Here is a 72,089-nt window from a genome sequence, read left to right on the forward strand (position 1 = left end):
AATGACCCACATTAAAACACTGGACTGAGTTCCCAAGATCCTGTTAAAGAGTGGAGGGAATGGGAGTATGAGCAAGGAATTCAGGACCATGAGGGGGTCAACCACTGAGACAGTTTACTTGAGCTAATGGGAGCTCACCAACTGGACTGTGAGTGAATGAGCATGGGAACAACCGCGCCCCTCTGAAGGGGGTTGACAGCTGGGGCAGACTGAGGGCCCACTGATAGTGACACTGGGATGTGTCTCTACTGCATATACCAGCTTCATGGGATCCTATTCTCTTGCTCAACCTAGATGTAGTAGGTAGGGCCTTGGACTTTCCACAAGGTGGGGTGCATGGCACTCCCTTAGGGTTGGAGGGGTGGGGAGAGGGTCTGTGGAGGGAGAGGAAGAGGACTGGGAGTGGGGAGGGAATGGGAATTTGGATTGGTATTTTTTTAAGTAATAAAAAAAAATTCTTTTTCTTTTCTTTTTTTTACAGTGCCTGTTTCTTTTCTTTATGTGTTGTGACTTGGGCATAGGAGGCCTGCCATTAGTTTTTTTAAAAATTGCCTTTACTCTGTTAGTGGAAATGTTAGCAATTCTGAAAACAGACTAGGTTCTATTAGGGTTTAGCTAGTGAAGAACCAACCTGCTTTCACTTTAGGCTTAAAAGCCATCTTACAGTAAAGACAAAATAGGTTCATTCCTGTTTATGATTAAACCTGTTTTGTTTTTTAAGGATTGAGCTATGCCCCACCTGTAACCTTAACTACAAATGGTTCTGACTGTCTCTTTCAGGAATGGCAATCATGTCTTTGTTTCAAAAGTTGTTTATAATAATCTTGCAACTTGGGCTGGAGAGATGGCTCAGAGGTTAAGAGCATTGCCTGCTCTTCCAAAGGTCCTGAGTTCAATTCCCGGCAACCACATGGTGGCTCACAACCATCTGTAATGGGGTCTGGTGCCCTCTTCTGGCCTGCAGGCATACACACAGACAAAATATTGTATACATAATAAATAAATAAATATTAAAAAAAGAAAGAAAAGCTTTAAAAAAATAATCTTGCAACTTTACCTTTGTTTTCAAGGGTTATATGACCATCTGTGAGGACTTAGTTATGTCTACTGCCTGTTGTGATTACCTCGTTTTGACCATCTGTTACTCCTCCTCCTGTAAGCTCGCCTATTTTTCCCATATGGAAATCCTCTACCCCTGAGCTCTATAAAAGCCTGTCTTCCTCAAATCCAATGCTGACCTCTTGAACCCTGCCTTAGGGAGAGGTAGCCTGTGTATTAAAAAAAGACTTTAATTAATTGCTTGCTTTAATTAATTGATGGTTTGGGTCAGTGGTCTTTCTTCTCCCAATTTTGGGACTAAACACTATAATTTTCCTATGTTATACTGGTATCTGGAACAGACACCTGTAGCCAGACACTGATCTTATATTTCCCAACCACCCTGACCCAAATAATCACACAAAAAATTGTATTAATTACAAAATTGTTTGGCTAATGGTTCAGGTGTATTCCTAGCTAGCTCTTACATCTTAAATTTAACCCATTTCTATTAATCTGTGTATTGCCACGAGGCTGTGGCTTAATGGTAAGGTTCTGGCATTTTTCTCCTTTGCCAGCTAAAAGGCATCTCCCTGACAACACCTTCTTTCTCCCTGCATTCAGTTTAGTTTTCCTGCCTACCTATACTCTGCCCTGCCATAAGGCAAAGTAGTCTTTATTAACCAATGGCAATAAAACATATTCATAGCATACAGAGGGGAATCTCACATCAGACACCAGGATTAATCCCCATTAATCCCTTGAGAGAACTGTACATGAGAATTCATGGAAATAATCTGTCTGGATAGGCTGATTAATGATTTAAAACTTCAGTGATTTGAAGAGCTTGTAATGTTGCAGTTTCAAAGACTAATTACAATTTATCTTGGATAACATTTAGCCTATTAAATAGCCATTCCTTGGTCCCCTCCCCTGTCTCAGACCCAGCATCCTGCTGCTAACCAGACATAACATCATGACAAACATACAAAAATCTTTTTAGAATGTATTAGCAAAACCCTATCTTTCTACAAAGCAAAGGGCTAAAAGTGTTTTCAGATTGCACCCAAGACTTATAGCAGAGTTGTCCCCAACTCACTATATGTATATGATGTACCCACTAATATATATGAAAAGTGTCTTGATTTACAACTTTCTTCATTCTGTTTCTGTGAAAATTCTACGAAAAATTTTCCACATTGGAATATTGTATTTTAGGAGACCTAAATCTATGTTCCTGGGTTATGGTCTCTGATTTTGATGCTGAATAATGCATGTCTTTTATTCCTTTGGGGAGAGAACTGCTAATTTTTACATTAAAATATAGTCCTTCACAAAAAAATCACTATTGAGAATGAAAATGCATGGAAAGAAGCTGTGTCTATAAAGACAGATTGATGGATTAAAAATATAGGGTTGTGTAGAAAAATTAGAACATTACAGGTCTAGAGGGCTAATTATCTTCTATTGGGCTAGCTTTAGTGATTCCTTGACTACCTCTGTGTTAAAACTAACATCCTGTGACTAAAATAAAACCTCTTAAAATCTATTAACTTTGGAGACCACTAGCTTTCACCACTATGAAAGGTAAGAATGTCATCAGATAATATCTGAGACCATCTTGTTTAACTACCTTGCTGATATACCCATCCATATATATTTTATACTTTCTTTGCTTTATGAGGTTTTTATTTGTTCTGTTAAACTATAAAGCTTCATAAAATTGCTTCCATGTGAGAATGTAAGAATTTGGGATAACCTCACTCAAAGTGACTCCAGAATTATTATTCTCTTGAAGTTGGAAGCTGTGGGTTTTTTGTTTTGTTTTTGGGGGTTTTATTGAATCAATATTACCAAAGTGTAGGCTCACTGTGAAAATACAGTAGTAATCAAGTAATAAACATTCACCCTATTGCTGCCAATTAGTTTAATAAGTAAGGGGAACCTGATGGTTTTATATACGATGATGTATTAGTGTGGTTTTATCAGGAAAGATAAAAGGCAAAGTAGGAAAGGTAACTAGTTTATAGAGAACAAATAGAAGAGGGACATGTAGATAGAAGGAGGAACAATAAGGACTAAAAGGTGGAAGGATAATACAGTTTTTGTTAAAGGTAGAATGAAAAGAGAAATGACAGAAGCAATCAGATAAGGTTAAACATTCCCAGCTCTCTGGAGGCTAAGACACAGAGATTCCCAACAAATCAGAATAGTCTATGCTCTTTGAGAAAATCTATATAATGGAAAATTAAGGAGAAAAGAATATGGGGAAAATGAAGAGATAAAGAGAGATAAGAACAGAGCTTACCTGCTAAATTGACTTTGGATATTAAATGAATGGAGAATAAATGTGTAGAATAGAGTTGGTTAGGGTTATGGTGAATGAATGCAGTTTGCTCTGTTTGTTGGTTATGCTCATAAGTCTCTCAGTCTTCCTTTCTGACCTTCTGGATACTTGTCAAGACCATTAGCAATCCAAAGTGAGGTCAGGTCATAAAGGCTGGCCATCCTTCTAGGAAGACCTTCCGAAATCATATTTAAAATGCTTTTCTGACCTCTGGGCCTTTGTTAATGCTGGTATGGTCAATAGGGAATCCTTTTCAAGTACAGTTGCTATACTGTTTACACTTCTGGCTGTACCTTCAGGGCAATCCTTCACAAGTTCAGGTCTTTATCAATAAGGTGTGAATGTTGACCTCACATCCCTGTGCAGTACTTCCAGATTTCCAATACACCACTTGAGATAGCTCTTATGTCTTTTTTAATTCTTCTCTCATACATCACATCCAGATAGCAGTTTCTTCTGCACCCCCCCCCACTCTTTCCAATCCCTTCCCTCTCCCCCAGATCCACTCCTCCTCCATTTCCCTTAAAAAGAAAAAGAGCAAACCTCTCTGGGATATCCACTGAACATGGCTTTAGAAATTACAATAAAACTAGATTCATCAAGGCAAACTACCAGGAGGAAAAGGGTCCCAAGAGCAGGCAAAAGAGTCAGAGACAGTCACCATTCCCACTGTTAGAAGTTCCATAAAAACACCAAGCAATGCAACCATAACATATGTGCAGAGGACCTAGCTCAGACTCATATAGGGTTTGTGTTTATTGCTTCGGTCTCTATGAGGCTTATGAGACTTGCTTAATTGATTCTGTGGGATATGTTCTTGTCATGTCCGCAACCTCTCTGGCTCCTACATTCCTTCCTCCACCTCTTCTGAGGAGTTCCCCTAGCTCTGCCTAATGCTTGGTTGTGAGTCTCTGTATTGTTCCCAACAGTTGCTGGATGAAGCCTCTCTGATGACAATCAGGCTATGCCCTGATCTATGAGTATAGCACAATATCATTAGAAATCACTTCATTGAACTTTTTAAATCTTGTTTTGCCAGTTGTGATTGGTTCTAGTCTGGGTCTCTGGGCTATCCTGCCTCTGATTCCTGGCCATCCATGCAGTGCCAGACATGGGGTCCCTCTCATAGCAGGGGCCCTAAGCTGGAACAGTCATTGGTTGGCCACTCCCACAAGTTCTGTGCCATCATTACTCCAGCACATCTTGCAAACAGGGACAGATTGTAGGTCGAAGATTCTGTAGCTGGGTTGACATCCCAGAGACATTGCTAGAAGCCTTGCCTGATCATAGAGGGTGGCCAATTTGGGCTTCTTATTCCTCCCATTACTATCAAACTTCACTAGGGTCACTGTCATAAATTCCAGGGAGTTTCCTAGGAATTTCTAGGTTGCTATATTTCACTGCCCCACCCCCAATTCCAGTTTTCTCTCTCAGTACTCTCCCCCTATCATTCCCACCCCTGCATAATCCCTCCTGTTGCCATCCCCACCTGCCCAGAGTCTACCCACAAAATATATTCTATTTTCCTTTCTTTTTCCCTATTGTGTATTACTGGGTTCTTTATAAAAAAAAATCAAGCATCCATAGGTATGTGGATGTATGCCTGGGTCTTCTGTTCAATTCCACTGATCAACCTGTCTGTATGCCAATACCATGCAGTTTTTATTACTATTACTCTGTAGTACAACTTGAAATTAGGGGTGGTGATACCTACGGAAGTTCTTTTATTGTGCAGGACTGTTTTAGCTATCCTGGGTTTTTTGTTTTTCCATATAAAATTGAGAATTTTCATTTCAAGTTCTGTAAAGAATTGCATCGGAGTTTTGATGGGGTTGGAATTGAATTTGTAGATTCCTTTTGGTACAATGGCCATTTTTACTATGCTAATTCTACTGATTCATGAGCATGGGAGGCCTTTCCATTTTCTGATATCTTCTTCAATTTCCTTTATCAAAGACTCGAAGTCCTTCACTTTCTTTGTTAGAATTACCCCAAGATATTTTATATTAGTTGTGGCTGTTGTAAAGGGTGTTTGTTGTTTCCCTAATATCTTTCTTAGCTGGTTTGTCATTTCTGTATAAGAGGGCTACTGATTTTTTTTGAGTTGATTATATATCCAAACACCTCATTAAAGATGTTTATCAGCTATAGGAATTCCTTGATAGAAATTTTGGGTTGTGTATGTATGATACTGTATCATCAGCAAATAAAGATACTTTGACTTCTTTACAATTTGCATCTTCCTGGTCTCCTTCAGTTGTCTTATTGTTCTAGCTAGAACATCAAGTACATATTGACTAGATATGGAGAGAGTGGACAGTGTTATCTTATTTCTGATTTTAGTGGAACTGTTTTGAGTTTCTCTCCATTTAATTTGATGTTGGCTTACTATAAATTGTCTTTGTTATATTTAGATGTTTTCTTGTATCCCTAATCTCTCTAAGACCTTTATTCTGAAAGTATGTTGGATTTTGTCAAAGAAATTTTTAGCATCCACTGAGAAGATCATGTATTTTTTTTTACTTTCAGTTTATTTATATGGTGAATTACATTAACTTATTTTTGTATGTTGAAGCATTACTGCATCTCTGGGATGAAGCCTACTTGATCATGATCAATGGTATATTGTTGTGTTCTTGGATATAGTTTGCCAGTATTTTATTGAATATTTTTGCATCTACGTTCATGAGGGAAATTAGTTTGTTATTTTCTTTCTTTGTTGAATCTTTGTGTGTCATGAGTATCAGCTGACTGTGGCTTCATAAAATAAATTGGGTAATGTTCCTTCTGTTTCTGTTTTGTAGAAAAAAATGACAAGTATTGGCATCAGTTCTTCTTTGAAAATCTGGTAGAATTCTGAGCTAAAACTGTCAGGCCCTGGGCTTCATTTTTTGTTGGGATATTTTAGTGACTGCTTTTATTTCCTTATGTGTCTATTCAAATTGTTTATCTGATCTTGATTTAACTTTGTTAAGTGGTATCTATCAAGAAAATTAACCACTTATTTTAGATTTTTCCAATTTTGTGGAATACAGTTTTTTTTTTTTTTTTTTGTGGTTGAACCTAATGGTTCTTTGGATTTCCTTAGTGTATGTTGTTATGTCCTGCTTTTTGTTTCTAATTTTGCTAATTTGGATATTCTTTTAGTTAGTTTGGATAAGTATTTGTCTACCTTGTTGATTTTCACAACCAACTCTTGTTTCCTTGATTCTTTGTGTTGTTTTCTTTGTTTCTATTATATTGATTTCAGCCCTCAATTTGATTATTTCCTGCCATCTATAAATCTCAGATAAGCTTGTTTATGTTTGTTCTACAGCTTAGGTGTGCTGGGATGTTGCTACCATGAGATATCTCCAATTCCTTTATAAAGGCACTTAGTGATATGAACTTTGCTCTTAGCACTACTTTTATTATGTTCCATAAGTTTGAGTATGTTGTGTATTTATTTTCATTGAATTCTAGGAAGTCTTTAACTTCTTTCTTTATTTCTGCTTTTACCCAGTAGTCATTCAGTAGAGAGTTGTTCAGTTTCCATGAGCTCATTGCCTTTTTATTGTTTCTGTTATTGTTGAAATCCAGCTTTAATCCATGGTGGTTTGATAGCATGCAAGGGGGTTATTTCAATTTTATTGTATCTGTTGAGACTTGATTTGTGACTGAGTATGTGGTCAATTTTGGAGAATGTTCCACGAGGTGCTGAGAAGAAGGTGTACCCTTCTGCATTTGTGTGACATGTTCTGTAGTTATCTGTTAAGTCCATTTGTTTCATAGCATCTGTTAGTTCCATTATTTCTCTGTTTAGTTTCTGTGCGGATGGCATTGGTGAGAGTAGGGTATTGAAGTCTCCCACTCTCTATCAATGTGTAAGGGTGATGTGTGATTTAAACCTCAGTAGTGTTCCCTTTACAACTGTGGGTGCCCTTGCATTTTTTGCATAGATGTTAAGAATTAAAAATCTTCTTGGCAGATTTTTCTTTTTATGAGTATGAAGTATCCTTTCCTTTCTCTTTTGAATAATTTTAGTTTGAAGACTATTTGGTTAGACATTAGAGTAGCTACACCAGATTGTTTCTTAGATCCATTTTCTTGGAAAATATTTTTCCAGCCCTTTACTCTGAGGTAATGTCTATTTTTGATTTTAAGGTATATTTTTTGTGTGCATCAGAAGGATGGATCCTGTTATCACGTCCATTCTGTTATTCTGTATCTTTTTTATTGGGGAATTGAGTCAATTGATATTGAGAGATATCAATGACCAGTGACTATGAATTCCTGTTATTTTGTTATTGGTGGTGGTGGTAGTGTGTGTGTGTGTGTGTATGTATGTTTCCTTTTGTTTTTTTTTTTTTTTGTGTGTGTGATTATTTAGTGTCTGTGTTTTCATGGGTATAGTTAACATTTTTTGGGTTGGAGTTTTCCTTCTAATACCTTCTGCAGGGCTGTATTTGTGGATAGATACTGTCTAAATTTGACTTTATCATGGAATATCTTATTTTCTCCATGTCGATTGAAAGTTTTCCTGGGTATAGCAATCTTGACTGTTATCTGTGGTCCCTTATGGTCTGCAGCACATCTGGCCAGGCCTGTCTGGCTTTTAGAGTCTCCATTGACAAGTCAGGTATAATTCTAATAGGTCTGCCTTGATATGTTACTTGGCCTTTTTCCCTTGCAGTTTTTAATATTCTTTCTTTCTTCTCTGTTGCTTATTGTTTTGAATATTATGTGGTGAAGAGACTTTCTTTTCTGGTCCAATCTATTTGGTGTTCTGTAAGTTTCTTGTGCCTTCATAGGCATCTTCCCTTTTAAGTTAGGAAAATTTCCTTCTATGATTTTGTTATAAATATTGTCTGGGCCTTTGAACTGGGAGTCTTCTCTGATGAAGCTGGGGGCTACTGTGGGAGTAATGGGTGATGATACGGTGAAGCAGTGAGGGCATCAGTTTGAGGTAGTCTTGGCAGGCACTGAGGGAGTGTTGGTATTCTGTGAGTGGGTGTCTTACATGGGGTTATGGATGTCTTTGTGACCTCTGGTGAAGCTTCCACCGGAGTTGTGGGCTGGGGTGTGATGATGATGAAATGAACAGCTGGGAGCAGGCAATATATCAATCTGAACACACTGAACCTGATAGAAGAGAAAGTGGGAAGTAGTCTACATCACATGGGCACAGGAGACCACTTACTACATATAACCCCAGTAGCACAGACATTAAGGGCAACATTGAATAAATGGGACCTCCTAAAACTGAGAAGCTTCTGTAAAGCAAAGGACACTGTCATTAAGACAAAAAGGCAACCTACTGATTGGGAGAAGATCTTCACCAACCCCGCAACAGACAAAGGTCTGATCTCCAAAATATATAAAGAACTCAAGAAACTAGACTTTAAAATGCTAGCTAACCCAATTAAAAAATGGGGCACTGAACTGAACAGAGAATTCTCAACAGAAGAAGTTCAAATGGCCAAAAGACACTTAAGGTCATGCTCAACCTCCTTAGCGATCAGGGAAATGCAAATCAAAACAACAAGATATCATCTTACACCTGTCAGAATGGCTAAAATCAAAAGTACCAATGATAGCCTTTGCTGGAGAGGATGTGGAGTAAGGGGTACACTCATCCATTGCTGGTGGGAATGCAAACTTGTACAACCACTTTGGAAATCAGTGTGGCGGTTCTTCATGAAATTCGGGATCCAGCAATACCACTCTTGGGAATATACCCAAGAGATGCCCTATCATAGTACAAAAGCATTTGTTCAACTATGTTCATAGCAGCATTATTTGTAATAGCCAGAACCTAGAAACAACCTAGATTCCCCTCAATGGAAAAATGGATAAAGAAAGTGTGGAATATATATGCATTAGAGTACTACTCAGCGATAAAAAAACAATGACTTCTTGAATTTTGCATGCAAATGAATGGAAATAGAAAACACTGTCCTGAGTGAGGTAACCCAGACCCAAAAAGATGAATATGGTATGTACTCACTCATAAGTGGATTCTAGCCATAAATAAAGGACATTGATCCTATAATTCGTGATCCTAGAAAAGCTAAATAAGAAGGTGAACCCAAAGAAAAACATATAGTTATCCTCCTGGATATTGGAAGTAGACAAGATTGCCAGGCAAAAATTGGGAGCTTGGGGGTGGGGATGGGTTTGGGGTAAGGGAAGATAGGGAGAGAGGAGTGAGAAGGGGAGGATGGGGAGAGCTTGGGGTAATGAAATGGCTGGGATGGAGAAAGGGTGGATATGGGAGCAGGGAAGTATATATCTTAACTAAGGAAGCCATCTTAGGGTTAGCAAGAGACTTGACTCTAGTGGGGTTCCCAAGTGTCCAAGGAGATGTCCCCAGCTTGTTCCTTGGGCAGATGAGGAGAGAGCGGCTGAACTGGCCCTATCCTATAGCCACACGGATGAATATCTTGCATATCACCATAGAAACTTTATCTGGCAATTGATGGAGATAGAGACAGAGACCCACATTGGAGCACTGGACTGAGCTCCCAAGGTCCAAATGAAGAGCAGAAGGAGAGAAAACATGAGCAAGGAAGTCAGGACTGCGCGCCCACCCACTGAGACAGTGGGGCTGATCTATTGAGAGCTCACCAAGGCCAGCTGAACTGGGACTGATGGAGCATGTAATCAAACTGGACTCTCTGAATGTGGCTGACAATGAGGGCTGACTGAGAAGCCAAGGACCATGGCACTGGGTTTTGATTCTACTGCATGTACTGACTTTGTGGGAGCCTAGTCTGTTTGGATGCACACCTTCCTGAACCTGGATAGAGGGGGAGGACCTTGGACTTCCCACAGAGCAGGGAACCCTGACTGCTCTTTGGACTGGAGAGGGAGGGGGAGGGGGAATGTCAGGAGGGGGAGAGAAATGGGAGGAGGGGAGGAGGTGGAAATTTTTAATTAAAAAAAGAAAAGAAAAATAAATAAATAAAATAAACAAATATATGTTCTAGGGAAAAAAAGAAAAAAAGCCCCCCTAAAATACATAAAAATGAAAATTAAAACAAACAAAAAAGCTAGTAAGGAAAAAAAGCCAAAACAAAATTAAATAGAACAACAAGCCAAGAAAAACATAGAGTTCATTTTGTTTGGGCACAAGGCCTGTCCTGGAGTGTGGTTGATATACCTAGTAAGACACCATTGGAAAAAACTGACTTTTCCTTTCCTAGTGGGTATCAATTGCACAGAGAAGTCAAGCTGGTTTCCAACTAGAAGCTTTAACCCTGCTGACTAGCTTTCATCATGCTGGAAGGTACCCTCAGACTAGAGGAGAAAGGAAATCAATAATATTACAGAGTTACAAACCCTAAGTCACTGTTGTAGGCAGCAGTGACTTGTCTGCAAAATATCCTGGTGCAGCAATGTCAAAAATGTTATGAGAGTAACTAACTACTTTTTTTAATTGGATTTAAGAACCATTCGTAGGATGGAATCCATAAATGATACTGCTAATGTGGTCAAGCATCCGAGACTAGAACAGTCACGGCCTTAGAGGAAAATCTACTCCTAGTCTTCTGCTAAAGGTGCATAGCAATAAAAAGACTCCTAACGACATGCTGCTACACCCATAGATTAATGTTTCACTCAACCCCCATCCAAGAAGCTTCTTCTTGCAGAAGACAGGAATTAAGACAGAGACCTTCACCTGGACAATATGTAAAGAGGGAGAGACTTTGGAGCACTTAGTCCTAAATGGCGTATTTTCATCAAACCTCTCCTCTAAAGCCTCAGGGATCTGTTGTGAGCACAGAGGTCCTTGTGATCACAGATAAGCACTAAGACACCAGGAATGTTAACCACACAGGGCTGTCTTCAAAGGGAGAGATGTACAACCCGTTTCCTGTCCAGCAGGTGGGGGTGGATGGAGGTGACCCCTATGTTATCTATATGACCAAGCCACACCTGGCTCCCCAGATAGCGGTTACAGAGGGGGGAAATAGCTTAGGTGACATCTATGCTATCTTTAAGTCTAAGACCACACAAGAACCTCCTCTAGCTCCTTAAGATAATACAAGTAGCCTACATATAGAACCCATCTTTATTCCAGAAGTGATACATGAACTTTGAAAAGAGTTTCAATGTAATTATTCCTTATTATTCACATAGGATTGTGTGACACCAGGTATCTTTTTCCAAATTGTACACTCATGCCTCTAAATATGTAAGTATACTGAAAATATGCCTCAAATTGTCAAGACTCTGGAAATTTGAACCAACACAAGCTACTGGGTCATCTTAAAGTAGAATTCGTTCCTGCTTCATGCAGATCATTCCACTGCTAGCCATGGCATTTGCAGCCACTCCCCACAGGGATCTATGCAGAAGAGGAGGCAGAGAGACTGTAAGAGCCAGAAGTGGCGGATGACTCCAACGAGACCGCATCTTCCAGACACAACAGGACTGATACACATATGAATTCAGAGACGGTGGCAGTATGCACAAGACCTGCACATATCCAAAGCAGACAAAATTGCAACACTGAGAAGGGTAAATAGACACATGCATCCAGGAAACCATTTTCAATAGATACATATTGACAAAGGGAAAAATCTGTTTGCTCCATTGGAGTGACACTGGCTATGTCAAGCACACTACAAGGCCAGGACTCATGCTCAAGAGAAGCTGAGCAAAGAAAATTGAATCCAAGGGTTTTTTGTTTATTTGTTTTGTGTGTGTGTGTGTGTGTGTGTGTGTGTGCGCGCGCGCGCTTTCTGGTTTTTGTTTTGGCGTTTTCTGCCTTATTGATTTTGTTTGTTTATTTTTATTTCTGTTTTGGGAGGGACTTTTAATAGAGAAATAGAGAAAGAACCCAAAGATGATGTTGAGTGGGCAGCAAGCAGAAGAGGATCTAGGAGGAGTTAAGGGAGGGTAAACAATATGCTCAAAATACAGTTTATAAAAAATTTTAAAATAAATGTAACAAAAGAATTAAAGATTTTTAAATCAAAAATACACATACAGAAGTGTATGTGTATTTCATATATAAATAAATTAAATGAAATTTCATCATATGGGATGATAATGTTTTCTCTCCCTAGAGCCATAGATTGTTTAACAAAACCCCAGTGCCAGATGTGAGAAACCTCCCTTCAGTTTGTTGGTCAGGGGAGTCTAAGAGATTCCAAAAACAACATAGGCTATTTCTGTTGCCCTTGGTGGCCTCAACCAACTTGAAGGGAAGATCCTATGGTTGAAGTTAGCACACACCTCTGACACAGTCCTTGAAAGAATCCAGGGTGGAGCTGACCTGAGATCTTCCTCCTGGAGCATTAGCTCTAATAGTATGGGAAGATGCTGTGAACTCTGCCAATGGAGAAAAGTGATTAATAATCCTACCCAGATGTAAAGCCTGTGGACAACAGTAATGATCAGCGTAGCAAGATATACATTTACACAATGGATACTACAATGGAGCACTATACAATGGTTAAAAAAAATGACATTCTGAAATTTGCAGGCAAATGGATAAAGCTAGAAAACATCATATTGAGTGAGGTAACCCATACCCAGAAAGACAAATATCATATGTACTGACTCATAAGTAGCTTTTAGATGTAAAGCAAAGAAAACCAGCCTACAAATCACAATTGCAGAGAACCTAGACAACAGAGAGGATGCTAAGAGAGACATACATGGATCTAAATAGGAAGGCGAAAAAAAGACAAAATCTCTTGAATAAATTGGGAGTGTGTGGATCACGGGGGAGGGCAGAAGAGGAGAGGGGAGGAAGGGAGGGACGCAGAAAAAAATGTATAGCACAATAAAAACAATAATAAAAATTCCTCAAAATAAAATGTATTGGCAAAAAAAGAGTTATTTTTACCCCTCATTAAAGAAGTGTCATTTTGAATTTAAAAGCCATTTCATAAGTCTATAACTGGCTGAAATGGAGAGAAAAACTGACCTTGCTAAGAATCTATTCCCAACTGATGCATCTAAAACACATCTCCTACACAAGGCTTGCAGGGGTGGGGGCACAATGGAAGTGGACGTGGAAAGATTGTAAGAGCCAGAGAACCAGGATATTTGCTGTAGGATGGTGTCTACTATATTAGATAGGGAACCATGCTCGAGAAATCTCAACAATATTGTTACCTAAACAAGACTAGCAGAATGGTAATACCAGTTAAAGTTCCACTGTGAGTGAGGGAAATCTCACAAGGCCTCATCCATATATATATATATATATATATATATATTGACTACTTGAGCTACGGGCACTCAAGTAGTCAGTCAAGTCGTACATACCAATAAGTACTTACGAGCGACATATACATATGAGCACCACTAAATGAACAAAGCAGGTTATATTTAGATATTCATACATATACACATGTGACAATGTACATATGAAATACATGAAACCGTATGTAATATACATATGTAACAATATTGATTAAAGAAGAAGAGCTTATGAATTTGAGATGGAGGGGGTAATCACTGGGAGTATGGGAGGGTGGGGACTGTAGGGTGGATATGATGTAAATTCAGTACTCACATCAAATTCTGAAAAAAATGTAAAAAATGAGTACAGTTTTAGTAATAACATATGTAATAATATATAATGTGGATAATGTACAATAATCAAATATGGTTTATAACATAAAGCTAAGGATGATTTATCATTATAAATGTCCATAGATATAATTTGCAATATTAAAAAATCATAAAAGCAAAACCTTATAAGTCTCTCAAGATTAATATTGTGAAAATGGACATCCTATCAAAAGCAACCTACAGACTCAGTGAAATACCCATCAAAATTCCTACACAATTTGTCATAGAAATTGAAGAAACCTTTGAATTTCATGTGGAAACATAAAAAAACCAGGATAGCTAAAATAATCCTGAATAATAAAAAGAACTGCTGGATGTATCATCATCCCAGATTTCAACTACAGAGTTATAGCAATAAAATCAACACGGCACGGGCACAAAAACAGACATGATGATCAAGAGAACTGAAGACCCGGAAATAATGCTATACACCTATGGACATCTGATATTTTATCAAGAAGCCAAAAGATACATGCTGGAGAAAAGGCTGCATCTTCAACAAACGGTGCTCATCAAAATGGACGGACTTATGTAGAAGAACGAAAATGGATTTGTGTTTATAACCCTGCAGAGAACTAAGGTATGAATTGATCAAAGACTTCAACATCAGACCAGATATTCTAAATCTGATAAAAGAACTCACTGGGACAGAAAGGATTTTCTGCACAGAACATTGTAGCATAGTCATTAAGACCAGAAATTAATAAATGGGACTTCATGAAGCTAAAAAGCTTTTTATACAGTAAAGTACACCATAATTTGAGCAAAGTGGCAGCCTACAGATTAGTAAAACTCTTTACCAATTATACACCAGACAGAACATTAGTATTTAGTATATTCAAAGAACTAAAATAACGGAACATCAAGAAGACACATAACCAAATTAAAAGATGGAATATGGAACTTAGCAGAGAGTTCTCAAAAAATGAAACACAGATGGTTAAGAAATACTTTTAAATGCTCACCACTTAGCCTAGAGGGAAGAATAAATCAAATTTCCTCGATGTTTCACCTTACCCTAGTGGGAATGACCAAGATTAATAATATAAATTACATCACAGACTGACAAGGATGTGGGGAATGAGAAACAGTTATTCACTCTGCTGGGAGTGCAAACTGGTATATCCACCATGGAAATCAGTGTGCATACTCCTCAGAAATGTGAACATTAAGCTACCTCAAGGTCCAGCTACACCACTCTTGGACAAAGGATTGTACATCTTTTAACAGAAATATTTGCTCACCCATGTTTATTGCATCTCTATGCATAATTGTCAGCAACTGGCGAGAACCTAGATGTTTATCAACTGATAAATGGATAATAAAAATATGATACATTTATTAAATTGAATATTATTCAGCTGTTAAGCGAAATAAAATTGTAAAATTTGCAGCTACATGGATGTAGCTAGATAATATATTGAGTGAGGTAACCCATACTCAGAAAAAGAACATTACATTTTTTTATATGTAGATGTTATCTTTTAATCTTTAAATATGTGTGCTTTCGTTAGAATAACTACAGAGTTTAGGTTGCTTGTAAGAGGCCAGGCAGGGGGTGTGGTGGGGAGGAGGGGAACCTTGCAAAGAATGGAAATCAGAATAGGAGGATTAAATGGGGTTGGGTGGAAGGGCAGATAAAGGAGGGACTATATGAAGGGACACCTACCACTGAAAGCCTTTTGAGAAGCCATATGGAAATACAACCGCAGAAACTTCCTGAAATATATACATATATGAAAGGAATTTAAATGGCTTACGCTACCAAGTAAACCCCCCAGTGCTAGGATGGGTTACATGTTGAGTCACTGGCCAAAGTAGCCTCATAGAACCACCTCACTAAAAGTATAGGCGATTGCCAATGCTATCGGTTACCTTCTACACCCGATGATAAGGCCCTATTGCTGAAGACAAGAGTCTTGTAACCCTCTGATTCTCCAGAACATGGGTTCCTCTTGGCGTGTGATTTGTGCCCTTTCCAGGTGTGGAGAATAGGAATGGGTTTTGCTTCGGGTTACTCATTATTTTACTTTTGTTATTCAAAAATGTTCTCAAGCATGGACTGTCCTTGTGAGTGTATACAGCCTTAACTTTTGTGAACTTTGCTCAAGACCTTGTTTAACCCCCAGAATACCCTCAGAATATAAATTATCTGACGTGTTGAATAAAGTTAGTTATTTCATGAGAGTTTAGTGTGCCTCATTTTTAGGCCCTGCTCTCTCAGGTTCACACCATCAATGAGTGCAGTAACAGTCAATATTTTTTTTAATGATGGATACATTTATTTTAAAACCTTAAAGATTAGGCCTGCTTATATAGCTCATTGGTAGAACACTTGTTTATTGTGCAGAAGTATCAAGTTCCATTCTTAGCATAGCAAAATTAACAAACAAATGAGCAAAACCAAGAAAAGACCTTCAAAGTCTATTTCTGAACTGCTTCTATGTATCTCCATATACAACAACCACTTCTACCCCAAAACAATACCATTTCATATTAAGTAGTACTTTATGTTTGTCTTGGTTAAAGTTTCTATTGATGTGAAGAGACAACATGACCACAGAAACTCTTATAAAGGAAAACATTTAATTGGGGCTGGCTTACAGTTTCAGAGGTTTAGTCCATTATCATCATGGTGGGAAACATGGTGGCATAAAGTCAGACATGACGCTGGAGAAGGAGTTGAGAGTTGTACATCTGGATCTGCAGGCAAAAAGAAGAGAATGCCACAACAGGCCTGGCTTGAGCATCCGAGACCTAAAAGCCCACCCTCAGTGACACATTCCCTCCAACAAAGCTATACCTACCATAACAAGGCCACACTTACTATTAGTGCTACTTCCTATGAGTCTATAGGGTCATTTTTATTCAAATCACCACAATGTTTCTCCAGGAACCAATTTGACTTTTATTTTAAATATTTTTTATCAAAAGCATTTTTTCATACATCATATTCTGATCAGTTTCCACTCCCCCCAATTCTTCCCAGCTCCTTCCCCCTTCCTTTCCCACTTACATTCAGAGCCTTTCTCTCTCTCTCTCTCTCTCTCTCTCTCTCTCTCACCAGAAGAGTCACCCTGGAGTCTACTTGAATTTCATCACCAACACAAAACCTAAAATCCCAGCACAGTTAACACCTGCTCAAGGATCTTCTCACTCGACAGCTATAAACTTGCAGTTTCCCCAGGAATCTCATCAGAAATTCCATTTACAGGCAAACAACACATACTGAACTCTTGTGCAAAGCACAATGATTCTTAGTACTTTATCAGATTAGAGATCCATCCACGGCATCTGAGAAGTCACTTCACTTATCTCACTTAAGGAAAACTGAGGAAAAAAAAAAGATTTCTCAGCAAGCTTTTGTGATGTTATCTGAGAGCTACCAAAATTATATTTATGGCTAATACTAAAACAAATAATTGTGACTCTTTTAAGGAGCTCATATGTATACTAGGGGATATCTCACTTTCTGGGACTTTCCTTTAGAGAATCCCATGTCATGGTCTCAGTGTGCTCTGGGTCTCTTCTTTCCTTAATATCTGCTTTAGACAATGTTCTATTGCTGTGAAGAGACACCATAACCACAACAACTCTTATAAGAGACACCATAACAACATGGGAAGCATGGTAGTACACAGGCAGACATGGTGCTGGAGTTGAGAGTTGTAGGTCTTGATGTGCAGGCAGGAGAGAGAGAGAGAGAGAGAGAGAGAGAGAGAGAGAGAGAGAGAGAGAGAGAGAGAGAGAGAGAGAGAAGAGGGCTTAAGCATTTAAAGCCCCCAAACCTAACCCCAGTGTCACACTTCCTCCCACAAGTCCAAACCTCTTTGGTCATTCCCTAATGACCAAACGTTCAAACCTTGTGCCTGTGGAGGTCATTCCTATTCAAATCACCACAATATCTTTAATTAAATCTCCAATTCTGCTCCCTGAAATTCTGCTCTCTGTCGAAGCCATGACTACCAGTTTGTTATGGGTCTGGGCTCCTCAAAGATTAGGGTACCTCAACAGGCAGCTAAGAGTGACAGTGTGTGGGTGAGTCTGTTAGCTCATCTGTGACACTCCTTTCTCCTTGTTTCCATGCCTATTCATCTTCTTCGGATAACTAACACCCTCTTGCCAGCTCTCATTTCCTTTAGTTCTACACTTTACTTTCACTGCTACCTCCAGTTTAATCACTCCAGTGCTTTTAAATTATTCTATTTTGGAGTTATGGGTGTGGCTTAGTCGTTGACTGCATACTAAGAATGCATAAGGCTCTGGGTTAAATTTCCAGCACCAAAAGGGGATATAGATTCTAAATATAATTCTACACTATTTGGCATACAGTAAGCACATAATAAATGGGTACTGAATAAATGTTTTCCTATAGAATTAATTCCATACTCTGGTCTGACACTCCAAAGTATTTCAAAGTCTACCTGCTGGGGAAGGAGCTCCAGTTTTCTTCAGAGATGCTGCCCCAGTTGGTTGCCCATTCTGCGCGGATGGCCCTTTACCCATGCACATGCTGCCAGCACGAACTGATGGTTTTAAATAGAATACATGAATTTAGGAGGGAGATGGTTCCAGGATGGGTGTGAGGTCAGCAACTGGGGAAGTGGATTTACCCAAATACATTGTATAACACATATAAAATAGCCAAAGAAAAAATTAAAAATATATATTAGAAAAAAGGTGTCTACAATTTTTCTACCTACCTTTTCTAGACATGTCTTCCACTTCTCTTTCTACTGGATTTCTCCAAGACCGCTATACTCAAGGCTCCCGGGACCACTTGCCCTTTGCATTTTCTATGTAGGCTATTGCTTCCTGGAAATCTCACTCTTCTCTAGAACACACTTCTTTTTAAAAACTTATTTCCACCTTATCTGTTCAGGTTTTACCTATGCATCTCTGCATTGTGACATCTCATTGTACACTGTTTAATACATTCTGTTTCGATCTCTTTTTCTCAAAGGCAAGAGCTTGATTTTCGATGCTTTAGTGCCCCCCTCAGCACACCTTTCATTGACTGGTAAACAGTAGCAGTTCAGTGGATGTGGAACCAGAAGGAAAGGCGTCCTCCCCACAAGCCCAGTTTCCTGTTTTTTGAAGAGTCCCCTTTCTCTTATTCTCCTTTCCCCCGCCCCCCTATTTTGAGCACCACTCTATTTACATCTCAATGTCAATACCTAAGCAGCTAGAACACTTGGCATTTTGAAATCTAAATCACTCACAGTTTCTCTCCAGTACAAGGTATTTCGTAATAAAAGATTCCTTAACCTATTGGGGTGTGTAGGCATGAGGCCCGAGGCCCGTGATAAAAGGTATGTTTTCTCATCTTCCCAGTTGCTTTCGAGATTTCCCCTATTTTGCCGCATACTGGCAGGACAAACATCTTCATTCCCTTGCACGCCTCATAATCTTGACATAATTATCTGTGACATATTGATTTAAAGTGCCGCTACAGGAAAGGGAACAGGAATGCTTCGCTTGGCCTTCTGGGAGTTGTAGTTCTAATGGCACCCGGGCTGCCTAGTCAGCCCTGGAACTGCGGACTACAGCTCCCAGGCCTTCCTAAGCCCCTACCACACAGGCTCAAAGCCACAAACCAGTAGGAGGTGGCTGTATTGTATCTATTGTATCCCTTGGCTGGTGCATTTTTACAGTTCTCTGGACGTGAAATTGAGAGTGAAAAGCATGGCAGATGAACAAGAAATCATGTGCAAATTGGAAAGCATTAAAGAGATCAGGTAAGCCCTTTCTCTGCTTAATGCAGCATCCACCCTCCTCGATCCCGCCTCCCTTCCCGGGCATCCTTGGAAGCAAAGAGAACTGTTTTTCTGTGGAAACTATCTATTGTTGGGCTACTTGCAAAGAGGGGCGGGAAAGAGGCCCATTCATCACAGACTTACAGATGAGGTGAAGAATGAGGGGGAAAGGGTAATTTGAAGTCGAGCCTAGAGGAGGTAGTTGGTGGAAGAGTGTGTGTGTGTGTGTGTGTGTGTGTGTGTGTGTGTGTGTGTGTGTGTGTGTGTAGAGAAAGAGGGGAGATGGTGATGCCTTTCCAGATGTGGCTGAGCTAGAATAGAGGGACACCAGGAGCTTGTCACCAGACAGCTGTATTCTTTTTGGCATGGAGACGAGAGCTAGCATTCACAGACACATTAAAAAAAAAAAATACTTGTTTAGTACAAGTCGCTTTTCGCTTCTTGTTTTATAAAAGTTTTTTATTTTCCGTTCAGCTTTATGATCCAGAGCTTGGGAAAAGACTTTCGAGAGCCAAGTTTAGCTGACCTGGCCATTCCGTTTGCAACTTTGCTGTGGCTGTAGCTGGGGATGCAGATGAGCCTGGGGGTGGGGGGCGCTGCTCTTGTTTTCCTGGAACTCTTTCATCACTTTTTTCCTATCCTGACGTTGGAAGGAGGTTGCATACTATGGGTGTGTGAATAAGAGCGGGAGGTCTGCCAAACTGGGAACTGTCACACCTCCAGCGGGCTACTCTGCAAGCAAGTTTCGATATTTCAGTGAGATTCCTGCCCCCCAAATGGTAGTACCTGAAGGGCTGACAGTGTGGGCCACCCCTGCGCTGCCTAAGTACCTGCATGTGGAGAGTTTTTCAGATATATGGAGAACGGAAAAAGAAAAAGACACATAGAGGATATCTTTATAAGAAATTGGGTCATGAGATTTAACCTTGACAAATTTGAGAAGAGATTTCACCTCTGTGCCGGGTGGTGGTGGCGCACGCCTTTAATCCCAGCACTCGGGAGGCAGAGACAGGTGGATCTCTGTGAGTTCGAGGCCAGCCTGGTCTACAAGAGCTAGTTCCAGGACAGGAACCAAAAGCTACGGAGAAACCCTGTCTCGAAAAATCAAAAAAAAAAAAAAAAAAAGATTTCACCTCTGTGATTTGTGTGTGGGATCTCCACATAGTAATGGGAGTGAAGAAACTTGGTTTCATCTTCCTATTGGAGGGATTATATCTTTCCTTTTGCAAAGCAAGGAAAACTATCATTTATTGAGCCCCTGCTATGCCAGTGTCCCCCCCCAACATTTCTGCAAGTGTCATCGCTGTGACCTTTGGCATAAGTGGAAAAATAAAGGCTTGGAGAATCTGAGTGAGTTCTCATAGTCACGAAGCTTAACAATGCCACAGTTGGACAGGAATGGAGGCTGCCTACAAAGGCTCTGTTCTTCTGACTGTTTCCCACTGAAGGGTTGCTTCTGTCTTTTCCTACAAAAGCGTCAGGAGGTAGGAAATGAGACTCCTAGGTGCAGGAGGATGCTAAGGGTGAAGCTAGTGAAAATCTTAGGCCTTTGAGTAGGAAGCCTCTAACTTCAGTCTTAATCTCTTTGTGGACTTTAAAAGAAATTTGTCTTAGCTGCGCAGTGGGGGTGCACACTTTTAATCCCAGTACTTGGGAGGCAGAGGGGAAAGCGGATTTCCGAGTTTGAGGTTAACTTGGTGTACAGAGTGAGTTCCAGGATAGCCAGAGCTACACAGAGAAAACCTGTCTCAAAAAAACCCAATATGTGTATGTGTGTCTATTGTGTCTATATAGATACATATACATACATACAGACATATGTAAAAATGAGCTTATCTTATCTGCAGAAATGGACTATTTGGGATCAAGGTAATTAATCCCTAGTGAAAACAGGTCCCTTTCTGTGGACTCCAAGTCAGGAGCCACGACTTCTATTCCCTAACCACGTTAGAGAATAGCAGGAGAGATGTAAAGAGAGGTTGAAGTTCCCCTCTAGTAACATGGGCAGACCTCTTGATTGTCAAGAAAGACCCAGTGTAAAAACTGGATTTCTGTTGAGAGTATCAGGAGGCTTACTAAGACAAAAGATTAAAGTCAGATCCAGAGTATTCAACTTTTGTTGAAAAAATTCTCACCACACCAATAAATCTACTTGAATGAGAAAATACACAGATGCCAATATTGATAAACCACAGATTTAGAATTATCTAACAATAGTTTTAAAATGTCCATCATGAAAATGCGTCATTAAGCAATACAGCACACTGAGAGCCTTTAAACCTACAACAGTCGCAATGCAGAGAAACTCCAGACTTTTAAACAGTGTTGAAAATGTTAAAGACTCCAAAGACTTTTGGAGTTGGAGTACATGCCAGTCCGCATTATGTTATTGTCGTGAATCTCTAAGAGCCAGGAAGTACAAAGCGTTGGTTTGAATGAGAATGTCACCAGCAGGCCTAAGTATTTGAACACCTGGTTTCCAGTTCGTGGCGCTGCTCTTGCCACCTGCTGCCATCTCTCTCCTGCCATTATGGACTTAGCTTCTGAAACCATGAGCCCAAATAAACGCTCCCTTAAGTTAAAAGAAAATACAAAAGCAAAGCAAATAGACAATGTCCGACAGCAAGAACAAAAAAAGCCATGAGGAAGATGCTCAGGGGGACCGTTAAAACAAGCTACAAGTTCAACAGATAGGTTCAACAGTAAGACGGGGCAGGCAGAACAAAAAGAGTCAGCTTAAACCTAAAGCAAGAGAAACTACGAGATCATTACTAAACTTCAAAAATTCTTCCAGTAGAGACACAAGACAGAATGAAGAAATAGTTTGAGAAATAAGGCCTAATAGTGTCAAACCACCTCCAGGTTAAAAAAAAAAATCTAATCAAATACTAATAGATTCAACAAAAAGAAATCTACTCCAAGGCATATTACAATCAGCCTTCAGAAAAAGAAGGAAAAGAAAAGAGAATCTTGAAAGCAAGGCAGGTGATAAGAACTAACCCCCTAATTATCCCTCTGAGGGGGGAAATTAGAATGACAAATTTCTCAACAGAAAAATCAAGGTCCTAGTAGAAAGAGGTACAACATTTTCAAGTGATGACGGCAAAGACCTGCTAGTGTAGAATGCTCTGTGTGCGGGTGATTTTAAGCTTGATAACTTGATGCTCTCGACTGCGGGAGCTGTTCTCAGATGGGCTGTGAAGGAGGATGAGAATACTTAACATAGTGGACAAAACACACAAACTTAGTAAGCAAAAACATGAGTTGACTTTACTTTTTTTTTTTTTTTTTTGATTTTCGAGACAGGGTTTCTCTGTAGCTTTTGGTTCCTATCCTGGAACTAGCTCTTGTAGACCAGGCTGGCCTCGAACTCACAGATATCCGCCTGTCTCTGCCTCCTGAGTGCTGGGATTAAAGGCGTGCACCACCACCGCCTGGCTTGACTTTACTTTTTATTTTCAGTTTTCTTAATTATGTTTGGTGATTGAAGGAAATTTATTTTATTTTATATATTAATGTCTAAAAATTTACAATGACATTTCACATATGTATGAAGTGTACTTTGATTATATTGAGCCCTATTGCACTCTCTTGTCCCCTATTCCCTGGTTCTCTTCTTCTTCCCTATAAGAGCTCTTGAAGGAAATTTTCTAACATAATTATAATCTCAGTGTATGTACAGGAATATTTATGATATTTTATGAATAGGTTAATTTACAGAGAAAATAGATAATATATTTCACTAAAGCTGGTAGTGTGATGTTAGAAGATACTGCTAAATTCTTTACATCTCATGTGTTTCTGAAAGCAAACACAAGAATTTTTATGCTGAGATGGCTTAAAAGTATTACAAGTAAGCAAAACTGAAATTTTAAAACGTGTAGTTCATCCAAGAGAGGCAAGCAAACAAACTCCCAGACAGAAAATAGACATGCTATATAAAGTTTAAAAGGCAGATACGTTTATATATGTATGTATAAATGATTCTATTTTAGATAACGTGCGGCTGAAGAGATGTTTTAGTGGTTAAGAGTGCTCACTACTCCTGCAGAAGACCTGGGTGACTCTGGGACTCACAGCTGTCTTTAACTACAGTTCCAGGGCTTTCTTCTGGCCTCCAAGGTCATATGCTTGCATGCAGCATGCTAAATCCACAGAAGACACACATACACATACTTAAAAATATTTTCTTATTTTGTGTATATGGCTGTTTTGCCTACATCTGTGTCTGTGCACCACATGCAGTGTCCCTGGAGTACACTCGGATCGATTTATCGGATTTATAGATTTAGAGGAGCGAGTCTCGGATCCCCTGGGCCTGGAGTTAAAGATGAGTAGTAGCTGCAGTGTGGGTGCTGAGGATGGCACCCTCGTCTTCTGGACGAGCATCCAGTGTTTTAACTGTTGAACCGTTGTTTCAGCCCTCACATTTATAAAAAAAAAATCAATAATTCAAAGACAAGTAAAGAGATTTGTACAATGGATTTCTGAAAAAAACAATTCAGTTATATACTCTCTGTAACAAACTCACTTAAAAATAGCGATGCAGGCCGGGCGGTGGTGGCGCACACCTTTAATCCGAGCACTCGGGAGCAGAGGCAGGCGGATCTCTGGGAGTTCGAGGCCAGCCTGGTCTACAAAAGCTAGTGCCAGGACAGGCACCAAAGCTAACAGAGAAACCCTGTCTCGAAAAAGCAAAAAAAAAAAAAAATAGCAATGCAGGTAGATTATGGGTAAAACAACCCGTTAAGCTGCCAACAATAAAAAGTGGGCTGTCTCAGTGGGACGGGCACATATCATGCAAGCCTGGCAACCTGAGTTTAATCACTCCCTGAATCCCACATAGAGCATGTCCTCTATTCACATGATGCATGCATGCAATGTCATTATCCAGTGTCCTTATAAATGCTGGGAATCCAGTTAATGTTCTACTATGCACAGTTCTTGAACTTCAAATTATGCTTACCATTCTCTTAATAGTTTTATTAAAAGAACAATCTATTTTGTTAAAACATGAATGTTCTTGGACTGTAGTAGCAACGATGGTGGCATTTTCACCTCATAACACCAAGCTAACATACACATATTGTAGAGGTCTAGAAGCATGTGTATTTATATTGATTATTACACACTCCCAAGGCATCATTGGCAATGGGAAAAGGTGTTAGGAATGGGTTCTCTCATCACAGTGTATTTCCTGATTGTACCCCTCAGAAATTCTGTTGCAATTCAATGCTGTGTTTCAACAGTCAGCTTCGAAATTACACCTTGGTCTATTTTCTGTGTCCATTATTTGGTGTTATAAGTAGCAGTCAAGGAGAAAAAGGAAAGACAAGAGTGAAACAAAAACAAGTGTAATAGAAAATAGGAAAAAGCAAGAGAGCATTAATGAAACCGAGAAAGTGAGTGTTGTTGCCATGGCATGAATGAGAGCCTTTCACAATCTCATATACATGCCAGTATATCTGTAACATGCTCTTGCTGCCAATGCATACATATCATGCACTTGGGAGGGCACACACACACACACACACACACACACACACACACACACACACACACAGAGCTTTCTTTGTAGAAATAAAAGCTCAGTTTAGACAGTGCCGCTGTTAAGGGGCACCATGCAGGTACATTATTCAGGGAAATTCTGTGCTGAGCACTCCACCTCATTTTCTCACTGCGTAGACTCTACATAGATCCATGGCCATTTATATTATCTCCAGATTTTTAGGGGCCACATAGCATCCCTTTCCAATCTTCAGCCCTCTGTGCACACCACAGTCTACTGGGCTTGCCCAGCTGGGTGTTCTACAAATTCAGCTACTCTTGGCCAACTCTTTATTGACTTCATAGCTCCCTACTGCTGTTGAGCTGCTCCCCTGAAAACTCATCTTAATGTTGTCATTCCTGTTACATTTGCCTTAGCTTGAAACCTAAAATTCAGCGTTAACTTTCTATTCCTCCCATCATCATTTCACGCAAATTCCTGTCTTATTCTCTACCTCCACACTTACTGCCTGTTTTAGGCCTTCATCATCAGTGCCCTGCATATTTGTGATATTGTGTTTATTTTCACCTACAGAATTATTTCCTTGTCTCTAGCTTCTTCTCTGTCTTTAATTCCATGCATACTGTTATGAGAATGACCTCCCTAAAATAGGTATGATGTTTTCCCTTCAAATACCCCGCTGATTTACCTTTTTGGATAGCCATATTTTGAAATCACAGGCCATTGCCCACTGGTGGCTTGGCTTGCACATAACTTTAATCAGGTGATATAGTATTTTTCATTTGTATTTAAAAAATAGATTACCAATATATATTTCTTAAGAAGTGGTGGGTGCACCTTTGGGAAAGCATTGTTTTGTTGTTTGTTTTCTAGGTTTTGTGTGTATGTGTGCATATTCTGTGTGTATGTGTGTATATTCTGTCATGATGTGAAATTCATTTTTTGCTAAGGATCAATTATTTCATGCTGTTTATCTGTGGGATATGCATTGTTACTATGGTATTTATAACTGCAGTACACACCACATTCCAGGTTCACCATTCCCACCTCAACTGTGACTACCTCTTTCTTTTACTTTAACATTATAGAAGTTCATTTCTCTTTCCTATGTTTCCATCCTCGAATATTTTGCTTGCACAGATCCTTCATGCTAGATTGTTCTTTTCTCATCCTGTGCCTGTGAATTCTATTTGTTCTTTCAAGGAAGGCCCAAATGGAATGCCACCTTTTATCCCAAACTTTCTCTAATGCTCCAGATCAAAGGAATCAGTAGTCTGCCTGAGCTGTACAAAGAGAACTGTGCAGCTTTTAATTGATATGTGCTCTGTCTTAGTTGGGGTTTCTATTACTGTGATGAAACACCAGGACCAAATGCAACTTGGGAAAGAAAGGGTTGATTTTGCTCACACCCATGTGAGGCAGAGCTCAAGGAAGGAGCTTGGAGGCAAGGACTGATGCAGTGGCCTTGGAGAAATGTTGCTTACTGCCTTGCTTCCCACGGCTTGCTCAGCTTTCTTTCTTACAGCACCCGAGACTACCAGCCCAGAGGTGCCCATGTGCACAGTGAGCTGGACCTCCCACATCAATCATCAATCAAGAACATTCCCTACAGACTTGCCTACAGGCCAATCTTTTGGGGACGTTTTCTCAATTAAGATTCCTTCTTCACAGATGATCCTAACTTGTTTTAAGTTGACATAAAAAGTAGCCAACACATCTGTTCTCTCTCTACTTGCTTGCTTTTTCTTCCCTCCCTCCCTCCCTCCCTCCCTTCCTTTTTCCCTTCATCTAGTGCTCTGACAATCTCAGTACTGAATTTAATAATTGTTTTAGCCCCAAGGTTTGGACAAGATTTAAGTCCAGGACAGCTTGGATCATTGAGACTTAAAGTCAAGCCAAACAGTGGTGATCACAGGAAAAAGAACAGAGAGGAGTTGGACCTTGGTATTGAGCTGCAACGGTCTTTAAAGCATGATACTTTGCTTTTTTCTTTGTAGCTATTTTTTTCCAGATAATCTGATTAACTTTAAATACAGAACCATTGGTATTTAAAGAATGATCTTACCTGGCTAGAGGAAGCAAGAAAAACTGACCTTTTTATTTTCAAATTCACTCAGTGTCATTTATAGATCATGTGCTTTGATCCATCCACAGAGCTGGCATATTAAGTGGAGGCTGATCACTTAGATTGAATTGGACCGGGTCTGAGGGATCTACCATTTGGCACTTGGTCTTTCCTGAGTTTCAGATGCAAATATCCAAGTGAACACTTAGCCAATACTTTTGCTTCTCATACAGGCGCCAACAGAATTTTCGGCCCAGCCATACTACAAGCATCCTCTTTCCTCTGTTTCCCCTATCACAGAAAATGCCCCCACCAATCTTGAGGTCCTTTATTTCTCTTGCCTCTGTGATACCTCACATCCAAATCTTTAGCAAACCGTGTTCAAACTTGCATAATATTCCACCCAGAGGCCAGCTTAGTTAAAGGCTGCTTAGACACATCTGCACATGAGCCAAGACTCAGAATGTATATTTCCAACAGTTCCCAAGCAATGCTGGTGTTTTGGGTCCAGTTCTTGAGGTGCCATACACTAGTAAGACCTTGCACATGATACCATCAAAATGGAATCTGAGTCAATAACTTCCACTGGCTAGTTTTTTCCACTTGGTTATCCCATCCCGAGGCCCTGTGGGATGTAGCTGTGTAGTAATAAGGGCGGCGGGGCTGCGTCCCCAACACCCCAGCCGCCTGCTCGGCTAGCTTTTGCCCCGAAATAACAACACATAAACTGTATTCATTTAAACACTGCTTTGGCCCATTCCTATCTAGCCTCTTCTAGGCTAATTCTGACATATTAATTTAGCCCATTTCTAATCATCTGTGTAGCGCCCCTAGGTGCGCTTACTGGGAAGATTCTAGCCTATGTCCATCCTGGGTCGGAGCTTCATTGCTTGCGTCTGCCTGGGAGCTGGGAGCATGGTGTCTCTCTGAGGCGTCTGCTCAGGAGAGGAGAGCTGTGGAGTCTGAGCTCACTTCCTCTTCCTCCTGGCATTCTGTTCTGTTTACTCCACCTACCTATGTCCTAACCAATAAAATGGGCCAAGGCAGTTCCTTTATTAGCCAATGACCTTCCTCCATCATAGTTGTCCTACCCTACTTTTCGAGTGAGTACTGTTTTTCACTTGTTATGAAGTTTGTCACGGGGAAGCCCACCAAGTCCCTGCAAGTACTGGATAACCCGCATCCCTAACCAATGCTATTTCTTCTTTCATAAGAGCCGTAAAGGAAGCACTCTGGAGAAATCCTCCAGCTGATTTTTCTCTTCTTTCTTGGAAAAGATTTCTTCTTTCTAGAGCTGTGTCTGGAGAAGATATCGCTTAGAAAGCTCAGGAATCCAATTTGAAAAGTTTTATGTAAAGTTATATTTCTTGGGATTCTGGAAATTCTTTAAGGGAGCACCTACAGTTTTCCTGGCATGCTCTGGCCTTACCAGCTCTTGTTTAGTCTTTGGGGAGGATCTCTACAGGAGATTCCTTTAAGGACTTGGATGGTTTCCTCAACTGTAGGGCCCATTAGCCCAAAGGCATCTCACGTAGTCATTCAGTACCTCTGTACAGGCTGTACTGAGTCTTTCTTTTCATATAAAATTTTCAAGAATCAAAATGTTCCCAGATATTCCTTTTTTCACTCTGAAAATTGATGAGTCAGCTAGGTCCAGAACACACCATGTTCCATGAATCTATAGATGGGACAATGACTGGGTTCACAGTCCTGGGTTTTCTACTTCCTGAATATATGATCCCAGGCAATTCATTTTACTTATCTCTCACTCTCACAATCTTGGCCTTCAAAATGAAGCTCAACTATACCCGTGCATAAGGGTGTTGAGAGCATAACCTTTCATAGCGTTTAAAGTTCCTAGTGCAGTTGCTAGGATATAGTAGGCTCTACAAATACAATATCTATTACAATTAATCAAAGCTGCTATACAATAACACATTTTGTGGTAACAGGAGTAGAAGCTGGGGCTCGTATATGTTAGGCAAGCAGTCTATCACTAACTTAGGTAATATGTTTCTTTTTTTTTTTCTTCAAGATAGGGTTTCTCTGTAGCTTTGGAGCCTTCCTGGAACTAGCTAGGAAATAGATGTTTCCTTCTAACACAACCAGGATATGTCATTTCATTTTTCATTTAATTCCAGGAAGTTTTAAAAATTCTTTATTGATTTCTTCTTTAGCCCATTGATGATTCAGTAATGTAGTTTTTAATTTGCATGAGGTTGTGTAATTACTACCAATTTGTTTGATATTGATTTCAGGCTTTATTTTATTATAGTCAGATAGAATCTACAGAGTTATTCAACTTTTCTTTATTTTTGTTAAGATCTGTTTGTTTCCCAGTAGTTAGTCTATTTTAGAGACACTTCCATGGGCTGCTGAGTAAAATGTATTTTATCTGGTATTTGCATGGCATATTCTGTCGATATGTTAGTCCTATTTGAAGTATAATGCCATTTATTTCTGATATGTCTCTATTTAAATTTTGTGCTGTGCCCTGTCTGTTGAAGGAAATGGAGTACTGAAGTTATCTAGTCTTCCTGGGTTGGAGTTCATCTTTTTCTTCAAGTACAGTAGTTCTCCTTTTATGAGATTGGGTGCACAATACTTTGGTGCATATATGTTTAGGGTTGTACTACCTTCTTGATTAGTTCTTCCCTTGATTAAAATGTAATATCCTTTTTACAGTTTTTTAGATTATAATTACATCATTTTCCCTTTCCCTTTTCTTCCCCCAACCCCTTATGTACCCTTTCCTCATTCAATGCTTAACACATTTATATATGTCTAAACATGTAAATACAACTTTCTCAGTCTGTATAATGTTACTTGTTTGTATGAGATTTCAGGGCTATTCGTTTGGTATTGGATAACTGATTGGGGAGTTCTTCCCTGGAGAGAACTGTTTCTCCCTCTCTCAGCATTGCTTTACTGCCTGTGGATTTTCGTTTAGGGTCGGAGCCTTGTGAGCTTTCCTCCATCCATGCTGCCATGTCTATTGGTGTCATCCTTTTCAGGTCATCTTTCAGCAGCCATGTTGGTGAGACTTCATGGTTGTAGCTTCTCTGACATTTCTAGGAGGCACAATTTGATAGCAAACTTCCTGTTCCTTTGGCTCTTACGAACCCCCACCCCCTCAACCATCCGCAATGATCCATGAGCCTTAAAGTGCAGGAGTTGTGTTGTAGATAGGATTAGGCTCCAGATCTTGACTTTTGATCAGCTGTAGCTTTCTGAAAATTGTCTTTGCCTGTTGCAACGAGCAATTTCTTTGATGGCTGGTGAGAACTGCGCTTACCTACGTACACAAGGGTAAACATTTGGAGTTCTGTTAGCGATTGTGCTGGTCTAAATTGGTGCTTGTGGACTCCCCTCCAATAACCATGGCTTCACTAGCATGAGTAGTTAGCTAGATTTCCAATACCATGGGAAACCAGAGGCATGGTTTCTCTCTTGTTGAGTGGGTCTTAAGTCAGTTAGAGGACTGTTGGCTACCACCAAGGTATGGTATGCATACCACCATTGCACCCTTAGGGCTATTGTGTCATACTCGTCAGTGTGGTTCATAAGCATCATAGCTGGCTAAGACCGTGGATGTTCCCTCTTTTGGAACTTTGAGTGACATCTGCTGGTACCAGGAAAGCTTGTCTTCAGGGAGAAGGCTTTCAGGTCATATGCAGTATCTTGGATCTGCTGGGTCCTGTGCCCAATGCACATAATGTCTTTAGCAATAGATACCTACCTTCCACCTCTGGGGAGCAACCAAGAGCAACAGAAATAGCCTATCATGGTTTAGAAGTCTCTTGGAAAACCTTTACCAACAACTCCAAAAGAGGGTTTCTCATTTTTGGTGTTAGGTTTGAAGGATAGCATTGTCAGCCCAGATGGGAAAATTTCATATATATATATATATATATATATATATTCTCCTCCTTTTTTCCCTCCCTCCCTAATTAAAACTCCCTGCCTATTTTTCTATTTCCCCTTCAGATCATTTGTACCCTGCTTTCGTACTCTGTACTGACCCCCCCCCCATACACACACAGGATATTTCCTTTTTACTTTCCTGATACGGTGGTTTGAATGAGAGTCACCCCTATAGGCTCTTATATTTGCATGTCTAATCTCTAGTTGGTAGACAGTTTAGTGGAAGATTAGGAGGTGAGTCTTTTTGGAGTAGGTGTGTCACTGTGGGTGGGCTTTGAGATTTCAAAAGCTCACAGCAGGCCCACTTCCCCCCCCTCACCCTCACCTGTGGATCAGGATTTAAAGGTCTCAGCTACTGCTCCAGTGCTATGCCTCTCTTCTTGCCATGATGATAATGGACAAACCCTCTGAAGCTGTAAGCAAGCCTCCATTTAAATGCATTTGTTTATAAGAGTTGTCCTGGTCAATCGAAATGAAATTGCCAATTAACAGGGGAGACAGAGCCCCAAAAGGACATCTCTTGCCACCAAATGAAGCTTCCAGTACCAGGAATCAGTTACATCTAATTGAGTTGTTGGTCAAAGAGGCCCCAATAGGAACCCCGAAACAACCCAGGCTGTTGTCAAGGCTATATAGAATGGTATTCACAAGATGATAGCAAAGCCCTATTTCTGAAGACAACCCTTACACAACTCATTGAATATGGAGAAGTTCCTACATAGGGCCTTCACCCCTGTGGGCTAATGTTCTCGGTACAGGAAGGTACTCTGCATGCTAATAAAGGAGAAGCATTAACACCAAGCCAGCTACAAACTTGCCAATCTACAATGTTGTCCTGCCTGCAAGATGTTCTTGTGCAATGGTGACACATAGCTTGTGGGAGTAACTAACTGACCAATATCTTAGGTGTCTTCCGGCCCACTCCGTGACATCAAATGGCACTTGGATGACTAAGAACCAAATATGAGATAGCCCAGGGACCTACGCTAAAATCAAATACTACTGTCCTAATGACATCCTGCTATACTCATACCTCAGTGCTTTCACCACCCACCATCAGAGAGATTTCCTTCTGCAGTGAATGGGAACAAATCCTGGGACCCGCAGCCATATATTATGCAAAGAATGAGAGCCCTTGGAACTCTCAGCCCTGAACAGGGTGCCTCCAACCAAACCCCTCCTCTTAGAGCTCATGGAACCCTGTAGAATAGGAGGCAGGAAGAGTTTCAAATCCAGAGGGGATGGAGGCCATTGTGACACAGTGGGCCTGATGCACAGATGAACCTACAGAGACAGAGGCAGCATGCTTTTATTTTGCCCATTGTATCATTTTAGCATCTTTTCTTGAATGCCAAATGGCTGTAGCCATGTGCACTTGTGTTCAGATCTTTATTTTGTTCCAATAGTATGCATATCCGTTTTGCGACACACCCATGTTATTCTTATCTTGGCTCCGATGCTGACATCTTGAGATGTAGAGTGACAATCTCCCTGAATTGCTCATGACTGTTCTGGCTCCTATTCTATTTGTAAGACTTTCCCTTGAGTGTCCTAGTTGTGCTGCTCACGTTTTAAATCCCATCTCCATTTTATGTTGAGTGCTCTTCAATCTTTTTATCTCCTTATTGAGCTGCGTTTTCTAATCCGGCATTATCTTGGTTATTTTATTCAGCCTTGTGTTTGTCTTTTCTTGGGTAACACTTAAGCCTCAATTTCTTTGAGTTAATTCTCTCTAAATTTTTACACTGAACTGTTGGTTTCTGTTTTCCTTAAACTCTGAATTCTTTGATAATATTTATGGTGTTTTTTTTTAAAGTTCTGTATCCTGGAATTAATCTGAGTAATTGTTCTTACATAAAATTTCTGTAGGACAGGTGGATTGGGGGGGGGATGAGGGGGGATGGACAGTGTATACTGTCTTTGAACTTTCATATTATTTTGCAGTGAGACCCGGGCACATGGGCTTCTTGTTTTGGTTGTATGTTTGATGTGGACACAGAAAGCTTGGCTGGTACACAGGATTTGCTACTCAGTACAAGCTGGCAGTTAAAAATAATGTGCAGGTGGGTCACACCAACCTGTGCCCAGACCCTGGTTGAGGGCTCTAGGTTGAGCCTGGAAATTGAGAAGAGTTCAGGCATGGGAGGGTCAGGCATACTCACAAGGCTGGGCCATAACACAGGATGTATGGGTCTGTCTGGCCCTGAAGTATGGTTCAGGACCAAATATCCATAGGGGCAACTGGAATTGAAAGGGGTTAAGCCAGCAAGTATAGGTATGTTACCTGTGTTTCTATAGCACACAGACAGGCTAGAAGGTCCCTGGCAGGGAATGTCTAGGGGATGGTGGGTCCTAAAAGGAGGAAGAGGGTCAGGAGGTCCTGATCCTTGGCAAGCAGCCGCAGGGCTACCTGAGTTTGGAGGCTCTGTACCAGCGAGTAAAGATAGGTTACCCATGTCTTCTCTCTGTATGGGCTAGATAGAGAGTTCCTTGCAGTGAGGGTTTCAGTGTCTTGTAGGTCCAAGGAGAAAGAAGGGTCAAGAGAAGGTCACAACCCCAGAAAAGCATCCACAATTTGACCAGGAAAGGACTGTGCTTGGGTGCACAGGCAGGTTACCTGTATCTCTGCCCTATGTGGACTGACTGGTAGGTCCCTGGCAGTGAGAATTTCACCATGTCATGAGTCTCAAAGTGAAGAGAGGATCTGGAGGATGATGATCTTGTTGTTCTCCTTAGTTAATTGAAGGCTTTTCTTTGCTACTTAATAGGCCATTATTCATATTCTACTTACAAAATGGCATATGCTAATGAAGCTCTTCCAATCTTAGTAACCAGCATTATGCCTTACAGCACACATGTAGTACTGGTAAGTTCTTTGTTCCAATGTCTGGAGCGCTGGGGTGAAGGAGATAATCATGGCTGAACTATAGGGCAGAGTTGGGGAGTACACTATCATTTGTTGATTGCTCATCATGGGCTACGGAGCTTGGGAACTTTACATGCATTAACTCACTTAATTCCTACCACATGGCATAGGAGGTAGGTGGTATTATTTCCCTGTTAGTACTGAGGAAGTCAAAGCTGAGAGGACGAAGGAATCACATAATGTCACTTTCTTGATATTTAAAAATTGAAAAATCCCTTTTCAGCAGAGGGTGAAAGATTTGACTCATGCCAGCATCTCAGCTGTGTGTTGAACTTTACCAAAACCCCTGGATTCATCTAGCCCCCCCCCTCTTTCGGATCCAGCCCTGCTAATCTGTCTTCAGTTATTCCTTTCATGGGTTGTGTCTTTCTGCTCTGGGGCCTTTGTTCATGCCATCCTCACTTCCTGAACTGCTTTCCCTTGTCGCTCTTGACTGAGGAGGACAAGTGTTCAATAAATATTTGTGTATGTGTGTGCATTTGCTTCTTAGTGCATACTTATTAAATATAGTTAAATGTAAACTTAAATGTTATTATTATTCAAAGGCAAATATCTAGTAAAGTGCAGAACCAGCACATATACCCAGGTATGAGTTTAAAGTACATGTTCTTTCATGATGTGTCTCTGCCCATACAAATGGGTTCTTGACCTAATGCTCACTCCGCTGGCTACATGAATCAACATATGATACTACTCTAATTATCAGTTTCCCACCTCTACAATTGGGATAGAAGCAGGCAGAGTCCAGATGTTCTGTATATAATATAGAAGAGGTTGAGAATAGAGGTCTAGGCAGGAAGGGGTCTAAATGAATATTTTTTCAATAAAACCAAATATTGTTCCTCTATAAGAAAGGTCAATAGCTACATCAAGAGTTCTTCATACGCCTGACAACTTGACTCAAAGGTAATGTAGTGTAGTGTGTAACATGCAAGTATTGCAGTTACTTTTGCACCACTGTGCCAATGTTCCTGACATAAGCAGTGCAAGGGGCAATTTTTATATGAGCCAGCCACGCTATATGGTATGAGCACCATCAGCCACATGTTTAAAGTTAAATTCATTAAAATCAAATATAATTTATAAATCAGTCCTTTAGTCATAGTAGCCACATTTCATGTGCCCAACAGGATATGTGTGCTATTGCTTTGGAAAGCACACACACAGAGCATTTTGGTTCGTGCAGAAAGTTCATTGGACATTGCCTCTTTAGAATTTCTCAGGTCACTGTTGCTAGCTCTGGCTACCTTTGCTAGGAGTGCTTTGTGGTGGGAGACTCTTATTTGCAATGAGAGGCATCTCTGGCCCATATCCACTAAAGGCCATTAGTGTTCTCCTTTAACTCAGCCCCGCAGCTGGAACCTGCACTGCCCTTTGCAAACATCCCGAGGCAATAAAATTTATCTCACTTGCAACTCACGGAGTTTTTCTGTTTAAAAAGAATCTCCTAGCTTGCTGTGGGATTCCCCTCTTCATGCTGTGAATGCCATTGCTTAATAAAGAAACTGGCTTTGCCTGATAGGGTAGAACAGAGCTAGGCGGGGAAAACTAAACTGAACGCTAGGGGATGGAAGGCAGAGTCGGAGGAGAAGCAATGGAGCCGCAGCTGGAGACATGCACAGAACCTTTGCTGGTAGGCCACAACCTCATTGTGGTGCACAGATTAATAGAGATGGGTTAAATTAAGATGTAAGAGTTAGCCAATAAGAAGCTAGAGCTAAAGTTTCTAATTATTCACCTGCCCCAATAACCATTGGTTACTTCCCTGATGAAAGGTCTTGGAGATTATTCCCAGATGGTAAATTTTAATGAGAACTGAGTTCTCCTAGTTGGTTTAAATTGGCATTCGTTTAGAGTACCTTTATGCGATAACTCCTTTGAGCTCCAGATTAGCCACAAGTGTGTTCTTTCATGTCCTCAATTTATAAATGAGAAAGATGGGGCACAGGTTGATTAGAGAAACTGCCCAAGATATCATGAGCAGGAGGGTAGCATATTTACATCCCATGTAAAGGATAACCAACATCCCCTGAGCCCAGTAGTCAAGTGGTAGGATCTGAGATACTAGAGAGGAATTTCCGGTTTCCATCTTGGAGAGTGTGCCCTATGTCAACAATAGCAATGTGTTTTAATTTTCAAGTATCAAAGAGGAAAAAGAGTTCAACACCACCAGTAATTTAGATAACTATAACACAAAGATTTGATACTATAAATTCTTACTGTGATTTTCACATTGTTATTTTTCTTATTCAGTAACCACAAAACAAGCATTCTTTGATTAAGTCCAAACATTGGCAAGCATCTGCTAAATAAAGAATTTTTCATGTATCAGTGAAAAAAAAAGAAGCTAGAGCTAAGGGGCCAAGCAGAGATTTAAATAATACAGTTTTTGTGTGATTATTTCAGGGCTGAGCAGCCAGGAACCAACAAGTGGCTTCCCTATAACACTAACTCTTTCTGAGATGGCTCTGATCTTCTCTTGTCTGTGAAAGCGAGGGCTAGAAAGATAGCTTAGAAGGAAAGGCCTAACTCTGCTGTCCATTTCTGTCTTCCTCCATCCTCCTACTGGCCTGTTTGCTGCTCTTGAGAAATTTCAGGAACAAGACTCTGCAGATGGAAAAGATCAAGGCCCGTTTGAAGGCTGAGTTTGAGGCACTGGAGTCAGAAGAGAGGCACCTGAAGGAATACAAACAGGAGATGGATCTCCTGCTGCAGGAGAAGATGGCGCACGTGGAGGAACTCCGACTGATCCATGCTGATATCAATGTGGTACGTGGCTGGCTGCCTGCCTGTCTCTGGGCTCGTTAAGGATGAGCAAATAGAGGATGTTGTTACCTTTCATTTAGATGTCACTGTGGCTACTTAGCTCAGAGGAGAGGGCTATGGAGTAGAAAATTCCAGAAGTTCTGAGGCCAGCTCTGATTATGTCACTGACTAACAACAATGGACAAGTCCTTTATTTCTGAGCATCGTATTTTCTCCCTGTATTATGAAAGGCCAACTGACCTTCGAGGGCTCAGTCCGTTCTGACATGTTCACATTCTGGAATTCTGCAGCTCAGGAAGTAGCCAAGGAAAAGTGGACTAGATGCCTGCCCCTTGAGGGTAGCATAAAATGCTCAAAAGCTCCCAATAAGACCAAATCCATCCTCTCTGTCTGCTTACCAAAGTGGGGCTCTCTCATTAGACAGCCATTTGGAAACTCTTGGAATACTGTGACTAAATTGCCAAGCTGACAAATTCCCTTGTTTGGAGTTACTCGCTAATAGTCTAGGCTTCTTTACTGGGTATTCCTTTATCAGGAAGTGGAAAGGGTTCACCTGTGAGATCCTTTCCAATCCTTAGAGCCTATGACATCTTTTTTAAAATTCGTTTTTGATGGAGCTAAATTTCTCTTCTTGGCAAACTCATTTCTGTGGGATTACTAGTTTTCAGAATGTTGTCAGGCCTAGAATCCTTAAAAATACATTAATGAGGCTGTGTAAGACCCTTGGGGTCTTATGTGTTAGAGAGCACAAGATTCTGGGTCTCCTGGAGGGAACTGATGATGTAGAATCAATAGAAAGAATCACATTTTTTTTTTTCGATAGAGGGGTTGAGAATCCAGGCCGGTAGATCTCAGACTAGAGCATGAGGGTCAGCTGGAGGGCCCATTAGAGCCCAAGTTGTTGAATTTTACTCCAGAGTTTCTAGTTGCATATGTTAGGTAAGGGATTGAGAATATACAATTCTTAGTTCCTAAATGCTAATGCTGCCGCTGCAGCTGCCGGCGGGGCGTGTGGATGGGGTGGTGGGTGGAAGTGTGGTGACCAGTTTGAAAACAGTTGACCTAGGAAAAATGTAACTGGCCTGGAAGATGTTAAGTCTTCCGTTTCTGTGTTGGTTTTGTTCATAAGGATCTCCGTGAAAGCTGAAGCTTCTTTCAGCTCACTGACCTCTACAGTAGACTGCAATCCAGGTGAGGTGAGCTAGATGATCTTTAAAGGCAACTGCAGCGTGGAGGTGTTAGTAATTTGAGTAATTTGACCACGAGTTTATGAGCTGTTACTCCGTCCACATGAATTCAATCATCGGACCTTTACTAAGACTGCATGGGGTGTGCACTATTAAACTTTCACTATCATAGTGATGAAGAAACCGAGGCGTGATCCGCCATGCAGAAAAGACATAGTAAACTTGAACATAGATTGTTCTCCCTCTGGAGTCTGTGCTATTATGTGTTCAGTTCTAAAACGTCTTTGAGAACTTTGGGATCTGTTCTGTTTCTACCCTGCTCTATTTTCCAGATGGAAAACACCATTAAACAGTCTGAAAATGACTTAAACAAGTTGCTAGAGTCCACCCGGAGGCTTCATGATGAGTATAAGCCGCTGAAGGAGCATGTGGATGCCCTGCGCATGACATTGGGATTGCAGAGGCTTCCTGACTTGTGTGAAGAGGAAGAGAAACTCTCCTTGGAGTAAGCTGCCTGCCCTCTGACCCCAAAATAACACAATGTAACAGAAGGGAGGGGAGAGGGGGGAGGCGACACAGATGGACATGGATATTTACATGGCCCGAAAGGCCGAGTACATAGTCTAGTCCTATTCTTAGGCCTGCCGGTGACTAATTCTTTGCATGATCTTCTTCAAGTCTCTGCTGACATAAAGAGCAATGAGGAGATGAAGTTTAATGGGTGACTCTTTAGAAATGCTTTGTGCAATTTTTGACAATGTAAGAATTTTACCTATGCTCTGGCATGATAGCTCAGGGAGTAAAATGACTTTCCACCAGCCCTGGGGACCTGAGTTCAATTCCTGGGACCCATGCGGTGAAAGGAAAGGATGAACGCCTGCAGGCTGTCCTATGACTTGTGTCCTATGACATGATAGCATCATGTGCCTGTACATACACATGCACAAATAAATAAATTTAATATAACATTTAAAATAACTTACCTATGAATTTTAAAATGTCACTTTCCAAGTTAAGGTCTAGAGGAGTATACAAAAAGGATGTGCTTCCATTTTTTTCCAGGATATGGCCTGTTCTTTAATCTCAAGACCCAGAGTTAAAAACTAGGCTCATTTTAAAGACAGAGTTCAGCCCAATAGGAGGGAGTATATCCTGAAGTTACAACTGGATTCCTGTAGAAGCAGTGAGCTTCCTATTCCTAGAAGGATATAAATCTAGGCTTGGGAATGCTTGGTCTGAACATTGCAAGTGACCATCAAATAGACAACGGGTCTAAATATCTTGCTAGCCCTAAGATTTCTTGATCATCTGCATCTATCAGAGTTAAGAAGAAAAGTGTCTACTTTCCTACTGATCATGTGCCTAGTACTAGGGGGAAGGACCCATGTGCTATAGGGAGGGTAGTGCCATTCTAGAGAAGATCCTAGTACAATTTTTGGTTCCTTAGCATAGAGGGGCAAGGTTCTTCTTGCTTTCAGAGTGATCCAGCCAGTGTCTTTTCATCCCCAAAGTTACTTTGAGAAGCAGAAAGCGGAATGGCAGACAGAGCCTCAAGAACCTCCCATACCTGAATCCCTCGCTGCTGCAGCTGCTGCTGCCCAACAGCTCCAAGTGGCTAGGAAGCAGGACACACGGCAGACAGCCACCTTCAGACAGCAGCCTCCGCCTATGAAGGTGGGTAAGCTAGACTGGACCACAGAGGAAGCAAAGTGTCCTGCAATGGGAGGCTGACGAGATGCCGCTTGAGGTTGTGGTCTGATTTATTTTAGATCTTACTTAAACAATGTTTGATTGGTACACAGAGGATGGGATGCTATGTTAAATCCATGTTGCTGCAAATCCCCAGAGAGATTAGAATACAAGAAGCCTGGCAGGCCCTAGTAAAATAGAAATTTCTAAAGGTTAGAAAGGAAATCCTTATACAAATACATAGTGAACATATCTCATTAGTGAGGGATTCAGTAGGATCACAAGGCAGGTTCTTAGTGCATTTGGCGAACAGATGTTTACATGGTTGGAAAGAACACTGAAATAAATTTGGAAGTTTTATGTCTTCTAGAGACATAAATGTAATACCTTTAGGATTACCTTTCCTTCCCACTAGAATTAATTTGCATTTCTACTAGGCCAAAACTGTTTATGAGTTTCCAGTGAAGCATCACAGAATTGGGTCAATAGTAACTAGTCAAGCAGACGTTTTACTAGAGTGGCTTCCCAGTAGACCATAGCCTACAGGTAGAGTCTGCCTGGTTATATGCTTTCATTGGCAATTTACTGGTGCACACACATGCCAGGTCATTTGTGTGTTGTATTTTTTTTTGGTTTGGTTTGAGACAGGGTTTCTCTGCATAGCTCTGTCTGTCCTGCAATTCACTCTATAGACCAAGCTGACTTGGAACACAGAGATCCACCTGCCTCAGCCTCCTGAGTGCTGGGATTAAAGGCGTGCGCCACTACGTCCAGCTTGTGTGTTAGATCTTAACAGAGTTGAATAATTGCAACAAACCACTTAATGTGAAAAGTCTAATATATTTGTGGGCCACCCCATGACTCAGGATGTAGAAACACTTACCATGTGAATGTTATGATCTGAGTTTGATCCCAGCATCCCATGGTAGAAGGAAAGAACCAATTCCCAAAAGCTGTTCTAGGAGAGAACTGCAAAGTTGTCCTCAGACCTCCACACATGTTCTGTGGTACATGCACACACATCTCTTCATTTCGTCTCTCTCTCTCTCTCTCTCTCTCTCTCTCTCTCTCTCACTCACACACACACACACACACACACAACCCAATTTTAATTAAAAATACCCTTTAAAGTCTAAATATTCACTACCTTGGTCACTATAGAAAAATGCTTGCTAATTCATCTTGTCCAAGACAAATCGATAGTACATGGGAGAGCTGGTTAGAGATAATGTTCTGATATATTGCTGCATAGATATATAGTTCTTATTTTATTTCCAAGTTTTACATGCAGGTTTTAGACACCTCTCTCTATGTTATATCTTTCGCTCCTATGTTCTGTGGTCTCCAAGAACACTGGTACCTACCTGAATCTTACTGATAACTGTTCCTTCCAAATGGAAAATTGTAATTATTTTCTGGGCCCCTGAGTAGCTGCAGTCTGAACCATTGCTTAGAATAATCTGACTACACTAACTTTATTTATTCTGTCTACCCCCTTCAGGCCTGCTTGTCATGTCATCAACAGATTCATCGAAATGCACCTATATGTCCTCTTTGCAAAGCCAAGAGTCGGTCACGGAACCCCAAAAAGCCAAAACGGAAGCAAGATGAATGAAGAGAAGGTGAAGGGCTAGGACCTCTGTTGATCATAACCCTCCCCTTGGCCAGAGTGATAGATGTCCTGATTTTCTAAAAATACCCTTCCTTCTCCTCTTGAGTCTTCTATTTAATTTTCTGGAAGAAGAACACCTCTCTCTCTCTCTTTGCTCTTCTTTCTTTCTGCTCTTGGGATATCAGGTTCAAGAACAGCTGTGGTTTGGGTGCTAATGACTGGGTCTCATGACCCCTTCTCTCCCTCTCACATCTCAACTACTGTGCTGGTTTGGAGGTGACTGAGGGGTAAAGGCCCTGATGGACTCTTTCTCTTGCTCCCAAGGACTGGAGCCTATTGGGCTGCAGGGTGTATGGACTGGAGGAGGTCCATGTCTTACTTTAAGAAAAGGCCTCAATGATGTCCTTCCCTCTCTTTTTGCCTTAGGTTCTGAAAGGACAACTACTTTATTTTTGCCGGACTTCCCAATGGGCTGAATCTGTGTATCTCCCCAGTATTTAGCTCACCATTAGAGCTCAGGAGTAACTTAGACAGGTGTTCTTTCTTATAGTAATGTGTGAGGCTCTGTGTTTTGCCATGGTTCCATCCAAGTCTTCCAAGTATACTCAAGTTTTTACATACCAGACTAGGCATCTGGAGATCCCAAGATCTGTAGGTCTTTCCCTCTATACTTTTTTTTGTTCTTTGCAAATCAGTAGGCATTCACTGCAGTGAAATTAGGGAGTCAGACCCATGCTACAAGCCTCACCCTGTTCACTGCTGAAAATAGGAGGTCTGATGGCTATGGTATAGGAATTGTCTTGGATTGAGAATCCAGGAGCTGACTTTAGCTTTGTATTTTGTTTAAAAAACATCACTGTAATACCTGCTCAATTACCATCACTGTATCCCTGGGAGGATAAAAGTGAATATGGTATTATATGAATGCCAATCATTTTATACATGTAAGTGGGTATGACTTTGTTTTCCATTCTTCCCTCCCTTTGAGTCTGTCTTCTCTAAGGTAGCCTCGGTTAAGGAAGTTATTGGTCATTCTTTTCCTGTGGGTTGTGTAGGTGACCTTTCTCCCCCAACCAAGGGCACTAAGCACTTCAAGCCCCACAGCTGACGTCTTTATCAAAGCTAAGCCTCCTAGTCATGTTACTCTTAGACCTATGGAATAAAATCAGGGCTGACTGACTAAAAAGATATAGCTCCAGGTCTTTATCCCTGGCTGGGAGAAAAGGGAGATATTTATCAATTTTCGTTTCTTTTTTTTAACTTTTGACTTTGAGTCACAATAATATGTATTCCAAACATCAAAGATGCCTCTGTCTTTTTAAAGTAAGTGTTATGATTTTATAAATCCTTTTAAATAAACGTTCATTTGTTGGAATAAATGCTAAATTGGGTGCATTCTGTACACTAGGCGACAACAACAATAACAGTAGAAAGGGGAAAATAAAAAAGATCGAGAAGGCTACAGAGATGTGGCCGGGAGCTGGGAGCACTGTGGTTGGAGATAGAGAGATGGCTGGAGTAATGCTGCCTGCTGTGACGATACTGGAAGTGCAGGCCAAGAACAGGGACCCAATACTGAGACTCACTGTGATTTTCTTAGAATAGGGGGAGGATTGTGCCCATGCCACTACCTAAGTGAGTGAAAACAAAGGAGCATGGTACTAGCAGACCAAAGCCATTATTTCAAGACAGGAACTATGGTTCTTCTAGTCTTTCCACCTATCTCTAACTCAGAATTCCCTGAGCCATAGATGCAGGAGTTGTGATGTAGATGCTTCTGTTGGGGCTGGGTTCCCTACTAATCCACTGATTAGTGCATTGTGTCCAATTGTTTTCTGGGATGTCTCCAATTGCAGTAAAGAGAGGCTTCATTGATGAGTGGTAGCTATACGGGTCTGTGGCTATAAGGATTGGAATGTAGTAAGGAATTATGCTAGTCTACTAGAGTGGTGGTAATAGATTCTTTTCTCAAGTCCGTGATCTCACTAATCCCAGGAAGCTGGCCAGATTTCCAGTACCGGGCATGATTTTCTTCCTATTGAATGGACCTTAAGTCCAATTAGACAGCCGATTGCTACCTACACATAGTGCTACTTCTTATACCTTTATGCATAGCTTGCCGTGTAGCAATGCGTTCTTGTTGAACTATCTTTGGATCGCCAGCCCCCAAATCTCAACATGGTTATCCCACAATGTTGCCATGCTGGGTGATTGTCATAGTTCATAGGTGTTGTATCAGGGTAGGATTTTCCTTCCCTTCCCTTCCCTTCCCTTCCCTTCCCTTCCCTTCCCTTCCCTTCCCTTCCCTTCCCTTCCCTTCCCTTCCCTTCCCTTCCCTTCCCTTCCCTTCCCTTCCCTTCCCTTCCTCTTTCTTTCTTTCTTTCTTTCTTTCTTTCTTTCTTTCTTTCTTTCTTTCTTTCTTTCTTTCTTTCTTTCTTATTTTTTGAGACAGGGTTTCACTGTAGCTTTGGAGCCTGTCCTGAAACTAGCTCTTGTAGACCAGGCTGGCCTCAAACTCACAGAGATTCGCCTGCCTCTGCCTCACGAGTACTAGGATTAAAGGCCTGCGTCGCCATTTCCTGGCCAGAGTAGGACTTTCTAACTGCTTCCCTTTTGGCATCTTGCACAGCATTTTCTGGAACCATTGAACTTAGACAGCAGGGAAGAGGCTTTCAGGTCAGATCCAGTTTGAATCATCCAAGTCCTGTGTTCTATGTGTCTGATTTCTTCAGTAAAAGGGGCTTACTCTAAACTCCTGAGAGGCAAAAGGGAGTCACATGGACTATCTTACCAGTTTATTCAAGGGAGGAGTCTCATGTTTGATACCAGCGTTTTTGTTCACCTATGGTTCTTCTAAAGAGCATGACCAGCTTAAGTACAATAACTTCCTTTAATATGCATGTATGTGTATATATATGCATACATATACTTATATGCAGAGTGTATAATTTTATGTAAATCTAAAATAGTGACTCCTTGACACTTTATCAAACAACCTTGGTGTTATTTGTCTCTTGTTCCTCCTTTTTCTTTATTGACCTCCCCACCATCTCCCCAGTTGGAGGCCCTCACCGTTGTTCTGTTTCCTACCACTTCATGTAATCTGTATCCTGCTATTCCTCTCCCTACATCCCTCTATGGTCCCTTTATACATACCTGGTTTCTATGGTTACTCCATGTTGTGTACTCACATCTGAGGATATGTGTAGTAGGAGCTTCGGGCTGCGTTCCTACCACCTGGCTCCTGGCTGCCTGGCTAGCTTATGCCCCAAAATAACAACACACAAACTGTATTCATTTAAACAATGCCTGGCCCATTGTATCTATCTTCTTCTTGGCTAACTCTCATATCTTGGTTAACCCATATTTAGTAATCTGTGTAGCACCAGTCTTACCAAGAAAGATTCAGCATGTCTGACCTGGCGGCTTGCTCCATCGCGTCTGCCCTGGAGAGGAGAGGCATGGCGTCTGCCTCACTTCTTCTTTCTTCCAGCATTCTGTTCTGTTTACTCCACCCACCTATGTTCTAACCTAAAGCAGTTTCTTTATTAATTAACCAATGAAAGCAACAGATTGATATATGGCACTCCCACATCAGATATGGAGCAAGAAACTGCAGACGAAAGATAACATGAGGCTTTCTGGTCTCTAGGTCCATCCATTTACCTGCAAAAATTTTATATTTCTTTGCAGAGTAAAGAGTAGTAGTATGTTGTGTTGAGTAGTAGTATGCTGTGTATATGCACAGCATTTTTATTATTCATTCATCTGTTGGCAGACGCTTAAGTTGTTTCCATTCCCTGGCTATTGTGAATAATGCAGCAATGAATATGGCTGAGTAAGTGTCTGTTGAGTAAGCTGTCCACTCCTTTGGGCATATGCCAGGGACTGGTATAGCTGGGTTTTATGGTAGATTATTTTTTGATTGCTTATCTTTGGAGAATTCTTCATAGATTTCTTGAGTGCCTGTAGCAATTTGCATTCCCACCAACAGTGAGCATTTCCTCTTCCTGGACAAGCTCTGCAGGATGTTGTCAGTTGTTTTGTTGATCTTAGTCATTCTACTAGGGTGAGAGGAAATCTCAGAGTTGCTTTAATTTGCAGTTCCCTGATCGCTAATTATGATGAACACTTTGATCTATTTCTTAGTTCTTTTTATTTCTCAAACTGAGAACTCTTTTTTGATATCTAGCCTATTTCTAATTAGAACATTTATTTCCTTGACTCTGTGTCTTGAGGGATTTTTTTTCTATAGAGGTGTAATATGTAAGTATACTCAGTTTACAAAATGAGGCCCTCAGCCACTCTTCTTATTTATTTCACCCCGTGGTGGTCACATGATGATCTGGGACAGGGCAGAGGGGAGGACAGCTGCATAAGTGCTTTTGTGTCTGGAGAGGCTGCAGTGACTGGCCCTCGGGCCCAACAGTTCCCACCCAAGTGACTCTCCAGCCAGTGGTCTGGAACCCTGAGGCTGTGGTAACAGGTAAGCTGACTGGCAAGTTACAGGGCCCGGTGCCCTGTTTCCAGGAGCATGCTCTCCAGCCGCAGCTTGCTGTCGCTCTCTATGTATGGCTGGTGGAGCCACATGGACAGGTAGGTCAGGATGAGGTTGCGGTCCTCACATCTGAGGATATGTGTAGTAGGAGCTTCGGGCTGCGTTCCTACCACCTGGCTCCTGGCTGCCTGGCTAGCTTATGCCCCAAAATAACAACACACAAACTGTATTCATTTAAACAATGCCTGGCCCATTGTATCTATCTTCTTCTTGGCTAACTCTCATATCTTGGTTAACCCATATTTAGTAATCTGTGTAGCACCAGTCTTACCAAGAAAGATTCTTGTGTGGGCCAGCTCAGCACCAATGGTGTGCTTCAGGAGGAGCTCCTTCTTGTATGCACTGGAGAGCCGGTGGGAGACCTCGTAAAAGAAGGCCTTGGGCCATGTGTGAAACAAGGGGCCGGTTACTTTCTTCCCTGTAATGGTAATTTTCTAGTTCACAAATTCCCTTGGTGGTTGAAGACAGCTTTTCCATTTTCATTTGTATTTTAGTCAAGCCATCCAAGGTGACCTGCAGCTCCTCACATAGCGCTTCAAATTCCTTATCATATTCCAGATTTGTCTTCTCTCCCTTTTCACTGGAAGCTGGGCTGCTGCTCTCTAATTCAACCTTCTCTTTGCTCAATAAGCTGACTTTCTTTTTTAAAAAATATTTATTTATTATTTATATAATTTTCTGTCTGTGTGTATGCCTGCAGGCCAGAAGAGGGCACCAGACCCCATTACAGATGGTCGTGAGCCACCATGTGGTTGCTGGGAATTGAACTCAGGACCTTTGGAAGAGCAGGCAATGCTCTTAACCTCTGAGCCATCTCTCCAGCCCCAATAAGCTGACTTTCAAGTTGGCAATATTGCTCGCAGTGGTAAAACCAGCGTCATTGAGGCTTTCCCACTTCAGGATTAAGTTATGCCAATCAGCTACATTGTCCTTAATTTTCCTTGCACTGACAGATAAGACAGGTTCCCTGGGTGTTGCAATTCCAAGAGTCTTTGCTTCCATGCAGTGCACAGGTAGATATCAACAAGGAGACCCCAGGATTTTTTTTTTCTTTTCTGGATGTTAATCCTCTGCCAGATCTATAACTGGGAAAAGATTCTCTCCCATTCTATTGGATTCTTCTTCACTCAGTTGATTGTTGCTATACATTGAGTTTGTGTTTCATGCATGAAGTTGAGGTCTGTGCTCCACTTGGATCTAATTTTTGTATAAGACCATAGATGTGGGTCTAATTTCATTCTTTTCTATGTGGATATTCAGTTCCCCGAGCCCCTGAAGAAATGATCTTTCTTAAGTGTATGGTCTTTGCCTCTTTGTCAAATATGATGGCTGTAGTTATGAGTACTCATATTTGGGTCTTACACTTTATTCCAGTGGTCTAGCTGTGCTAGTTTTGGGTTTTTGTTCTGTCTTTACTTGGTTTGGGTAGATAATTTGCCAAATAGATGTAAAAGCCAGAAATATGGAGGAGAAATTAAAACAGATAAAAATTCAAAGAACTCAAGATTCTCAATAAGAACTGAATAAAATTCTTGAATGAAAGAGCTAATCAATTGTTGTAGGAGCTGCGGGCTGCGTTCCCGCCCAGCTTCACACGGCTAGCTTTGCCCCGGAAATAATAACACACAAATTGTATTTTTTTTTCAAATATTTATTTATTTATTATGGATACAATATTCAGTTTGCATATATGCCTGCTAGAAGAGGACAGCAGACCTCATTACAGATGGTTGTGAGCCACCATGTGGTTGCTGGGAATTGAACTCGGGTCCTTTGGAAGAACACGCAATGCTCTTAACCGATGAGCCATCTCTCCAGCCCCACAAATTGTATTTTTTAAAACACTGCTTGGCCCATAAGCCCTGGCCTCTTACTGGCTAACTCTCACATCTTGCTTAACCCATTTCTATTAATGTGTGTAGCACCACGAGGTCGTGGCTCACTGGAAAGATTCTAACCTGTGTCCATCTCAGAGAGGAGAGCTATGGCGACTGCCTGAATCAGCTTCTTTCTCCTAGCATTCTGTTCTGTTTACTCCGCCTACCTAATTTTCTGTCCTATCAAAGGCCAAGCAGTTTCTTCATTTAACCAAAGAAATTAACACAAAACAGAAGACTCTCCCCCATCAATCAATAAAATAGAAACACAGTTTGGCTATCGAAACAAGACCTGAAATACTACAGCACCAAAAGGCATGCTAACATGGAAGTGGTAATCTCATGAGGCCCCCTCCATAAACAAAGAACTACAGGCAATTAAGGAATGCTGAGCACATAAGAAATAGTTCTCTGCAGGGATGAGGCCATAAATGGTTGTTGAATACCAAATGGTCAGCCCTAAAATCACACTAAATCACAAGTAACACTAAATGAACTGACATGGTTGTAGTTGTATATTGAGGCTTTTATATAAACATTGTGTATATATGTGTAAAAATAACAGAAAAAAAGAGGTCATGATTTAGAATGGGAATGGTGGAGGGGCTCCATGGGAAGGAGTGAAAAGAGGAAAGGAATAAAAGAAGAAATGACATAATTATATTTTAATTAAAAATTCATTAAAATTACAATAAAATCCTCACTAACAGAAAATATCAAGCAGAGGAATAAATGTAACAGATAAAGGATAAGGTAAAAGTTCATTTACCTTCAGACATCACTAAAGAAAAAATAAGTTAACATGACTATAATGTTCAAGAACTTTGTGACACAATCCAGAGACCTAAGGGGTAGAAGAAGGCATTGATAAAAACTAAAGGCATAGCTCATTTGTTTAATGAAATTATTGTCTAATAGACCCCAAATCTTGAGAAGGAAATGAACATCTAACACAAATGGCAATAAAATCTTAATATGGAAACCAAAAGAACTGAAAATAAACATATAGTCCAGATGTCAAAAATACAAAGTAAAGAAAATATTAAAATTTCTAAGAGAGGTACTGGATTATCTTCTAAGATACATAAACAATAGCCATGCTAACTTGGAACAGAGTGAGGGGAGCTCAAGGGGTTCCACCCCTAGACAAAAAAAGTACAGGTAACTTATAACTGTTTAGAGAGGGAGAATTAGCCCCTCTTAAGGCATGAATCTCCTGATATAAATAACAAAAACAGATTTCATAGGTGGTATTTATATATTTGTGCCTATATATACACATATACATATGTATGTAACAATAATCAAAGCAAAAGAAGCTATTAATTTGCGAGTGAGGGAACCATTAGAGAAGTTGGAGGGAGGGGATGTGGAAGGGAATGGAGGATGGAAAGGGAAGAGAGGAAGTGATGTAATCATATTTGAATATAAAAAATAAAAAGCTGTAAGGGAAAATATCAACTCATTCACAAAAGGTGAAGCTATCAGAATAATGTTAGCTCTCTCATCAGAGCCAGGAAACCATGAAATTGTGTATTTCAAGTCTTATATATAAATAATTGCCAACCAAGATTAGTATCTGCACCAAAACTATGGTTTAAAATGACTTGGTGAAATAAGAATGTCTCAAGGCAAACATATACTAAGACAGTTTGGAACTACAAAGCCACTACTGCAGAAAATACTCAAAACAATACTATACACAAAAGCAGCAACACAGTCTCAATTACAAGACTATAGGAAAAGGATAAACTTCATTAGAAGAATAAACAAATGAGAAGTTAAAAAAGAATTCATCCTAGCCAACACAATAAGCCAATCCCTAATGCTAATAGAGTAGAAGACAAGAGCAATAGCAATTCAATTAGCAATAACATGAAAGAAAAAACTTTAGAAATTAGCGTTCCCATGCTGGGTGGTGATGACTCACGCCTTTAATCCCAGCACTTGGGAGGCAGAGATAGGTGGATCTCTGCGAGTTCTAGAGCAGCCTGATCTACAGAGTAAACTACAGGACAGCCAGAGCTGTTAAACAGAGAAACCCTATCTTGAAAAAATATTAGTGTGCCCATTTCTATTATAACTTTGAGTACAAATGGTTGCAATGGTAATTACCTCAAATTACACGTAATACATGTAAGTCTATATGTATACACATACATTTATAGTTTAAATGAAAATTTCCCCACTAAGTTGACAGTGTTTCTTCTAAGAGCCACAAACTATCAACAAAAGCCCCAATACCAGGCAAGAGAAGCCTCCTATCCAGTTGTTGGTCAGGGGAGTCCAAGGCTCCCTCCTGACATTATAGGCTATTGCTCCTGCCCTTGTTTACCTCCCAGAGGTGGACCATAAGTCCCTATTGTTGAAGACACCATGCACTTGGGACAGGGGACCCGGAGGCTCGACTTGACTTGACTTGAAAGCCTCCACTAGCTTTCATGGTACCAAGAAGTGCCATGCAAGATTCCAAGGAAGAAAACGACCAATAGTCCTACCCAGCTATGATGCCTAGGAACCACAACTGTAACCTCCTATAAAATAAACCAAATTACACACTTCTAATATCCATACTGTTCCAAAAGGGAGAAATCAACCATAGAGAGGATATATTGTATCAAAGCATGATCAAATCCCATCAGGATAAACCCCAAATCCTCTAACTCCATGTCTGATGTCAAAGGACTTAGACACCTCTGTGCTTCCTGCTATGCTACCTCAACACATTTTCTTCTTTTTTCTGGGTCCACTCCCTGTGTGTAGCTCTCCTTGGCAGATATTCCACAGCTCTGGCACCTCTAACATCTTTGGTTTCCAACATGTTTCCGGCTTCATGTTCACCTTCAAACAATGGTTTCTCAAGGTTTCCTGCCCTCTCGAGGCCTTCCTGCAGGTACTGCTCTGCCTTTGGGGCCAAGTCTCAACTTCTCTCCATGATCTCTTCAATCCTGGAGCTTCTACTTCAAGTGAGGCTGCACATTCCAAAAGTAGCCTCTCCCGGCCCCTCACAGTGCTGAGCCTGAGCTGCCATCCATGAGCTCTTCCTGCCTTCAAAACCACTTGGGAAAGTTTTTGTTTGCCAGGATGAGATGCAGCCTCAGGTCTCTCTGGAGCACAGCTTCTGTGGGCTGACCCCGAGAAAAATACTTCCAGAAGTGATGTTGGTTTCTTTTTTTTTTCCTTTCTTGTTTTTTTATTATTAATTGAAATTTTACATACCAATCCCAGTTCCCACTCTCTTTTTAACTCCTGCTCCCTCCACCTTCCCCCCCCCCCACCTCACCCTCCATCCAGTCCTCAAGAGGGTAAGGCTTCCCATGGGGAGTCAACAAAGTCTAGCAAACAGTTTTGACGCAGGTTTCTTCTTAATCACAGCTTATTCCTTAGCCTCAGCTGACCAGTACCACTGGCTCCAGCAAAGGCAAAGATTTCACTTTAGTGAGTCTTAATTCAAAATGTCACTCTACTACTTCTTATAGAATTTTTCCTTACCAGGAAGTTGACCATTGTTATGACAGACCTGACCTTTTTTTTTTTTTTGGTGTGTGGGTTTTTTTTTTCTTTGAGGAATATGGAAGACTTTGGGACTTTGGACTAGAAAAGTGGTTAAATGCTGTAAGCAGGCCTTGAAGGGCCATCCTAGTAGGACCTGGAAGAAGGTGCTGAGAGCTATGTGGCTATGGAAGCCCATCTCAAGAGACTTTGGAGAGAAGCAAGGACTTCAACAGCAATGGGGCTAGAGGCCGTTCTTGTGATATTTTGGGGAAGAATGTAGATTTTTTTTGCCTTTGTCGTAAGAATTTGTCTGAAGTTTAATTAAGAAGAAATGGATTAACTTGTTTGATGGAGGAGATTTTTTTTGAAGACAGCCGAATATTGACTCTGTTGTGTGGTTATTAGTAATCATTATGCAAGTTTAAAATGAAAAGAGCAAGTGGGCCAAAAATGAATGCAAAATGTATACTTTCAAGAGAAAAAGAGCACCAGAAAATTTACTTTTGGAACCAAGCTGGTTCTGAAAGAGATAAAGAGATTAGCTTAAGAAAAGGACAAATCTGCATTGGGATAAAGGGAAGAATGCTCTCAGAGCAAGACTCCCCTCCTAGTACCAACTTCTGCATGGCTTACTTTTCTCTTGGTGTGATAGGACACCAATGACCAATGTAACTTATACAAGAAATGGTTTATTTAGGGGTTATGGTTCCAGAGGAATATCACCCACTTTCATGGCAGCAGACAGGTTGACATGGTGCAGGAGTAGCAGCCGAGAGGTTGGTTTTCCCTTCAAGAACAGGAAGCAGAGAGGCACAATGGAAAGGATGGATTTTGAAATTTTGAAGTATAGTAAAAGTACATCTTTTCTTGGCCATATTTTTACATGCTCTTTTTAAAATCAAATTTCTTTTTTTATTTTATTTTTTTCTTTTTATTTATTTATTTATTAAAGATTTCTGCCTCCTCCCCGCCACCGCCTCCCATTTCCCTCCCCCTCCCCCCATCAAGTCCCCCTCCCTCGTCAGCCCAAAGAGCAATCAGGGTTCCCTGCCCTGTGGGAAATCCAAGGAATCAATATTTTCAAATCTTTCTCTTTCACTTTATACTACTGCTTCTGTCTATAAATTTGACAGAAAGCAGTGAATAATATCCATGTTAGAGTCTGAATTTTGTGCTATGGTGGACATTCCTCTGAAAAGTAAGTTAGTCCATCACCTTTTAGCTCAGCACTGAAAGTGACTGATGATGTATGCTAAATGCTTCTGAATTCTTTACTATAATCTAAGGATGGTAGCTTTCGTACATTTCAAATGGGAGTCCTCATTTCTACCTGAAACATTACTAACAGAAACCTTTATTACTCATATTTTTGTTGGCATTTTGGACGTTTGAGCTACTGCCAAAATTGTCAGTGAAAGTTCATTTATATTGTGCTAGATTTTTGTCGCATGCTCCTCCATGGGCCTGAGATCAGATAACAGATCACAGTGGAGCAAAAAACACATAATGGAAAAAAAGGGGCCTTGTGACTATAAAACAAGGAGGAGGAAGGAAGCTGCTGCAAATGTGTGGAGAAGAGCTAATGGCAGAAAAAAATTCAATGAAATAGTAACAGAATTTTTCTAATCTCAGGAAAGATATTGACATAAATGTAAAGGAGTCTTGCAAAACTATCAAAATTGCGACTAGAAAGAATTTTCTCAATAGCATATAGAAGTCAAATGTTCTAAATCTCTAAAGAAAAACCCTGGTTACACTTAAAAGTATCCCCTTTAAATGAATGAGATATTTCTCAAAAGCAACTGTACAGGCATAAAGGGACAAGAATAATGAGTCCTAAGCCTTAACACAATTTAAAGCTCAATTAAGAATACCATATATAGTCTAGACATACTGGCACATTCTTGCAATTTCTGAACAGAGAGGACAAGGCAAGGGGATCATGAGTTTGAGGTGAGCTCAGACTGCACAAAGAGATCTTGTTGGGACAAGCAAATGAAATGAATACTATATACACTGACGTTTTATTCAGCCCATAACTACATAAAATTGTACTTTGAGATTTCATCTCATCCCAGTCTAAAGAGCTACAGTAAAAACAATAAAAAATAAAACATAAAAAACAACTAACAACAAATGTTGGTGAGGTGTTGGTGGGTTTGCAAATTGATGTATCATCTCTGGAAATTGGTAAGGCAGATTCTCAAAAAGCTGAAACTAAGTTGACAATGTGACCAAGCTATACCACTTGCTTGCGTATTTCTAAAGGACTCAAACCTTACTTCATAATACTTGCTCAGCCATGTTCATTGCTGCTGTATTGATAAGAGCTAGGAAGTTAAAAATGTTTGAATGTCCTCCAACTGATGAATGGATAAAGAAAATCATGCAAATTGTTGGTAAATGGCTAGAACTAGAAAATGTTATATTGAGCGGGGTAATCTAGATCCAGAAAGACGAACACCACATATTCTTTCTAATCTGTAGTTCCTATCTCCAATCATAATACATGTAGAAAGAAAAATATTCAATGATAAAATGAAATTTAGCATTATTTATTTATAAATACATCTCTACAAAACATATTTCAAGGAAAACTTCAATATGAAGAGGTTAAGCACACCCAAGAAAACACAAGGACTAAATGAGTCCAGACCAGCAAATCAAAGGAGGAAAATCCCAGCACCAAAACACCAAAATCACAGGACTCAACAATCACTGCTTATTGAGAACTTGCAATGTCAGTGGTCTCAATCACCAATAAAAAACACAGACAGAATTAGAAAACAGGATCCATCTTTCTGCTGCATACAAGAACACTCCTCAACATCAAGCATAGCCATCAGCTCAGAGTAAAATGCTGGAAAAAAAGATTTTCCAAGCATATGTACCCCAAAAGAAAGCTAGTGTAGCTATTTTAATATGTAACAAAATAGACTTCAAAACAAAATTAATCAGAAAATATGGCAAAGGACACTACTTACTTCGTCAAACAAAAATTCTATCAAGAGGATATTGGAATCCTAAGCATTTATGTGCCAAGCTTAGGGAACCTCAATTCATAGAAGAAACACTACTGCAGCTAAAATCACAACTTGAGCTTCACACAGTGATAGTGGGAGACGTCACTACCCTACTCTCACCAAAAGACAGGTCATTCAAATAAAAATGCCCAAAATTGCTGTAGTTAAATAACAACATAAATCAAATGGACCTAGTCATTATTTATAGAACATTTCACCTAAACATAGCATACCTTCTTGTCAGCACCTCATGGAACTTTCTCCAAAACTGACCACATACAAGTCTCAACAGACACAAATTCTCAACAGATGCAAGAAAATTGAAACAATATTTCTGCACCCTATATGACCACCATGGGGTTTAAAACTAGATAATATCAAAAAAGAAACAAGAGAAAGCTTATAAACTCATGGAAACTAAACAACTTATGACTAAAAACTGGGTCAAAATAGAAATTAAGAAATAAGTTAAAAATTTACTATAATTGAATGAAAATGAAGGCATAACATACCCAAACCTATGAGGCACAATGAAAGTGGCCCTAAGAGGCAAGTTAACCATCCATGCTCATCTAATTATAGCTTGTCCTATACATAATGAGGGTACAAGAGCCTCTAATGATTTCCACAATGAGTACTTAGAAACTTCTAGACTAGCTGTGCCATGCATGTCCTCCACGGCTCTCAGACAAAGGAGCTCCTTTTTAGAATAGCATTACTGTGGCTGCCACAACCCTTAGACAAAAAAGGCACCCTGATGCTACAATACATTTCTCTGAAATATGTGCTACAGGCCCAGTTCTGATCCCTAAGCTTTAAATCAACATCCCAAAGGCAAGGTCTTGTTTTTCTGTCACAAATTACAAGAAAAAACAAATGGAGGTTGGGCATGTTCAGTTTGGGGGCTTCTGTAAAAGTCTGCTTACCTGATTAAGGGATTGCACACGTTGACCATCACAGTTAAGGACCCTTGATAACCTCATAGAGATAACTTACTCCCAGTTGTCAGTGGAGTTTGATTGGGTAAGCTGTTTTGGTTTTTCCAGGGATTCCCCAACCAGTAGAGTTCACTTTTGTTAGAATTTCTAGGGGTACTCCAGAGGCTAGGGCTATGGCCACTCTCGGGTCATTGTGGAATGCAAGACTTCCTTTAGGCAACTAAATAAATCTTCACTCAACAGGAGAGATGGGCATTGATGGACAACAAGGGATGCATGGTTAAAATTTTAGTCTTTCAATTGACAGAGTGCTTGTGGAGGAAGATGCTATCATTAGGGTGTTCCTTCTACCCCTACTATATCTGTAAATTATGATGATGGAATCCCAAGAAAAGAGGTAAGGCTTTAGTAAATGACCCAGTAGCAACAAGCTAGCTAATTTTCTTACCTGCTACATCTCGAGCAATCCAGGTTTCTTCAGCAGAGAACAAGCGGGAGCTGCACCCAGCCTATTCCCCCAACATCCTCAGTCCTTGTTGGGAATTGGTTCACTCATATACTAAGAATTTGGACAATACACCATCAAATGCTAGGTTTTGAGTTTATATATGTCTGGCATTATTTCAGTGGCGGGGATGGGTGTGGGTGGGTGTTAGTCACTTGTCCAGTGGTGAGCGATTTTTCACTCAACACACACCTGGTCTTAATCTTTTGATCTGTGAGATCTGGCCCAGGGCAATGATTTGGGACCTATCTTCTCTTCTGTTTTCCTCTCGGTCTTTCTCCGATCTCAGTTGCCGAATACTAGGAAGAAAATACTCAACATATGAGCCTGAAGGATATGAGGCCCTGCCTATAGTTTCGGAGGATTTCTCTGGATATTCGAGGCTAACTAAGCCAGCTGTAGGGTGGTATTGTAATTTAAGTTTTCATCCGTTGGACAAATTTTCACAACACTAAAGCTTAAGTTGAAGCCAGACAATATTTTGGTGAAATTCTAGTTTCTTTATAGGTTCTCAGGATAAAACTTAACCCAACTCTTAAAGATACATTATAGCCTGGTGGTGGTGGCACATGCCTTTAATTCCAGCACTTGGGAGGCAGAGGTAGGTGAATCTGTGTGAGTTTATGGGCTGCCTAGTCTACAGAGTAAGTTCCAAGCTGAAAACAGTGAAACCCTGTCTTGAAATTCTTCCCCCCCCCAAAAAAAAACAAGGAAAGAAAGAAGAAAATATACATCATAGTAGAGGCCCAAGAAAACTTAAGGCAGGTTTCCCATGTTGATCCAAATAAGAGAAGCAAGTACTAGAGGTTTTTTCCAATCAAATGGACCTAAGAAAGAAGCTGATGTTGCTATCCAAATATCTAACAAGATAGACTTCAAGCAAATTAATCAAAAATCCATCAAGATAAAATCCCAGTTCTGAACATTTATGCTCTAAATACAAGAGCATCCACATTTGTAAAAGAAACATTACTAAACCATAAATTGCACATTAAACCCCACACACTAATAATGAGACACCTCAACATCCCACTGTCACCACTGGACAGCTTTTCCAGACAGAAATTTAACAAACAGAAAAGGGAGCTAACAGATATTGTGACTCAAATTGACTTAATAGTATCTATAGAACATTCCATGCAAACATAAAAGAATGTACCTTATACTCAGCACTTCATGTAGCTTTCTCTAAAATTGGCCACATTGCGTCACAAAGCAAGTTTTAACATATACACAAAAATTGAAATCACCCCCTAAAGTAATCCTACCAAACCACCACAGTTTAAAGCTGGATTTCAACAACAACAGAAACAATAGATAGCCTACAAACTCGTGGAAACTGAATGACTCTATAGGGAATGATTACTAGATTAAGTCAGAAATAAATTAAAGACTTCCTAGAATTCAATGAAAATGAATGTACAACATACCCAAACTTATGGGACACAATGAAAGCAGTGAATATCCAAATTAACAAAGTCAGAAACAAAACAAGGAACATAGTAACAGATACCAAGGAAATCTAAAGAATCATAGGATATACTTTAAAAACTTGTACTCCACAAAATTGGAAAATCTACAATAAATTGGTAATTTTCTCAATAGATACCACCTACCAATGTTAAATAAGGTCAGATAAACAATTTAAACAGATTTATAATCCCTAATTTAAAAAAGCAGTCATTAAAAGTGACCCAACCAAAAAGAAGCTCAAAGTCAGAGGGTTTTGGAGCTGAATTCTACCAGACTTTCAAGGAAAAGCTATTGCCCAAACTTCCAAAATTATTTCACAAAAGAGAAACAGAAGAAGCATTGCAAAATTCATTTTATGAGGCCAAATCACCCTGATACCCAAGCCATACAAAGAGTCAACAAAGAAAGGGAATTACAGACCAATTTCCCTTACGAACATAGATGCAAAAATACTGAAACCGAATCCAAGAACACATCAAAAAGATCATTGACCATGATCTAGGCTTCATTCTAGAGATGCAGAGCTTGTTCAACATACAAAAAGCAGTGAATGTAATCCACTATATAAATAAACTAAAAGAAAAAAAACACACGATCATTTCATTAGATGCTGAAAAAGCCTTCAACAAAATCTAACACCCCTAAATGATAAAAGTCCTGCAGAGATTCAAGATAATAGGGACATATCTAAACATAATAAGAACAATTTACAGAAAGCCTATAGTCAATATCAAATTAAATGGAGAGAAACTCAAAGCAATTTCACTAAAATCAGGAACAAGTCAAGACTGTCCACTCTCTCCATAGCTATTCAATATAGTACATGAAAATCTAGCTAGAACAATAAGTCAACTGAAGAGATCAAGGGGATACAATTTGGAAAGGAAGAAGTCAAAGTATCACTATTTGCCAATGATATGATAGTACACATAAATGACCCCAAAAATTCTACCTGGGAAATCCTACAGCTGATAAACCCCTTCAACAAAGTGGCTGGATATAAGATTAACTCAAAAAAGCAGTAGATTTCCTCTATAAAAATGGAAAATGGACTGAGAAAAAGCCCTTCACAATAGTCACAAACAATATAAAATATCTTGGGATAACCCTAACAAAGTGAGTGAAAGACTTGTCTGATAAAAATGTCAACTATTTGAAGGAAGAAATTTAAGAAGATATCAGAAGATGGAAGTATCTTCCATGCTCATGGATAGGTAGTGCCAACATAGTAAAAGCCATGATATCATAAACAATCTACAGACACAGTACAAAACCCATGAAAGTTCCAACACAATTCTTTACAGACCTTGAAAGGATAATACTTAACTTCATAATGAAGAAAAAATATTTAGAATAGCTGAAATAACTCTGAACAACTAAAGAATTTCTGGAGGTATTACTGTCCCTGATATTAAAATCTACTATAGAGCTATAGTCATAAAAGCTGCTTGTTGCTGGCATAAAAACAGACACATGGATCAATGGAACCGAATCAAAGACCAAGAAGTAAATCCACACACTTATGGACACTTGATTTTTGACAAGGAAGCCAAAATTATACAATGAAAAAAAATCTTCAATAAAAGGTGCTGGCATAACTGAATGTTGGCATGTAGAAGAATGCAAATAGATCCATATCTATCACCCTGAATAAAATTCAAGTCCAAGTGGATATAAGGTCTCAATATAAAACCATAGAAGAGAAAGTGGGGAATAGCCTTGAACTCATTGACACAAGAGACAACTTCCTGAGCAGAACACTAATGGCACCGACATTAAGATCAACAATTAATAAATCTGACCTCATGAAACTGAAAAGCTTCTCTAAGGGAAGGACATTGTAAATAGGACAAAATGGCAGCCTGTAGAATTGGAAAGGATTTTCATCAACTCTACATCTGACAGAGGGCTATTTCCAAAATATAAAAGGAACTCAAGAAATTAGGAATCACTGGGCCATGGCGGCTCATGTCTTTAATCCCAGCACCCAGGAGGCAGAGACAGGCAGATCTCTGTGAGTTCGAGGCCAGCCTGGTCTACAGACAGAGTTCTAGGACAGGCTCCAAAGGTACAGAGAAACCCTATCTTGATAAAAGAAAGAAAGGAAGGAAGGAAGGAAGGAAGGAAGGAAGGAAGGAAGGAAGGAAGGAAGGGAGGGAGGAAAGAAATTAGAAATCAATCAAATAATCCAACACATCAAATAATTTTTAAAAATGGGGTATAGACCTAAACAGAGAATAATTCTAAATAAAGGAATCTCTAAAGGCCAAGGAGCTCTTTTAAGGAATGTTTAACATGCTTAACCATCAAAAAGATGGAAATCAAAATGATTTTGAGATTCCTTCTTATACTTGTCAGAATGACTAAGATCAAAAACACACTGACATCTCATGTTGGAGAAGATGTAGAGTAAAGGGAAATATTCCTCATTTGCTGGGGGGAGTACAAACTTGTACAACCACTATGAAATCAACATGGCAGTGTCTTAGAAAGTTGGGAATCTATCTACCTTAAGACCCACCTATATACCACTCCTGGGCATATACCAAAAGATAATCTGTCCTACCGCAAGGACACTTGCCCAACTATGTTCATAGCAGCTTTATTTGTAATAGCCAGGAACTGGAAGCAACTTAGATGTCCGTCCACCAAAGACTGGATAAATAAAATGTGGTTTATTAACACAATGGACTATTACTCAGTTGTTAAAGAAATGACATCTTGAAATTTGCAAGCAAATGGATGGAGCTAGAAAAAAATCATCCTGAGTGATGTTATTCAGACCCAGAAAGATAGACATGGTGTATACTCACTCATAAGTGGATATTAGCTATAAAGTAAAGGATAATCATGCTACAATCCACAGACCCAGAGAGGTTAAGTAACACCAAAGGGGATGCATGGATCTCCATGGAATGGGGAAATGGAATAGATTCTTTTTGGGTATACTGGAGCATGTGGGGGTGGGAACAGCCAGGATAAATTGGTGGGGGGGGTGGATGGAGGGAGAGAATATGGAGAAAGATGACTAGAATTGGGGAGCATTGGGGGGGGACTATGTGGAAACCTTAGATAGTGGAAACTCCCTAGAATCCATGAAGGTGACACTAGTAAAGACTCCTAGTAATGGGGGATGTGGAGCCTGAACCAACCATCTTCTATAACCAGGCAAAGTTTTATTGGTGGAGATGTCAATCCAGCTACAAAACCTTTGACCTACAATTTATCCTGCCGACAAGATATGCTGGTGAAAAGGTGGCACAGAACCTATGGGCGTGGCCAACTAATGACTGGTCCAACAGAAGTCAACACCATGAGAGAGAACCCATGTCTGGTACTTCCAGGATGGCCGGGAACCAGAGTCTAGATAGCCAAGGAGACTTAGGAAAGAATCAAATAGGACTAGCCAAAAATCAATGAAATGACTTCTAATGATATTCTGCTATACTCATAGATCAGTGCCTAGCCCAATTATTATCAGAGAGGTGTCATCTAGCAACTGATATGATCAGAATCAAAGATCCACAACCAAACATTAGCAGAGCTCGGAATCCCAAGGAAGAGGGGATGAAAGGACTGTAGAAGCCAGAAGGGTCAAGGATATCACAAGAACACAATCAGGGGCTGGAGAGATGGCTCAATGGTTAAGAGCATTGCCTGCTCTTCCAAAGGTCCTGAGTTCAATTCCCAACAACCACATGGTGGCTCACAACCATCTGGAATGAGGTTTGGTGCCCTCTTCTGGCCTGCAGGCATACACACAGACAGAATATTGTATATGTAATAAATAAATATTAAAAATAATAAAATAAATATTAAAAAATAAAATAATAAAAATAAAATATTTTTTAAAAAGAACACAGTCAATAGAATCAACTTAGCAGGGCTCATAAGGGCTCACAGAGACTCAGGGACAATCAAGGAGATTATATAGGTCTTGAGCTGCGTCCTCTGTATATATGTTATGGTTATATAGCTTGGTGTTCTTGTGAAACTTCTAACACTGGCAATGGGGGTGTCTGTGTCTCTTTTGCCTGCTCTTGGGACCATTTTCCTCCTACTTGGTTGTGTTGTAGGGAGCTGCGGGCCGCTTCCTTGCCACCCCAGCTCCCGGCTGCCTGACTAGTTTATGCCCCGAAATAATTACACGGAAACTGTATTCTTTTAAACACTGGCTGGCCCATTAGTTCCAGCCTCTTATTGGCTAGCTCTTACATATTGATCTAACCCATTTCTAATAATCTGTGTAGCCCACGAGGTGGGTACCAGGGAAGATCTTTTTTTTTTATCTTGTTTTTTTTTATTGATAAAAGGAGAATAAAAAAAACAAACAAATTTCCACCTCCTCCCAGCCTCCCATTTCCCTCCCCCTCCTCCCACTCTTCTCCCCCTCCTCCCACTCTTCTCCCCCTCCCCCCACTCCTCTCCCCCTCCCTCTCCAGTCCAAAGAGCAGTCAGGGTTCCCTGCCCTGTGGTAAGTCCTAGGTCCTCCCCCCTCCATTCATATCTAGGAAGGTGAACATCCAAACTGACTAGGCTCCCACCAAGCCAGCACATGAAGTAGGAACAAAACCCAGTGCCATTGTCCTTGGCATCTCATCAGCCCTCATTGTTCGCCATGTTCAGAGAGTCCAGTTTTATCCCATGCTTTTTCGGTAACAGTCCAGCTGGCCTTGGTGAGCTCCCAGTAGATCAGCTCCACTGTCTCTGTGGGTGGGTGCACCCCTCGTGGTCCCGACTTCTTTGCTCATGTTCTCCCTCCTTCTGCTCCTCATTGGGACCTTGGGAGCTCAGTCCAGTGCTCCAGTGTGGGTCTCTGTCTCTATCTCCATCCATCACCAGATGAAGGTTCTATGATGATATGCAAGATATTCGTCAGTATTGCTATAGGATAGGGTCATTTCAGGTTCCCTATCCTCAGCTGCCCAAGGAACTAACTGGGGACCTCAGCTTGGGCTCCTGGGAGCCACTCTAGGTTCAAGTCTCTTGCCAACCTTAAGGAGGCTCCCTTAACTAAGAATTGTGCTTCCGTGCTCCCCTATCCAACCTTCCTTTATCCCGATCCTCCTATTGCCCCAAGTCCCCCCTCCTTCCCTTCTACCTTTTCTCTCCCCATCTCCCCTTACCCCCATCCCACCCCACCCCCAAGATCCCAATTTTCTCTCTGGCAATTTTGTCTACTTCCCTTAGCCAAGAGGATAACTATATGTTTTTCCTTGGGTTCACCTTCTTACTTAGCTTCTTTAGGTTCACCTATTGTAGACTCCGTGAACCCTATTTATGGCTAGAAACCAATTATGAGTGAGTACATCCCATGTTCATCTTTTTGGGTCTGGGATACCTCACTCAGGATAGTGTTTTCTATTTCCATCCATTTGCATGCAAAATTCGAGAAGTCATTGTTTTTTACCGCAGCGTAGTACTCTAGTGTGTATATATTCCATACTTTCTTCATCCATTCTTCGATTGAAGGGCATCTAGGTTGTTTCCAGGTTCTGGCTATTACAAATAATACTGCTATGAACATAGTTGAACAAATGCTTTTGTCATATGATAGAGCATCTCTTGGGTATATTCCCAAGAGTGGTATTGACCAGGAAAGATCTTAACCTGTGGCTGTGTCGGGTCGGAGAATCATGGCGACTGCCTGACTCAGCTTCATTCTCCCAGCCTTCTGTTCTGTCTACTATGCCTACCTAATTTTCTGTCCTATTAGGGCCAAGCAGTTTTCTTTATTAATTAACCAATGAAAGCAACAGATAAGATACAAGACCCACCTCCATCAGGGTTGACTTAGCCATTGTGGATATGGGTGTTTGTACCTACTCTTATTATAACTTGTTATACCATGTTTTGTTGATATCTCCGGGAGATCTCTTCTCTGAGGAAAACCAGGAGGAGTGGCTCTTTGTGGGAAAGGGGGGAGAAAGTAGGTGGGGGAGGAACTTGGAGGGGTGGACGATGGAGAAGCTGTGGTAGGGATGTAATTTTTGAGAGAAGAATGTAATGGCCTCATTTATCTATATGAATTGCTTTGGTCTTTTTTGTTTTAAATCACTGTTCATATTAGAAATACAAAGGGATGGACTTAATGAACAAGGAAAATGTCTTATTACTTGTGAAATTATCTCCATACCTATGGAGATAAGATTGTCTATAGTCAGTGAATATCAAGAAATTGGGAGCAATTATGATATAATAGAGCAGAAGTAAATAGGGTATACAGTACAACTTAATTAGCATATTAAAAACAACTATTGCTTTCACCTTACTTAAATGAATTTCAGGGAGGGGAATTCATATTTCAGTCAGAAGACCAAGACAACTCTGGTTTTTGTCACCTAAAATTGTGCCTATGTAGTATCTTACCCTTTAACTTTTGCATCCTGTATGATTGGGCTCTAAATTTCAAATCCTTATCCGCATTTAGGAATGTCCCTGTGGAGAAAAGAAATATAAGCTGGGAGGCATCAGCATTCAAAGATATGGGCAGTAAGTTTCTGAAGGGAATGGAGTTAGGATTTATTTTAAATACTTACTCTAACCACCCCAATCTTTGAAACTTTAAAGCAGACAAAGGTTACCCTGAAGGTTGTCTCAGTTATGAGAGCAGGAAATTCTAGAATACATTATTCTGAAAATACCTCTTCCATTCTAAGAGACTGGACCCGACAATAATGATACACCGTGAGGACATTTAAAACTTGAACTGCTACCCTACTCTTTACTTAGCTTGTTTGATTAACCTGCCTTTAAGAGAATAATCATTTGCTTTGTTTGAGCACTTTTATCTTACTGGTCTTTTGCTTTTATATAACAGTTTATGATTTTGTATTTTTATGTGTTTTGTTTGTGTGTGTTTCTTGCAGTTTTTTGCTGCGTTTTGTATTACATTCTGGTTTCTTAGTTTTTCATATTTACCTGCTTGTTTCCTAAAGAGAGAGAAAGAAGGACATAGAGATGAATGGGTAGGGAGGTGGCAATGAAATGGGGGAGGGAAAACAGTGGATGGAATATATTATATGAATTTTCAATTAAAGAGAGAGAGGATAATGCATGGAGCAGCCATGAATGTGACTGAGCAAGTAATAAAAATGAGAGAATAATGTAACAACCAAACTTGTTTGCCTTGGATTTCCCATGTTTATAGCCTGAGCTAAGGCATAACTTTTTATATTAAGATGTGCACTCTTCTGTGACCCTGACCCAAAGAGCAAAATCAATGTCTCTGTTTTTCTACTAGGATATTCATTTACTAAAAACATTAAATTGAAGGAAAAACAAATATCCAGTATAAATGTTGAAAGTAACATTGCTTGATAGTATTTGTTTGTTAATTTGGGTCACTTGGGGTTAGTTGGTAGTCCCTGGTTTAATCCATTGTTAAACTCTGTAAAAGATTTTTGAAAGGTATCCCTAAGTTCTTCCTCATCTGGTGGTATCTGTGATGTTCAACAAATAAAGAGCAAAAGCCTTGTGTGAAGGATGGACAGAGGGAGAGGAACAGACACAGACAGCATTCTGGTAGACATAGGGACACAGATCGAGACCCATACAACAGACAGGCTACAGATGGAAAACACATGGAGAAAAGCAGAGAATTCAAACTATGCTCACTCTTGGTTAAACTACCCCAAGGGTAAGTACATTGATTCCTTTCTTTAAAGTGATACCAAAACATACTGGTGACTGATTTTCACTAATGTGTTTAGCAGAAAGAAAGAAAGAGCTGCTAGGTTTGTGTTAGAGTCCTATCTGGGTCTCCTGTTTCTGTGATTCTAAGAGGTATCCATGAAAGTGAAAGGAAGAAAGAACTGGGAGAAAAGGATTGAGATGTTCAAATTAGTGGGTCATTAACGTGTTACCTGCCTCTCCCAAGATTATATTATGCAGAGTTATTTGGGAGTGCTGTTTGTAGCATGTCCCTGGGTTGACATAAGCCCAAGTGGGTTTAAGGTCCCTCTTTGTTCTGGCGATGCCTTTTGTTTGTTAGTCACTGGCATCTCCTCCACCACCCTAATTGCTATTCTTCTGCCGCTGAGTGGTATTATACCATAAGTCAATCAGAAAGGGTTTTACTAATACCCATGGGCAAGATGTTCACTCATCAGATATGCATAAGAACCTGGTTTATGGTGGTTCTCTCAAAAGAAGATAGGCTGAAAAAGACAAACAGGAATACTTCATTTGACAGAGACAAGGACAAATGACTATACAAACAAAGCCAGTGTGCCAGAGAATAAAACACTACAAAGTTTAAGATACAAAATTCCTCAATTGGCAGCAGGCCCAGGCTGCTCCAGGAGCCAGCGTCAGTGTTGTGGTGGGCCGTGGTGACAGCAGTGGCCTCCAGAAACTATCCAACCATTGGAGCTTCAGCCCTGCCTGCAAACAGAAGAGCGATCACTGGAGCCGCAGCACTGCCTGCACCTGGAGGAGAGACCATCAGAGCTGGGCGCTCCACCTGCTCCAAGAGGAGCGAGCAGAGCCTTGGGCCCATATACACAGTGGAGGAGTGATCACCGGAGGAGGCTCAACCCTGCCTGCAACTGAAGGAGCGTTCAACGGAGCCACAGCTATACCAATTGGAGGAAGAGGGGATCCCCCAAAGCACAGACTCCACCTGTATCGATAGGAGGAATGGATGGGTAGACAACAGGGCAGGAATATGCTCAACAACACAATACAGCACCACCAGAAACTAGTGGTTTGACAGCAAGACCTGAACACCCCAACACAGATGAAGCAGAAGAAAACGTCATTAGAAATAACTCTATGTAGATGATAGAGGCCCTTAAAGAGGAAATGAAAAATTCTCTTAAAGAAGTGGAAGAAAAGAGAAACAAAAAATTGCAAGAGTCAACAAAGCCCTTAAAGAAAACCAAGAAAAAGCAATCAAACAGATGAAGAAAGTGGTTCAAGACTTAAAAACTGAAATAGAGGCTATGATGAAAACACAAACCAAGGGAACTATGAAAATGGAAATCTGGATAAATGATCAGGAACTATAGTCACAAACAAACAGCGGAATATATGAGTTGGAAGAGAGAATCTTAGGCATTGAAGATATGGTAGAGGAAATAGATTCATTGGTCAAAGAAAATTTTAAATCCAACAAATTCTTAACACAAAATATCCCTGAAATCTAGGACATCATGAAAAGGCCTAACCTAAAAGTAAAAGGAATTGAAGAAGGAGAAGAAGTGCATCTCAAAGACACAGAAAATATATTCACACATACCACAGAGAAAGTGGAACTTGAATTTCAAAAAAAGATGAGTGATCTCCATGGGGTACAAAGGAATATAAATTATTCACAAATCTAATGGCCAAAGAATTATTGTTAACTGTCTGTAGAAATCATATTTGTAAAGAAATACTGGGAAGACTTTGAACATTTAGGACAGATGTGAAATATTCTGTCCAGAAATGATGTGATAACCTCAGATAAATGTGGGTTTTGACATAATCCTCAAAACATGGAACTATGACAAAGAGAAAGATTAAAGAGTCTGGCTATTTAGAACTTCCATGGTAGGCTTGACTCAGGCAAATTTTGGGAATTTATAGAAAAATCCTACTCGAGGTGCGTGGCTCTTTCTTTAATTTTTTTTTTTTAGGATTAAATATCCTGAATTGCCCCCATCAATTAATGCAGGCTGTTACAGTTGCCAGCTTGTCATTTTGGCTGAAAATACTCTTTCTTTGCATAGTCCAAAATTCAATACTTCGCTGAATATGATAGTCATAAACTATCTGAAATTTATTACTTAGACTAGCTGATTAATGCATTGATCTATTACATTTTCTATATTAAAATCTTGCAATTTTGTATTATGTTCTGCAAAATAATTTATATACAGAAGCATAGGAAGCTTGTTGAACATGCAGATTTCCAAAAACATATACTCAAAGTTCTGATTTAGATGATTCTAGTAGTCTATAACCCATACTTTTATGTTCCCAATGAACAACTTTGACTTTATTCTTTTTATTGCTATTACACTATTTAACAAGAAAACTACTTTCTTAGCAAACTTTTAAATATGTATTGCAATTTATAAATTTAAGTACAGCATTGTACAGCAGTGCTCTAACTAGGAAGGAGAATAGAAGAGATCTCCTGGTTAAACTGGGGGCAGGGGTCAGTAAAGGGGAAGGGAATGGGGGATGAGAACATGAGGGAACAACATAGTTAAGTTGATGGAGGGATAGAGTAGGAGAGCAACGAAAGCAATATCTTGATAGAAGGAGCCATTATGGGGTTAGGAAAAACCTGCTGCTAAGGAAATTCCCAGGAATCCACTAGGATAAACCCAGATAAGACTCCTAACAATAGCGGAGCATTGCTTGAACTGGCCTTCTCCTGTTATCAGATTAGCGACTAACCTAATTGTCATCATAGAACCTTTATCCAGTAACTGATGGAAGCAGATGCCGAGATCCACAGCCAAGCACCAGGCTGAGTTCCAGGAGTCCAGTCGAAGAGAGAGGGAGGGATTGTGTGGGCAAAGGGGTGTCAAGATCATTATGGGGCCCAGAGGCAGCTGACCCAAGCTCATGGGAACTCATGTACTTTAGGCCAGCAATTGGGGGGCCTGCATGGGACTTGAACTAGGTCTTCTGCATGTGGGTGACAACTGTATGGCTTGGTCTTTTCGTGAGGCCCCTGGCAGTGGGACCAGGATTTATCCCTGGTGCAGGAACTGACGTTTTAGAGCCCATTTCCTAGGGTGGGATGCCTTGTTCAGCCTTGCTATGGGGAGTAGGAGCTTGGTCCTGCCTCAAGTGCTGTGACAGACTTTGTTGACTTCCCATGGGAGCCTTACTTTTCTGAGGAGTGGATGAGGGGTGGAGTAGGAGGAGATGGAGGGGAAGGAGAAGGAGAAGGAGGGGGAAGTGTGGTTTGTATGTAAAATGAATATTTTTCTTTTCTGAGACAGGGTTTCTCTGTAGCTTTGGAGCCTGTCCTGGAACTAGCGCTTATAGACCAGGTTGGCCTCAAACTCACAGAGATTTGCCTGCCTCCCTGAGAGCTGGGATTAAAGGAGTGTATCACCACTGCCCAGCATAAAATGAATAAAAATTTAAAATAAAAATAAAATAAAAATAAAAGGTGAAATGACACAAAGTTGTTTAGGTGTGAAAAAAGTTAATTTGGGGAAAACTGAGAGGTGGGAAGTGAACATGGTCAAAATATATTTTACAAAACACTCAAAAACATACTTTAAAGAAAGAAGGAATAGAGTTGGATTGATAAAGTGGTAGGGAGATCTGGGAGGGGATGAGGAAAGGGAAACTGTGATCAGAATATCCTGTACAAAAATTTTCTTTTACATTTAAGAAAAAAATAAATAACTCAAAAAGAACTAATTTTAAGATAAGATAGAAAGCATAGTTTGTCTTCTTAAGACAAAAATTGATTGTATTAAGTTCTTTCTTTGTTGCAACGTTTTTGAGAACTTCAACTGGAAATTGTGTATTTTGTATAGCCAAGTACTAATTGTGCCACAGCATGCCAAATGTTATCGACATAAAGATAAGATTATAGGCTGCAATAATTGTGACAAACCTCTCTATTCATGATCCAAAGATCCATTATCCCATGTCTATTTTTATTTATTTCCTAACAATTTAATATGAACACATGAGAAACAGAGGTAGGAGAACCATCAGTTTGAGTCCAGTCTAGACTACATAATAAATAAAGAAATAACATAAACACAAACACATCTGAGTGTAGTAGTATGTACTTGTCATTTCAGCACTCCAGAAGCAAAGACAGGAGAATTTCTATTACTTCAAGACAAATCTGGGATCTTAATGAGTTCTAGTCCAGCCTGGGTTCCTAGCCAACAAAGGCAATAGAGAAAGTTCCTGTCTCAAAAAACTGAACAAGCAAACAATCAAAACCCTCACAGTTACTGTGCTATTTGTTGTGAAATTTATACTAAGATGCTGAAATAGAGAAAAATTATAGAATAAACAGAATGCAATCAAAGGTTTTCTTCCTTTTTACCTGATTAGTATATATTCATTGGGATATTTTTCAATGTAAAATCCCACATTACCACTATGTAAATGGTGCTAATACAATTTCTTTCTATTATATAATTCAGACTTACCTTGTATTTTGGGCCTTAAAGTAGCACCACAGTATAAGTAAGTGGCTGAAAGTGAATATGAAATATGCATTAAATGAGGTAGAAGGTCATAAGATACAGCAAACATTGTGGGGGTAAGAACATTTTATTATGAAAATTGATCTTTAAGAATTCAAATAGACCCAATAGGTCAGGAACTCACTCTGAAAGAAGGTTCTACATGAGAATAGTGGCACATACCTTCACTCCCAGAATTTGGAATGTAGAAGCATGTAGATCTCTGTGAATGCAAGGCCAATCTGTCTATATAATGAGCTTCAGGCCTGTCAAGGCTATATGGTGGTATATATATTCTTGTATATATATATATATATATATATATATATATATATATATTTTTCTACAAGAACTGAGAAATAAAAGCGGAACAGTGGCACTGATAAAAGAAACCATGAAAACTGATATCAATCTTAGTATGTATAATGATGATTGTCTATGAATAAAGCCAGAGCTTTAAAGATGGCAAACTTTATTCAAATCATTCAACATGAGATACATGTATATAATAGAAATAACTGTTAACCCAAACCTAATCTGTCCATCTCCCATAATGATAGATATAGAAGCAGATTTATAGGCCCAGGATCACTAGATTTTTCATCTACAGATAGAAATGTGGGGAAATTTTCTCTAATGGACTGAGGGCAGAAATTATGTGCCACTTCCAGGCCCGGCCCATGGAAACTTCCACATGATCAACTCTATTCTTTCCCTTGTTCCCATGGTAGAAATGGCAATGACTAGAACATTGTGAAATCTACAGTTTGAGAGTAACGGAGTCCATCTGAATGAGACTTAGAGTAAGTAGGTAAAGCAGAAAAATTACCTTATACAACACAGACACACATTAAACTTAAAGAAAGAAGGATTTATTTGAGCTATGATTCCATCCTCATAAGAGTTCATCATCATCACAGTGAGAAAGCATGGCAACAGACAGGCAGTGCTGCTGGAACAGAATTGGAGAGTTCACATCTAAAGCAGAAGAAAAAAGCAGACAGAGTGATGTGGGATTCCCCTCTGTATGCTGTGAATACCATTGGTTAATAAAGAAACTGCTTTGGACCTATTGCAGTGCAGAATAGGGCAAGGTGGAAATTCCAAGTAGATAGAGGAGGAGAGAGTAGGCAGGGTCAGGAAGAAGCCAAGTAACTGCTGCAGGAGACAGACACCAGACACTGAACAGAAACTTACGAGTAAGTCACAACCATGTACCGATACACAGATTAATAGAAATGGGTTAATTTAAGATATAAAGCTAGCCAATAAGAAGCGTGAGCTAATAATCCAAACAGTGTTGTAATGATACAGTTTCTGTGTGATTATTTCAGGTCTGGGTGGCCAGAAAATGAACAAGCAGCCTCGGGTAACAGGGAGTGAACTGGAAATGACATCAGGCTTTGAAATGTCAAACCTGGCCACCAGTGATATACGAGACCACACCTGCTAAACCTACCCTAACTGTGCCATCACCTGGAGCCCAAGTACTCAAATGCCACTATGAGCTTATTCAAACTACTACAGCTTCAAAATGCAACTGTTCTTTAGTCAATTGCCTATTATAAACTGGATGCTTGTTTAACATACACAGAAAGAAACCAAAGAGTAACTTCCCTTAAAAAATCAATAAATCAATACAGAATGAAAGAGCAGGGCACTGAAAATGTAAAGGCAGAAAGTTGGTGGAGAAATATCTTGAACAAGAGGTTTTGAAGGTATATGGAAAGACAGAATGGCGCTTTGGGGAATCCAAGTGAAATCACCAGAGCAAATTTTTAAATTATATTTTGTTAGAAAATTTAAGATACTGTATAGAAAAAAAGATATTGTAAGGAATTGATGAATCCAGTTGTAAAAGACACAACCATGTGATGGCTCTGTCTAACTTTTACCATATGTAGCAATTAGTAGGTGCACAGTCAGTATCTGTTAAGAGAACTGAAGGATCTAAAGGCTCTCCTACCAATCCTCCTTTATTGGGGGACTCTTTCTAGCAGAAAAGGCGAGACAGAAGCTGGGCAATTCTCTTCTGAATGCCACAGAGACAAAGAGAGCCTAAAGACGAAAGCACTAAAATTTAGAGGTCTCAAGTCCAAAGTGACACAAGAAGACTGTCACACTACGCTTCTTTACGACAAGTTGCAGAGGAAGAAAACAGTAAGGAAAAGGTTTGGGCATCTTTCCACTTTCAGGATCCAACTGCATTACTTAAGACTTAGGGAAGGTGAGGTCACCCTCAGAGATCAGAATTCCTTTATCTTCCCCCCAAAGCTTACACTTGGGTAGAACTGGAAAGCATCCATGTAGAACACGAGGAGAACACTCTCCCCTCATTCCAAATCCAGGAAGGAGAGGATACAAAACAATCTACCTCACAGCAAAGATACATCTGGTTAAACTAAGCATCAGAGGAGGATTGTGTCTGACTCTGTGGTCACTCCTGGGACTTTGGGCTGAGTACACGTACATAGAAAAATGACCAACTCTGAAAAATCTATCAGGGCCCTGAAATGAGCTGTGGCATTATGCCTCTTTTTCCATGAGTTAGGAGGGCCTTCTATTCCAGACATACTGCACAAATCTTTTAATCTAGTATCAACTCTGATCATCTTGGGCCCAAAAGAGAAAATGTTCTTTTTTACTCCTTCCTTCTTTAGTACCAAGA

The 72,089-nt window shown here is 40.2% G+C and overlaps 1 protein-coding gene and 1 pseudogene across 3 annotated transcripts; one reads left to right on the plus strand and one right to left on the minus strand.

Moving 5' to 3' along the window:
* Positions 1–19,492: 19,492 nt before the first annotated feature.
* Positions 19,493–42,764, plus strand: Zc4h2 (zinc finger C4H2-type containing). 3 transcript variants are annotated; one of them, XM_075958146.1, is made up of 5 exons: positions 19,493–19,695; positions 36,726–36,906; positions 38,423–38,595; positions 39,602–39,764; positions 41,281–41,532. In XM_075958146.1, the coding sequence occupies exons 1-5, from the start codon at positions 19,643–19,645 to the stop codon at positions 41,392–41,394; spliced, it is 684 nt and encodes a 227-aa protein (XP_075814261.1). In that variant the 5' UTR covers positions 19,493–19,642; the 3' UTR covers positions 41,395–41,532. The 3 variants fall into 3 exon arrangements, with proteins under 3 accessions (XP_075814261.1, XP_075814260.1, XP_075814262.1); XM_075958145.1 differs by having other exon boundaries at positions 19,496–19,695; positions 36,735–36,906; positions 41,281–42,764; XM_075958147.1 differs by lacking the exon at positions 39,602–39,764 and having other exon boundaries at positions 19,525–19,695; positions 36,735–36,906; positions 41,281–41,548.
* A 3,130-nt stretch (positions 42,765–45,894) lies between these two features.
* LOC142840983 (cyclin-dependent kinase 2-interacting protein-like) lies at positions 45,895–46,981 on the minus strand (annotated as a pseudogene).
* Between the last annotated feature and the right edge of the window lie 25,108 nt (positions 46,982–72,089).

Source organism: Microtus pennsylvanicus, chromosome X (genome assembly GCF_037038515.1).
Source record: "Microtus pennsylvanicus isolate mMicPen1 chromosome X, mMicPen1.hap1, whole genome shotgun sequence".
NCBI classification, from domain to species: Eukaryota; Metazoa; Chordata; class Mammalia; order Rodentia; family Cricetidae; genus Microtus; species Microtus pennsylvanicus.

Bases quoted from the DNA above. Each gene is read 5' to 3' on its own strand.
- Zc4h2 (XM_075958146.1), top strand. From the start codon at position 19,643: ATGGCAGATGAACAAGAAATCATGTGCAAATTGGAAAGCATTAAAGAG. The intron at 19,696-36,725 runs GTAAGCCCTTTC...GCTGCTCTTGAG, and splicing joins GAAAGCATTAAAGAGATCAG to AAATTTCAGGAACAAGACTC. The intron at 38,596-39,601 runs GTAAGCTGCCTG...TCATCCCCAAAG, and splicing joins GAAGAGAAACTCTCCTTGGA to TTACTTTGAGAAGCAGAAAG.